The sequence below is a fragment of the Ranitomeya variabilis genome, chromosome 3 (assembly GCF_051348905.1).
Source record: "Ranitomeya variabilis isolate aRanVar5 chromosome 3, aRanVar5.hap1, whole genome shotgun sequence".
NCBI classification, from domain to species: domain Eukaryota; kingdom Metazoa; phylum Chordata; class Amphibia; order Anura; family Dendrobatidae; genus Ranitomeya; species Ranitomeya variabilis.
In genome coordinates, this window is record NC_135234.1 from 784,525,027 (window position 1) to 784,596,024 (window position 70,998).

A 70,998-nucleotide genomic window follows, 5' to 3' on the forward strand; every position below is an offset into this window, starting at 1 on the left:
GGTCTCCCCCGTGATGACACACATGGTACTGCCCACACCCCTCCTCTCCTCACACTCCTCTCTCCCGCCCTGACTCCCAGCTATATATTTGTGGTCTCCCCCCTGATGACACACATGGTACCGCCCACACCCCTCCTCCCCTCACACTCCTCTCTCCTGCCCTCCCAGCTATATATTTGTGGTCTCCCCCCTGATGACACACATGGTACCGCCCACACCCCTCCTCCCCTCACACTCCTCTCTCCTGCCCTCCCAGCTATATATTTGTGGTCTCCCTCCTGATGACACACATGGTACTGCCCACACCCCTCCTCTCCTCACACTCCTCTCTCCCACCCTGACTCCCAGCTATATATTTGTGGTCTCCCCCTGATGACACACATGGTACTGCCCACACCCCTCCTCCCCTCACACTCCTCTCTCCCGCCCTGACTCCCAGCTATATATTTGTGGTCTCCCCCCGGATGACATATATGGTACCTCCCACACCCCTCCTCTCCTCACACTCCTCTCTCCTGCCCTCCCAGCTATATATTTGTGGTCTCCCCCTGATGACACACATGGTACTGCCCACACCCCTCCTCCCCTCACACTCCTCTCTCCCGCCCTGACTCCCAGCTATATATTTGTGGTCTCCCCCCGGATGACATATATGGTACTGCCCACACCCCTCCTCTCCTCACACTCCTCTCTCCTGCCCTCCCAGCTATATATTTGTGGTCTCCCCCTGATGACACACATGGTACTGCCCACACCCCTCCTCCCCTCACACTCCTCTCTCCCGCCCTGACTCCCAGCTATATATTTGTGGTCTCCCCCTGATGACATATATGGTACTGCCCACACCCCTCCTCTCCTCACACTCCTCTCTCCTGCCCTCCCAGCTATATATTTGTGGTCTCCCCCTGATGACACACATGGTACTGCCCACACCCCTCCTCCCCTCACACTCCTCTCTGCCGCCCTGACTCCCAGCTATATATTTGTGGTCTCCCCCCGGATGACATATATGGTACTGCCCACACCCCTCCTCTCCTCACACTCCTCTCTCCTGCCCTCCCAGCTATATATTTGTGGTCTCCCCCTGATGACACACATGGTACTGCCCACACCCCTCCTCCCCTCACACTCCTCTCTCCCGCCCTGACTCCCAGCTATATATTTGTGGTCTCCCCCCTGATGACACACATGGTACCGCCCACACCCCTCCTCCCCTCACACTCCTCTCTCCCGCCCTGACTCCCAGCTATATATTTGTGGTCTCCCCCTGATGACACACATGGTACTGCCCACACCCCTCCTCCCCTCACACTCCTCTCTCCCGCCCTCCCAGCTATATATTTGTGGTCTCCCCCCTGATGACACACATGGTACCGCCCACACCCCTCCTCTCCTCACACTCCTGTCTCCCGCCCTGACTCCCAGCTATATATTTGTGGTCCCCCCCTGATGACACACATATGGTACCGCCCACACCCCTCCTCCCCTCACACTCCTCTCTCCCGCCCTGACTCCCAGCTATATATTTGTGGTCTCCCCCCTGATGACACACATGGTACTGCCCACACCCCTCCTCTCCTCACACTCCTCTCTCCCGCCCTGACTCTCAGCTATATATTTGTGGTCTCCCCCCTGATGACACACATGGTACCGCCCACACCCCTCCTCCCCTCACACTCCTCTCTCCCGCCCTGACTCCCAGCTATATATTTGTGGTCTCCCCCGTGATGACACACATGGTACAGCCCACACCCCTCCTCTCCTCACACTCCTCTCTCCTGCCCTCCCAGCTATATATTTGTGGTCTCCCCCTGATGACACACATGGTACCGCCCACACCCCTCCTCTCCTCACACTCCTCTCTCCTGCCCTCCCAGCTATATATTTGTGGTCTCCCCCTGATGACACACATGGTACCGCCCACACCCCTCCTCTCCTCACACTCCTCTCTCCTGCCCTCCCAGCTATATATTTGTGGTCTCCCCCTGATGACACACATGGTACCGCCCACACCCCTCCTCTCCTCACACTCCTCTCTCCTGCCCTCCCAGCTATATATTTGTGGTCTCCCCCTGATGACACACATGGTACTGCCCACACCCCTCCTCTCCTCACACTCCTCTCTCCTGCCCTCCCAGCTATATATTTGTGGTCTCCCCCTGATGACACACATGGTACCGCCCACACCCCTCCTCTCCTCACACTCCTCTCTCCCGCCCTGACTCCCAGCTATATATTTGTGGTCTCCCCCCTGATGACACACATGGTACCGCCCACACCCCTCCTCCCCTCACACTCCTCTCTCCTGCCCTCCCAGCTATATATTTGTGGTCTCCCCCTGATGACACACATGGTACTGCCCACACCCCTCCTCCCCTCACACTCCTCTCTCCCGCCCTGACTCCCAGCTATATATTTGTGGTCTCCCCCTGATGACACACATGGTACTGCCCACACCCCTCCTCCCCTCACACTCCTCTCTCCCGCCCTGACTCCCAGCTATATATTTGTGGTCTCCCCCCTGATGACACACATGGTACTGCCCACACCCCTCCTCTCCTCACACTCCTCTCTCCTGCCCTGACTCCCAGCTATATATTTGTGGTCTCCCCCTGATGACACACATGGTACTGCCCACACCCCTCCTCTCCTCACACTCCTCTCTCCTGCCCTGACTCCCAGCTATATATTTGTGGTCTCCCCCCTGATGACACACATGGTACTGCCCACACCCCTCCTCTCCTCACACTCCTCTCTCCCGCGCTGACTCCCAGCTATATATTTGTGGTCTCCCCCTGATGACACACATGGTACCGCCCACACCCCTCCTCCCCTCACACTCCTCTCTCCCGCCCTGACTCCCAGCTATATATTTGTGGTCTCCCCCTGATGACACACATGGTACTGCCCACACCCCTCCTCGCCTCACACTCCTCTCTCCTGCCCTCCCAGCTATATATTTGTGGTCTCCCCCCTGATGACACACATGGTACTGCCCACACCCCTCCTCCCCTCACACTCCTCTCTCCCGCCCTGACTCCCAGCTATATATTTGTGGTCTCCCCCTGATGACACACATGGTACTGCCCACACCCCTCCTCTCCTCACACTCCTCTCCCGCCCTGACTCCCAGCTATATATTTGTGGTCTCCCCCCTGATGACACACATGGTACCGCCCACACCCCTCCTCCCCTCACACTCCTCTCTCCCGCCCTGACTCCCAGCTATACATTTGTGGTCTCCCCCCTGATGAATGGTACCACCCACACCCCTCCTCCCCTCACACTCCTCTCTCCCGCCCTGACTCCCAGCTATATATTTGTGGTCTCCCCCCTGATGACACACATGGTACCGCCGACACCCCTCCTCTCCTCACACTCCTCTCTCCCGCCCTGACTCCCAGCTATATATTTGTGGTCTCCCCCTGATGACACACATGGTACTGCCCACACCCCTCCTCTCCTCACACTCCTCTCCCGCCCTGACTCCCAGCTATATATTTGTGGTCTCCCCCCTGATGACACATATGGTACTGCCCACACCCCTCCTCCCCTCACACTCCTCTCTCCCGCCCTGACTCCCAGCTATATATTTGTGGTCTCCCCCCTGATGACACACATGGTACCGCCCACACCCCTCCTCTCCTCACACTCCTCTCTCCTGCCCTGACTCCCAGCTATATATTTGTGGTCTCCCCCCTGATGACACACATGGTACTGCCCACACCCCTCCTCCCCTCACACTCCTCTCTCCCGTCCTGACTCCCAGCTATATATTTGTGGTCTCCCCCCTGATGACATACATGGTACCGCCCACACCCCTCCTCTCCTCACACTCCTCTCTCCCGCCCTGACTCCCAAGCTATATATTTGTGGTCTCCCCCCTGATGACATACATGGTACCGCCCACACCCCTCCTCTCCTCACACTACTCTCTCCCGCCCTGACTCCCAGCTATATATTTGTGGTCTCCCCCCTGATGACACACATGGTACCGCCCACACCCCTCCTCTCCTCACACTACTCTCTCCCGCCCTGACTCCCAGCTATATATTTGTGGTCTCCCCCCTGATGACATACATGGTACCGCCCACACCCCTCCTCTCCTCACACTCCTCTCTCCCGCCCTGACTCCCAGCTATATATTTGTGGTCTCCCCCCTGATGACATACATGGTACCGCCCACACCCCTCCTCTCCTCACACTACTCTCTCCCGCCCTGACTCCCAGCTATATATTTGTGGTCTCCCCCCTGATGACACACATGGTACCGCCCACACCCCTCCTCCCCTCACACTCCTCTCTCCCGCCCTCCCAGCTATATAGTTGTGCTCTCCCACCGATGACACACACATGGTACCGCCCACACCCCTCGGCTACGTAGTGTGGCTTAGTACCACGTGATCGCCCCGTCTCTCGCCACCTCCCTATATATGGTCAATGAGCTCAGCTCTAGTAATGGGCGGAGTTGAAGTCTCGGCCTCATCCTATTGGCTAATAACTCTTCTTTTCACGCCTTGTCATTCATATTAGCCCCGCCCTTCGGCTATCCAGGCTGTAGTCTATTGGCTGGATACAATTTAGTTCCGCCCATGGCCGATAGTTATTGGGAACCCAGTGTAAACCAGCCCATCAGCGACGCCTCGCTGCGGAATGTGACGTGTCTGAGCGTGCGCGCACGTACTGGGGCCGACGGGAGCGAGCGCAGAGGTGAGTGCGGGGTGTGTGCGGCGGGAAGTGTCCGCAGCCTCAGGTGTGAGGGCGGTGTGTGCGGTATACAGGGGGAGTGTATGTACTGTATACAGGGGGAGTGTATGTACTGTATACAGGGGGATGTGTGTATACTGTATACAGAGGGAGTGTATATACTGTATACAGGGGAGTGTATATACTGTATACAGGGGGAGTGTATATACTGTATACAGGGGGAGGTGTATGTACTGTATACAGGGGGAGGTGTATGTACTGTATACAGGGGGAGTGTATGTACTGTATACAGGGGGAGGTGTATGTACTGTATACAGGGGAGGTGTATGTACTGTATACAGGGGGAGGTGTATGTACTGTATACAGGGGAGGTGTATGTACTGTATACAGGGGGAGTGTATGTACTGTATACAGGGGAGGTGTATGTACTGTATACAGGGGGAGTGTATGTACTGTATACAGGGGGAGTGTATGTACTGTATACAGGGGGAGGTGTATGTACTGTATACAGGGGGAGTGTATGTACTGTATACAGGGGGAGTGTATGTACTGTATACAGGGGAGTGTATATACTGTATACAGGGGGAGTGTATATACTGTATACAGGGGGAGGTGTATGTACTGTATACAGGGGGAGGTGTATGTACTGTATACAGGGGGAGTGTATATACTGTATACAGGGGGAGGTGTATGTACTGTATACAGGGGAGGTGTATGTACTGTATACAGGGGGAGGTGTATGTACTGTATACAGGGGAGGTGTATGTACTGTATACAGGGGGAGTGTATGTACTGTATACAGGGGAGGTGTATGTACTGTATACAGGGGGAGTGTATGTACTGTATACAGGGGGAGTGTATGTACTGTATACAGGGGGAGGTGTATGTACTGTATACAGGGGGAGTGTATGTACTGTATACAGGGGGAGTGTATGTACTGTATACAGGGGGAGTGTATATACTGTATACAGGGGAGGTGTATGTACTGTATACAGGGGAGGTGTATGTACTGTATACAGGGGGAGGTGTATGTACTGTATACAGGGGAGGTGTATGTACTGTATACAGGGGGAGTGTATGTACTGTATACAGGGGAGGTGTATGTACTGTATACAGGGGGAGGTGTATGTACTGTATACAGGGGAGGTGTATGTACTGTATACAGGGGGGGTGTATGTACTGTATACAGGGGGAGGTGTATGTACTGTATACAGGGGGAGTGTATGTACTGTATACAGGGGGGTGTATGTACTGTATACAGGGGGAGGTGTATGTACTGCATACAGGGGGAGTGTATGTACTGTATACAGGGGGGTGTATGTACTGTATACAGGGGGAGGTGTATGTACTGTATACAGGGGGGTGTATGTACTGTATACAGGGGGGTGTATGTACTGTATACAGGGGAGGTGTATGTACTGTATACAGGGGGAGGTGTATGTACTGTATACAGGGGGAGGTGTATGTACTGTATACAGGGGGAGGTGTATGTACTGTATACAGGGGGAGTGTATGTACTGTATACAGGGGAGGTGTATGTACTGTATACAGGGGGAGGTGTATGTACTGTATACAGGGGGAGTGTATGTACTGTATACAGGGGGAGGTGTATGTACTGTATACAGGGGGAGTGTATGTACTGTATACAGGGGGAGTGTATGTACTGTATACAGGGGGAGTGTATGTACTGTATACAGGGGGAGTGTATGTACTGTATACAGGGGGAGTGTATGTACTGTATACAGGGGGAGGTGTATGTACTGTGTACGGGGGGCGGGTGCGTATACTGTGTACGGGGGGCGGGTGCGTATACTGTGTACGGGGGGCGGGTGCGTATACTGTGTACGGGGGGCGGGTGCGTATACTGTGTACGGGGGGCGGGGCGTATACTGTGTACGGGGGGCGGGGCGTATACTGTGTACGGGGGGCGGGTGCGTATACTGTGTACGGGGGGTGGTGCGTATACTGTGTACGGGGGGCGGTGCGTATACTGTGTACGGGGGGCGGGGGCGTATACTGTGTACGGGGGGCGGGGGCGTATACTGTGTACGGGGGCGGTGCGTATACTGTGTACGGGGGGCGGGTGCGTGTACGGGGGGCGGGTGCGTATACGGGGGGCGGGTGCGTATACTGTGTACGGGGGGCGGGTGCGTGTACGGGGGGCGGGTGCGTATACTGTGTACGGGGGGCGGGTGCGTATACTGTGTACGGGGGGGCGGGTGCGTATACTGTGTACGGGGGCGGTGCGTATACTGTGTACGGGGGCGGTGCGTATACTGTGTACGGGGGGCGGGTGCGTGTACGGGGGGCGGGTGCGTATACTGTGTACGGGGGGCGGGTGCGTATACTGTGTACGGGGGGCGGGTGCGTATACTGTGTACGGGGGGCGGGTGCGTATACTGTGTACGGGGGGCGGGTGCGTATACTGTGTACGGGGGGCGGGTGCGTATACTGTGTACGGGGGGCGGGTGCGTATACTGTGTACGGGGGGCGGGTGCGTATACTGTGTACGGGGGGCGGGTGCGTATACTGTGTACGGGGGGCGGGTGCGTATACTGTGTACGGGGGGCGGGTGCTTATACTGTGTACGGGGGGCGGGTGCTTATACTGTGTACGGGGGGCGGGTGCGTATACTGGGGGCGGGTGCGTATACTGTGTACGGGGGGCGGGTGCGTATACTGTGTACGGGGGGCGGGTGCGTATACTGTGTACGGGGGGCGGGTGCGTATACTGTGTACGGGGGGCGGGTGCGTATACTGTGTACGGGGGCGGTGCGTATACTGTGTACGGGGGGCGGGGGCGTATACTGTGTACGGGGGGCGGGGGCGTATACTGTGTACGGGGGGCGGGGGCGTATACTGTGTACGGGGGGCGGGGGCGTATACTGTGTACGGGGGGCGGGGGCGTATACTGTGTACGGGGGGCGGGGGCGTATACTGTGTGCGGGGGCGTATACTGTGTACGGGGGGCGGTGCGTATACTGTGTACGGGGGGCGGGTGCGTATACTGTGTACGGGGGGCGGGTGCGTATACTGTGTATGGGGGGCGGGTGCGTATACTGTGTACGGGGGGCGGGTGCGTATACTGTATACAGGGTCGGTGTGGTTGAGTTAAAGACAGCTGGTCGTCCCGCAGCGATTCCGGGGTGAGTTGTTGCAGATTGCCCATGAGATCCCGCTCGCTGGACACTTGGGGATCAGTAAAACTAAGGCCCAGCTGTCTCTCAACACTTCTATTGGCCCAAGATGGGGACAGATGTGACAAACTACTGCCGCTCCTGTGTCACCTGCCAAAGAGTGGGGAAGGCGGGGCCTGCTCTTAACCCCTTACTGACAGCCAATTTGGTACTTAAAGGGCCACTGTCATCCCCCTCCAGCCGTTATAAACTAAAAGAGCCACCTTGGGCAGCAGTAATGCTGCATTCTAACAAGGTGGCTCTTTTAGTTTTAGGTTCTAGTATACCCCAAATAAAGCGTTTTTATACTTAGCCACAGTTCCTGTCTCTAGCCAGGTAGGCGGGTCCTCACTCCCCAGCTTGGCCAGCTCCTCTGCCGTCACTCACATCTTCAGGGGCTTTCGGCGCCGCACCCTTAGCGCTGTTTACGTTTCTAACCCGGCGCCTGCGCTGTGTACTGGTGTCCTGCGCAGTGAGCTTTGGCCGTCTGACGTCCCAGCCAGGCTTGCACACTGCGCCTGCGCGGGCAGTGCGGCCACCCACCTTTGGAATCCCCGCCCCGCACTGTGTGTTATGCATTATGCAGAGTGCGGGGCTGGGATTCACAAGCAGGGCGGCCGCACAGGCGCAGTCTACAAGCCTGGCTGTGACGTCAGATGGCCAGAGCTCACTGCGCCTGCGCAGCACAGTAGTACACAGCGCAGGTGCTCGTTTTGAAGCGTAAACAGCGCTGAGGGGGCGGCGACAAAAGCCCCTGAAGATTGGAGTGACGGCAGAGTAGCGGTTCAAGCTGGGGAGTGAGGACCGGTATTGTGGCTAAGTATAAAAACGCTTTATTTGGGGTATGCTTGAACCTAAAACTAGAAGAGCCACCTTGTTAGACTGCAGCATTACTGCTGCCCAAGGTGGCTCTTTTAGTTTAGAACGGCTGGAGGGGGTGACAGTGGCCCTTTAGTGACCGGGCCAATTTTTACTATTCTGACCACTGTCACTTTATGAGGTTGTAACTCTGGAACGCTTCAACGGATCCCGGTGATTCTGACATTGTTTTTCTCGTGACATATTGTACTTCATGTTAGTGGTAACATTTCTTCGATATTACTTGCGATTATTTATGAAAAAAAAGAAAATATGGCAAAAAAATTTAAAATTTTGCAATTTTCTAACTTCAGAGATATGTCACACAAAATACTTAATAAGTAACATTTCCCACATGTCTACTTTACATCAGCACAATTTTGGAACCAACATTTTTTTTTGTTAGGGAGTTATAAGGGTTAAAAGTTGACCAGCAATTTCTCATTTTTACAACACCATTTTTTTTTAGGGACCACATCTCATTTGAAGTCATTTTGAGGGGTCTATATGATAGAAAATACCCAAGTGTGACACCATTCTAAAAACTGCACCCCTCAAGGTGCTCAGAACCACATTCAAGAAGTTTATTAACCCTTCAGGTGTTTCACAGGAATTTTTGGAATGTGTTAAAAAAAAATGAACATTTAACTTTTTTTTGCAAACATTTTACTTCAGAACCATTTTTTTTTTATTTTCACAAGTGTAAAAACAGAAATTTAACCATAAATGTTGTGCAATTTCTCCTGAGTACGCCGATACCCCATATGTGGAGGTAAACCACTGTTTGGGCGCACCGCAGAGCTTGGAAGGGAAGGAGCGCCGTTTGACTTTTTCAATGTAGAATTGGCTGGAATTGAGATCGGACGCCATGTCGCGTTTGGAGAGCCCCTGATGTGCCTAAACAGTGGAAACGCTCCATAAGTGACACCATTTTGGAAACTAGACCCCTTAAGGAACTTATCTGGATGTGTGGTGAGCACTTTGAGCCCCCAAGTGCTTCACAGAAGTTTATAAAGTAGAGCGGTGAAAATAAAAAATCGCATTTATTAACACAAAAATGATCTTTTCGCCCACAAATTCTTATTTTCACAAGGGTAACAGGAGAAATTAGACCACAAAAGTTGTTGTGCAATTTGTCCTGAGTATGTTGATACCCCATATGTGGGGGTAAACCACTTTTTGGGCGCACCGCAGAGCTTGGAAGAGAAGGAGCGCCATTTTACTTTTTCAATGTAGAATTGGCTGGAATTGAGATCGGACACCATGTCGCGTTTGGAGAGCCCCTGATGTGCCTGAACAGTAGAAAGTGCTTCACAGAAACTTATAAAGTAGAGCCGTGAAAATAAAAAATCCTTTTTTTTTTCCTCAAAAATGATTTTTTTAGCCTGCAATTTTTTTATTTTCTCAAGGGTAACAGGAGAAATTGGACCCCAAAATTTATTGTGCAATTTATGCTGAGTAGGCTGATACCCCATATGTGGGGGTAAACCACTGTTTCTCAGTCGCCCATGACAGCACTACCAGAGAGAGGGAATCCGCCCTTCAGGGACAGGAAACCTACAGGATAAAAGGGCGGTACCTCTCTCCTGCCTCAGTTTTGTTTCCTGTCCCTGACAGGGGAACCCTCAGGATCGGTACCTGTGATCCGGAGCCGACCAGTGGAGGTATGACGGCGGGGAGGCCCCTGTCACCGCTGGTACGGTGTCCGCCGCCGCCGCTTCTGGGTCCGATGGGGCTGCAGAGCGTGCGGAGGGGAGCGCGGCTGCCTCCCCGGATTGGGGTAGGGGCTTCAGGGACCCGGCGTGCCTTTGCAGGAGGCCTGGTCCGGAGCGGCGGCTTGGTGTGAGAGCACCAAGATGGCCGCCGCACCGGATATAGACGCTGTCTACTTCCGGGTCCCGGGGAGCGCGCGTGCGCACTGGGGACCAGCGCTTCCCTGCAACGCAGCCTGGAGGAGGGGTGATCGGCGCTCTATTTAAAAAACAGCTGTGAGAGCGCCCTTTGCTGCATGCAGTCCCAATATGGCGGACAGCGATCAGCAGCTCCAGCCGGCGCAGCCCTTACAGCCACCGCCGCAGCAACAACAGCGACACCACCAGCGCAAGTCAGGCGGAAGGACCTCTGCAGGCACCCGAAGTACCCGCTCCAGGAGCCATTCCACGCCGCAGAGTAAAGCCTCCAATATGTCCAGCCAGCTGACACCTTCTACTTCGGGTCTTATACAAGATCCCGTGCCTCCTCCAGAACTGGTACCTGTAGCTGCGCAAGATGGGTGAGTGATCTTCGTGAAAGTTCACCAAATAATTAGGGTCCCCTTTTCCGTTTATTTTTTAGGCAAGAAAAAAAACGGAGAAAACTAAACATAGAGACTGTCCCTTATGTGGAGAACCCCTGTTACAGAACTGGGATAAAAAATTATGCGGTTCCTGTATAGGACAAGTCCTTTGTGAAGAAACCCCTAGTTTTGCCTCTGAATTACGATCAGTAATAAGATCAGAGGTAGAAACGGCGTTCAAATCCCTTAAAGGGGAGGGGGTTAAGGAGAGAACACCTGTCCCCCTTTCTCACTCCGATCCTTCTAGTTCTGATGAGGATATATCAGACAGGAAAGGTTCCTCTTCCTCCTCAGACTCTGAGAGTGGAGGCCGTCACTGCTTCCCCTTAGACGAAGTAGATGCCCTTGTAAAGACCGTAAGATCTACAATGGGTGTCCTAGACCCACGTCCTGACAAAACGGTACAGGACATTATGTTTGGCGGTCTGGGCCAGAAAAAACGTAGAGTTTTTCCACTTAACGAAAACGTACAGGCCTTAATTAAAAAGGAGTGGGAGAAACCAGAAAGAAAAAATTCATCCGTACCCTCCCTTAAAAGGAAATATCCTTTTGCGGAAGATGATTCTACACCATGGGACAAAGCCCCTAAACTTGACGTGGCAGTAGCTAAAGCGTCAAAGAAGTTTGCACTGCCCTTTGAGGACATGGGAACGCTGAAAGATCCCCTTGATAAAAGAGCCGACACCTTCCTAAAAGGGGCCTGGGAGTCAGCGGGGGGATGTTTAAGGCCCACAATAGCAGCCGCTTGTACTTCTAGATCTCTAATGATTTGGATAGACAATTTAGAGAAACAGTTAAGAGATGGGGTATCCAGACAAAAAATCATTGAATCAATTCCCATGATTAGGGGGGCGGCAGCCTTCTTGGCTGACTCTTCGGCGGACTCTATAAAACTAACTTCAAAATCGGCAGCCCTGTCTAATGCAGCTCGTAGAACGCTGTGGCTGAAAAATTGGCCAGGCGACCTACAGACAAAACAAAAACTCTGTTCAATCCCATGTGAGGGAAAATTTCTGTTTGGAGAAACCCTAGATGACATTCTACAAAAAGCAGGGGATAAGAAGAAGGGATTCCCTAACCTGACCACGCCATACGTTAGGCGGCCCTTTCGGAACAGGAAGTTTTTCCGCAGACGCCCCCTAGAGAACAGAACAGGTGGGAGGATGGGAGAAATAGGGATAGGGGCTTCCTCTTTGGCAATTCCCCAAGAAATAAAAAAAAAAACCTAAGTGACACCTGCCCCAGGGTGGGAGGGAGACTGTCTCAATACCTTCCGGCCTGGGAAAAAATCTCATCCAGTACTTGGATTTTAAACCTGATAAAGATGGGACTTCAGATAAACTTTACCACCCTTCCTCCCCAACACTATGTGGTCACTCCATTGAAACCCTCATGGCGGCAACAACAGGCCTTGGAACTAGAGATCTCAAAACTCATAGCCAAAGATGTGATCCGAGAAGTTCCCTTACTGGAAAGGGGGAAAGGATTCTTTTCCCCACTTTTTCTGATTCCAAAGCCGGACGGTTCCTTCCGCACAATAATAAATCTACGGAAATTAAACAGTTATGTAAAGAATCAAACCTTCAAAATGGAATCGATAATATCAACAATAAAAAACCTGTTTCCAAATTGTTTCATGGTAGTGTTGGATCTCAGCGACGCGTACTATCACGTCACCATCCACAAAAACTCACAGAAATACCTCAGACTAGCAGTAGTCATGGAGGGAGTAGTGAAAGAATACCAGTACAAGGCCCTCCTGTTTGGCATTTCAGTAGCGCCCCGTGTTTTTACCAAGGTGGTAGCAGAAATGATGGCCCACATAAGGGAAAAAGACGTTATTATAATACCATATCTAGACGACTTCCTAATTGTCAGCAACTCAGCCCAACACTGCCAACAACAATGCAGCAGAGTAATAAAAACTCTAACGGAATTAGGTTGGCTCCTAAATCTCCAAAAGTCAAAACTGGAACCAACTGGTGCAAGAGTTTCTGGGCCTAACTCTGGACTCGGTTTTACAGGAATGTCGCCTTCCAGACCAGAAGAAACAAAAAATATTAAGTATTGTGTCCGGAGCTCGCTCAAACCCTCATATGACCTTGAGAGGAGCGATGTCACTGCTGGGGTCCCTTTCTACTTGTCACCCGCCAGTACAGTGGGCTCAAATCCACACGAGAGACCTCCAGTGGGATGTCCTGAAAAATCAGGTTACACTGAGGGGACACCTACAAGGTCGCATGACTCTAAGTTCAGACACTATTCGTTCCCTAGACTGGTGGCTAGATCCCAACAATCTATCAAAGGGGGTTCCGTGGGTGATAGATGCACATCGAGTAGTTACCACGGACGCCAGTCCCATGGGGTGGGGAGCTCACCTGGGAAACAGTGTTACTCAGGGGGTATGGACAGATCAAGAATACCAGGTATCCTCAAATCAAAAGGAACTTTGCGCAGTGAGCCATGCCCTGTCAATTTTTCTTCCCAAACTACGGGGTCATCATGTCCGGGTTTTTTCGGACAATCAGGTAGTAGTAGCCTACCTGAACCACCAGGGCGGGACCAGATCCCAAGCCCTGATGAAAACTACTTCCCAAATCTTTGCCTTAGCCGAACATCACTTCCTATCCCTCTCGGCGTTACATATAAGGGGCGTAGTGAACAAAAAAAGCAGACTTCCTAAGTCGTACCCAGCTAAAACAGGGGGAATGGGCTCTGAACCAAAGAGTCTTCGATCAGATCACCAAAGTCTGGGGGGTCCCAGTAATAGACCTATTTGCCAGTATAGAGAACAGAAAAGTAAAGGAATTTTGCTCTCTAAACCACAGGGGAAACCCCCATGCACTGGATGCATTCTCGATTCCCTGGACTCACGGTCTGGCATATGCCTTTCCCCCTCATATACTTATTCCGGCAGTTCTACGGAAGATAAGACAGGACAGGGCGAGAATCATCCTAATAGCCCCGTTCTGGCCCAAAAGGGCCTGGTTTTCCTGGCTGAGAATTCTATCGGTCACCGATCCCTGGGTCCTTCCGGATCTTCCGGACCTCTTATCACAGGGACCGGTACTCCACCCTCAGTCGGCAAATCTACACTTGACAGCGTGGAACTTGAGAGGTCACTGCTAAGGGCAAGGGGCTTCTCAGATAATTTAGTGTCCACACTATTAAAAAGTAGGAAGACAATAACAACTAAAATCTATGGTAAAACCTGGAAAAAGTTTCTGTCCACCTCCGGGGTAAAACTACAAGATGGGGTTCCAGTAGTCAAAATATTAGAGTTCCTACAGAAAGGCTTGGATATGGGCCTATCGGTGAGCACCTTAAAGGTGCAAGTAGCGGCCTTAGGGGCGTTATACAATGATAGTATTGCCCCTAACCCATGGGTAACAAGATTCATTAAAGCCGCTGTACGTTCTAGGCCGATAAAAATCAAAAGTCCTCCATCTTGGGACTTAAATTTAGTACTTTCAGCTCTGACAGAACCCCCGTTTGAACCCATAGATTCGATACCACTTAAAATCTTATCTCTCAAAACGGCCCTTCTTACAGCCCTAACATCTGCCCATAGAATTAGTGACCTCCAGGCTGTATCTGCGAACCCTCCCTTCACACAAATCATGGAGGATAGGGTAGTTTTGAGAACAGACCCTGCTTATCTACCCAAAGTTGCTTCCAATTTCCATAGATCCCAGGAAATAATCCTTCCTTCCTTCTGTCCAAACCCGAAAAATCAAAAAGAGGAAAAATTCCACACATTAGATGTGAGAAGGTGTCTAGTACATTACCTAGAATCCTCCCGACAGTGTAGGAAGGAAGGGTCTCTTTTTGTCTGTTTTCAGGGACCTAGGAAAGGACTCAAAGCCTCCAAAAGCACTATAGCTCGTTGGGTTACTGATGCGATAGCCCTGGCATACTCGTCCACGGAAAACGCAGTGCCTGAAGGGCTCAAGGCACACTCTACAAGGGCTATGGCGACCTCCTGGGCCGAAAGGTCGGAGGTACCAATAGATAAAATTTGTAAAGCGGCCACCTGGTCAACACCTTCAACCTTCTTTAGGCACTATCGCTTAGACCTGGCCTCTTCGTCGGACTTAACCTTCGGAAGAAGGGTCTTGCAGGCTGTTGTCCCTCCCTAAAGCAATAATCTCTGCAATTCTCTCTGGTAGTGCTGTCATGGGCGACTGAGAATAGTGTAGTTACTTACCGATAACGGTATTTCTCAGAGCCCATGACAGCACCTGCTTATTCCCCCCCTTATCACGTGTGCGGTGAGCACCTTATTAAACGAAATGTGTGTTTTGATTTAGACACGGTGTAATCTTCATAAGTATTTTGCTAAAAATATGTATATTCTTGTTGTCACTAACCTGGAGGACCTCTGATGCTCTGTAGAGAGGTACCGCCCTTTTTATCCTGTAGGTTTCCTGTCCCTGAAGGGCGGATTCCCTCTCTGGTAGTGCTGTGATGGGCTCTGAGAAATACCGTTATCGGTAAGTAACTACGCTATTAGCCTATATTCCCACGATATAGTTGTCAAGGTTCCCACAGTGCTGCCAACACTATGTCACGGATCCCAACAATATGTCAGGGATCCCGGGAGGATATCTTTATCGTCCCCACTACTCGCACCAATTTGTCACGAACCAGGGTTGTTTGATTGACCCTGGTTTCTTCTGAAGGGGATTTATCTATATCCCACTTCCCAGTTCCGGTTTGGAACTTGCAGCTCTGTGGTGCCCCCTTTGCCTTCTGGTCAGATTAGGTACTGCACCTAGGGTAATTAGTCGCCAGAAAGGTTGCCTGCTATGTACTGGCTATTGGGTACGCTGCAGCGAGGGCGATATAACTACTCCCACACAGGTGGGAACAATAATATAATTATCAATGCCACCGTCGCTACATAGATTTCCAATTGCACAGAACAAGGTATACTGCCACCAGCTCCGATTCTACCAAAGGTTAACGGGTCCGGAGCCAACCCAAATCGGTAGCGTAATTCACTTCAGCAGAAGCGACAGTTCGTTCATAGAGCAGGAAGAGACCGCTAGTAAATTATATATTTTACTTCATAAAAAGTTAGGCAGTGTTTACAAAGTAGAAAAGATATTACAAAGAAGACAAAATCGTGTACATTGCATATTGCAAAAAAATAGGATTAACATTGAATAGAGAACACTTAAAGGTCGTTCAGATCATTTTCATATCATCATGGCGGCCGTGTGCTCAGGAGATACATCCAGGTGCATTAGCACCGCTTTGCCAAGCTGTTAGCTCGCTTCCTGGACCAAGACTAAAACAAAACTCAGCAGGTGTAGGATATATGCCCTCTCGCCGTGACATCACTAAGTGGGTTGAGTAATGGTATGCACTCTTTTCTCAGAATTTAAGTTTTTAGAGTCCCCAGACATAGGCATTCCTGGAAGGAGGGAGAGGCTGCTGCACCTTCCTCTCCCATTACACTATATATAGCAGGGGAGAGGGAGGGTGAGTGGCTTTACAGGATTGGTCGCCTGCAGTTTAAAAGCCACACCCTGCTCACACATTAGTATCAAGTTGCACAGTGTCTCTGCCATAGGGCTTTGCTTGTGGTATGAGCGAATGCAGAGGAGGGGGGGGGAGAAAAGGGGGGGTCAAAGGTGCAGTGTGTGTCTGGCATGGTACTTTCCAGAACTAATCTCACATGATGACATTTATTACATTAACATGACAATAGTGTTTTGGTGAGGTGTGTGGGTTTTTTTTTTGTTTTTTTTTTTAAACCCAGAAAATCTTCATCAGATTTTTCATCCTCAGTGGATTTTTACAGATTATGGTGAATGTGATAGCCACTTACTAAAGACTATAGGACAAATGGACGTAGAATGGAGCCCACCGCGCTACTGCATGTAGACTTTTTCAAGCACAGAGCATCGGTTATATTGTTTTTTATTACCGTATATACTCAAGTATAAGCCGAGATTTTCAGCCGATTTTTTTGGGTTGAAAGTCCCCCTCTGCTTATACTCGAGTCATACCCAGGGGTCGGCAGGGGAGGGGAGTCTAATAATACTCACCTGCTCCCAGCGCAGTCCCTGCTTCCCTGGTGCCGCAGCTTCTTCCTGCACTGAGCGGTCACATGGTACCGCTCATTACAGTAATGAATATGTGGCTCCACCTCCCATAGGGGTGGAGCCGCATATTCATTACTGTAATGAGCGGTAACGGTGACCGCTCAATACAGGAAGAAGCTGCGGTGCCGGGGAAGCAGGGACTGCACCGCGCCAGGAGCAGGTGGGTATAACGGGGAGGGGAGCGCTGCGCGATATTCACTTCCTCGTTCCGGCGCCGCTCCGTCTTCAGCGTCTTCTGCAGTGACGCTCAGGTCAGAGGGCGCGATGACATGGTTATTGCACGCCCTCTGCCTAAACGTCAGTGCAGAAGACGATGATGATGGAGCGGCGCCGGAACGAAGTCCGGTGAATATTGAAAGTGCCGGGGGCCTGAGCGACGGAGAGATGAGTATGTGATTTTTTTTTTTTTTTTTATCACCGCAAATGGGGCAAGTGTCTGTATGGAGCATCCTGCAAGCACATTTGCAAGATCCGTTTTTTTGCCCATAACGACGGATTGCGATGGAGGACAAAAGACGGATGTGTGAAAGTAGCCTAAGGCCTCTTTCACACTTAAGTTTTTTTTTTAATCCGTCACAATGCGTCAGCGCGACGAATCGACAGATGCGTCAAAAATAGTGAAAAATGGATGCAAGAATGGCTACAAATTCCTGATCCTGAGCATGCTCTGTGTAAAAAAAAAAAAACCGGATTCCAGCGCTTGATTCCATCATACGACGTGTAACGATGGATCCTGCGCCCATAGGCTTCCATTCTAGTCAACTACGTATGCCGCAGGATCCGTCGCGACACATTTTCCCAATGCAGACAAAAAAACGTTACATTGAACGTTTTTTTTTTTTTTGACGGTCCACCAAAACACGACGGATCCGTCGCACGACGGATGCGACGTGTGGCCATCCGTCGCTAAGGCTAGTTTCACACTAGCGTTTACTGCATTACGTCGCAAATCCGTTTTTTTGCCGAAAAAACGGATGCGTCAAAATTGAAAAACGGTGACAAACGTATGCCACGCATCCAGCATTTCGACGGATCCGTCGCAAATCCGCTAAACGTTTCCGTCGAAAATACTGGATGCGTTGCATACGTTGTATCCGTTTTACCATCCGTTGTATCCGTTTTTCCGACGGATCCGTTTTTAAAAGGGGAGGCTCCCAAAATTTGATTGGCTACTGGAAAATTTGAAAAACTATATAGTACTGTATTTACAGCCCATCTTTGTGGGTTTTAGTTTTGTGGCAGCGATGGAAGGTGTTCTTGGGAGGATTGCTAGTTTGGTTACCGACGTTATCTTTGAGACGAATCGCCTGGATATCATAGTGCGGGAGAAGGAGGCGGCAGCGGAAAGGCGTAGGATGCTTCTGCAGCAACGGAGACGAAGACGAATGTGGATTCATCCGATTAATCAACTACGGATGACCCGGGGTGTCCAGTCCACTCTGTACCTGGAGTTGCGGCACAATCCACACAAATTCCACAACTACGTGCGGATGAGGATTGAACATTTTGATTTTTTGCTTGCAAAACTGGAGGATGTCATCCGAAGACAGGATACAAGGATGAGGCTTGCCATCACACCGGCGGAGCGGCTGATGGTGACCCTGCGGTAAGCCTCTTTTTTTTATTTCATTGCTGATATTGAATGTTATATTACATGCTGCAGAAAATACTGCGCTGGCATATTGCGCACTATTTTCTGCAGCATGTAGTTTTGGTTTTCTTGGCGGACATTCAACTGCTTTATTTAAATGTCATTGCTGATATTGAATGTTAACAGACTGCAGAAAATACTGTGCTGAAATATTGCGTTGCATTTTCTGCAGTTTTTTTTTTTTTTGTTTTTTTTGGGTTTGATGACATGCAACTGCTTTTTTCCTGTCATTGGTCATTTTGAATGTTATATTACATGCTGCAGACAATACTGCGCTGACATATTGCGCACTATTTTCTGCAGCATGTAGTTTGTGTTTTCTTGGCGGACATTCAACTGCTTTATTTAAATGTCATTGCTCATATTGAATGTTAGATAACAGACTGCAGAAAATACTGTGCTGAAATATTGCGTTGCATTTTCTGCAGTTTTTTTTTTTTGGGGTTTTTTGGGTTTGATGACATGCAACTGCTTTTTTCCTGTCATTGGTCATTTTGAATGTTATATTACATGCTGCAGACAATACTGCGCTGACATATTGCGCACTATTTTCTGCAGCATGTAATTTGGGTTTTCTTGGCGGACATTCCACTGTTTTTTTACACCGGATTCATGCTGGTTTTATTGGGTCTCCTGTCATTTTAAAAAAAATTAACAGTGCCATATTATAAAAAATTGCACAGACAAACAATTTTTAACATTTTTTTTTTTTTTTTTTTTATAAAGTTTCCTAGCTACGGGTGAATCTATGACTTCGCTCCATTATCAGTTCAGGCTGGGCATTTCAACTATCTCTGGAATAGTGAAGGACACATGTCGGGCTGTTTGGACCACTTTGCAACCAGAGTATATCCCCCAACCATCCACGGAAATCTGGTTGCGAAGTGCTGAAGAGTTTCAGCAAATTTGCAATTTCCCTAATTGTGTGGGTGCAGTTGACGGGAAACACATAAGGATTGCGAAACCGGCAGGAACAGGATCGGAGTATTATAATTATAAGAAGTATTTCTCCATCGTCCTTATGGCTATTGCAGACGCCAACTGCAGGTTCCTTGCCGTGGACATTGGAGCGTATGGACGGTCCAATGATTCGCAAGTGTTTAAAAACTCTCCGATGGGTCGTTGCCTTTATGGAGAGAGCTACGATTTCCCGCCAGCCAGACCACTGCCAGGAACAAATGACCCAGCCCTGGAATATGTCTTTGTAGGTGATGAAGCCTTTCAACTGTCGCTGCACCTACTGAAACCGTACAGTAGCCGGAACTTAAACCATACCAAGCGGGTCTTTAATTACCGGCTTACTAGAGCACGAAGAGTAGTGGAGTGTTCCTTTGGCATATTGACGGCGAAGTGGCGAGTTCTGCTGACGGCTATCAAGCTGAAAACAACAACTATAGACGAGGTAGTTAAAGCCTGTGTGGTGCTCCACAACTTTGTCCTGTCAAAGGAGCCCGTTTCTTTGGATGATGAAGAGTTGGAGACCACCTTGTGGGACTACCGCAGCAGCTCAGTTCGCTCTACAAGTTCAGTTACAAGGATGAGGGACCAGTTTGCCGATTATTTTGTCTCACCTGTCGGGCGGATCCCGTGGCAAGACATGATTGTGTAACCTGTTTCCCATGTGTAACCTGTTTCCCATGTGTTTTGGTTATGTAAAAAAAGTGTTTCTGCCCCCCCCCCCCAAAAAAAAAGGCCCAAAAGCGTGGTTTTCTTGCTAGTAAAACCATTATGTTATACCCTTTACATGTCTGGTGTTTGTTTTTATTAAACCTTTTTTTATTATATTACCTTAATAAATCCACACACACACAAAGAGTAGAATTGTAATCCGAATTTTATTTTAACTCTTTTTTTTTTTTTTTTTTTTTTTTTGTTTTGCAAAAAAAATATATATATATTTTCCAACATTTTTATAGAAAAATTAGAACATTTTTTAGAATCTTATTTACACACTTTACAAATTTTCAAAGTGTTGGGTGGAGATATGAGAGGAGGATGTGCCGGAAGGTTGGACCACGTCGATAGGTGGGGAAACCCTACTTGTTTGGGGTGCAGTGGAAGTGGGGGTTAAACCAAGAGGCTGACCAGAGGGGGGTGGTGTTGGGGTAGGTGGAAGAGAAAAGTTCAGTAAGGAAAACATTGGGGAAGTAATTTGGTCTAGGGGCCGGGATTGTTGTGGGGACTGGGTCGGGTATTGTGACTGGGTAGGGTAGTGGGAGTGGCGTGGGGTTTGGTAATGGTGCTGGTGTGGGGATTGGAGCTGGGTTTGGTAATGCTGCTGGTGTGGGTATTGGGGCTGGGTTTGGTAATGGGGGGTATGGTGTGGAATTGGAGTGGAGGTGTGGTGAGGTGTGTGGGTCGATTCATTAATGGCCTGCAGTGCAGCATTATGGCAGGTATTCATTACCCGCATCTGTTGCTCAAAAGAAAGCTTCTCCATGCTCATGAGCATGGATTGGAAAAAAAGGTTGGCCGGATCGGGACTTACAGCTGAATGCAGCCTATCCAAGCGACTGCTGGTTTCCTGGCTTGTTTCACTGATGCGTGATTGCACCATGTTGAAACCAGCAGTCACTTGCTCTCCCAAAATTTTGAAAGAGCCTTGGAAGGATGCATTCAGGTGTAAGAACTCAGGAGCATAGCTCCTTTCCTGACCCCTCTGGCGCTGCCGCCACGAACCTAATGGTGGTGTCGAGGTGGCAGGATCAGAGGGGTGGGGTAAAGGGAACGCTAACTGTTCAGCATCAGATGCGAGCAATGAAGCCTGCAATAATGCTCCACTGCTTGGGGCGGATGAAGTGGAGGGGACAGAGGGGTCAGAGGAGAGGACAGAGGGGTCAGAGGAGGGGACAGAGGTGTGGGGCCTACCGACGTGGCCCTCAGTGGCGGACTCAGGAGGGATCGCTCCAGAGGGCGCAGAGGAAGATGCAGGCGCCCGGTGGCTGGAGAAGGTGCTGTGAAAGAAAAAACAAATGAAATTAATACATTGGAATGAAAAAGCCCTGACTGAAAGCAAACTAAGTAGACAGGTTAACATGGTTATTAGTGGGCTGTAGAATACTTACACTCTGCTTAGCATTGTTCGCCTCAGGAAGGAGAGGGCCTGGCCATATTTATATCTGCTCCTCTTCCTTCCTGCAGAGCCACTCGGGGCCTGCATCTCATCATTGAATTCCCTCTTAAAGCGATCCCTCAGTGACCGCCACCGCTTCCTAATCTTTCCAACTGTGAAGACAAGAATCAAAAGAAAAAACCAAAAATTGGTAAATGCAATACATTACAGTCAGCTCAAAACATCACTGGAAAGTGAATACTTACCTAGTTTGCTCTGCTGCTGAGGATGAAGGCTCTCCCGCCTTGGAAACAGGTTGCGACACACTTCGTCCCAGAGCCGACGGGTGACACCGGTATCAGCATGCCTGCGGTCAGCCATGTTCCACAGCGGCTCCCGCTCGCGAACCTCCTCGATGAGACAATCGATGTCAATGTCATCATCATCATCCTCCTCTTCTGCGGGAGCACGCTGTGAAGCCTGTGTCAAAAAAAAAAAAAAAAAAGGAAAACAAACAAATTAGTACACTGAAATACTAAAGTACCAATAGAATCCCCCTCCCCCCCCCAAAAAAAACTCACTGATGGCCGACCGTGGCGACGAGTCCGCCGACTCTGGGACTGTCTGGGAGAGCCTTCAGCGGCAGCAGCAGGAGCAGCAGCAGCAGCCTGAAATGAAGGAAACAAATTCTCAGTTAAGGTAGGCAGGTGTTTAGTAATCTGTTTTGTGTATGGTGCAGTGTGATGTGCGAAGCAACTGTTTCCCCACTACTTACACTTGGTTCCTCCTCCACTTGCATCTCTCCACCCGTCTCGCCCCCTTCTGACAGCTCCTCATCTGATTCAGCTTCCTGTTGAAACATAATGTATGCATGTAGTTATCCATAAAAATTTAATTTAAAGAAATTTAAAAAAAAAAAAAAATTTTGTGTTAACTTACCGATACACGCTGTTGCTGTGGAGGAGGGCTGTCAGAAGAGGACATCGTTTTGTGGTCCTGGTGGGCAGTGGCTGTGTCCTGGTGGGCAGCGGCTGTGTCCTGGTGGGCAGCGGCTGTGTCCTGGTGGTTCTGTAAGTTAAAGACACACTTGCAATCTGCTCGACACATTGAAGTAGCAGATTGGGGTCTTCAAAACTTACTTCTAGCTCTTTAGCTGTGGTCCTGGTGGGCAGCGGCTGTGTCCTGGTGGGCAGTGGCTGTGTCCTGGTGGGCAGCGGCTGTGTCCTGGTGGGCAGCGGCTGTGTCCTGGTGGTTCTGTAAGTTAAAGACACACTTGCAATCTGCTCGACACATTGAAGTAGCAGATTGGGGTCTTCAAAACTTACTTCTAGCTCTTTAGCTGTGGTCCTGGTGGGCAGCGGCTGTGTCCTGGTGGGCAGCGGCTGTGTCCTGGTGGGCAGCGGCTGTGTCCTGGTGGTTCTGTAAGTTAAAGACACACTTGCAATCTGCTCGACACATTGAAGTAGCAGATTGGGGTCTTCAAAACTTACTTCTAGCTCTTTAGCTGTGGTCCTGGTGGGCAGCGGCTGTGTCCTGGTGGGCAGTGGCTGTGTCCTGGTTTATCTGTTATATGTATAATGGATCTATAGTTAGACCACCCCCTGAACTAGGTAATGTTCAATGATAAACACCCTACTAAAATGATGTCAGAAATGTTCATACAGGTGAACACCAAAACCCCCCCAAAAAGTTGCACGTTATACCATTCATTTCCATGTCCCAAAAAACAAAATTTTTTAATGTTAACACCATGAAAAAATATATTTGACACATTTTATTTAAAATAAATAACCTCTCCCCCCCCCAAAAAAAAAAAAAAATACTTTACAGGTTAACCTTTATTAAAAAAAATGAGCCCTCAACCAACCCTGTATTGCATGTGTAACCATTGGTACATACACCAGTTTTAAATTTACCTTTATGAAATAATACTACGGACATTTTTTTAATAAACATTTTATTATAATTTTTTTTTTGCACTTTTTTTTTTAAAAATCACAAGGAGCTGACATGCTCTTTATTTTAAATACAAGTACTTCAACTGCAAATGGTTATAACTGTAATAAAAAAAAATTCAACACTTTTATTAAATAGAAAAACCCCACACTCACACATTCAAACCACAAGCTGCACACCGCTAGACTTTTTTAAAAAACACATCAGATTTAAAAAAAAAAAAAAAAAAAACACATTTAAACCACATGCTGCACAGACCACTATACAGTCAATACATCAGAAAAAGGCAAATAACCAATTATACAGCATGGACAAATGCACATGCCATCAACAAGACGTACCCAAAAAACATGCATGGTATGTGTCCACATTCAGGATCGCATCAGAATTTGGGCAGGATTTCCCATCAGTATTTGTAAGCCAAAACCAGGAGTGTAACAATTAGGGAAAGTATAATAGGAAAACAGGCACACTTTTGCTTTTATCACCCACTCCTGGTTTTGGCGTACAAATACTGATGGAAAATCCTGACCACATCCTGATGCAATCCTGCACATGGACACATACCCTCCCACATGAACAGGCATAAAATTGGCAAAGGCATAATATGGTGCAGGCACATGGTACAAAAGCACACAGCCGTCCAAAAATGCACACATACACATGCACGCACATAGCTTTATGCAAATACACATATGTACAACAAAGGCAGAAAGGTGAAACCAATCAGAAGACGCATACACACACACACATACAAAAGGCTGACAATCCTTTGGCTGAAGCAGCAGGTCTTCACAGTGGCTGGCATCATGGTGGATCTGGACTCTAGCATGGCACTGGCTGGTGCAGGACGATGGCAGGCCTCAGGTTCTCTTCAGGTTTTAAGCTCTTGCTGTAGTCAGTAGTACCTCATACACACAGAAATGCACAGGCACACAGATGCACACTAAAATTGCAATACTCACACTGGCTATGGTGGCTGGAGTCTTGTAGCAGGATGTCTGGAGTCTTGTGGCAGGATGGCTGGAGTCTTGTGGCAGGATGGCTGGAGTCTTGTGGCAGGCTGGCTGCAGTCTTGTGACAGGCTGGCTGGGGTCTTGTGCTTGGCTGGGGTCTTGTGGCAGGCTGGCTCTTGCTGGCAGGCTTCTTTGCTTCTCTGTGTCTTGCTGGCATATGTGGGGTTCAAGGCCCAGGCCAGGTTTATATAGATTTGGGGGTGTCTGACCAATTGGCAACAAAATACTTCTTCTGAGCATGCTCAGTGTAAAAAAAACGTATTGCAGCGCTGCATTGCGTCGTACGACGTGTCCCGACGCATCCGTCGCTCATAGGCTTCCATTGCAGCCAACGACGTATGCCGCAGGATGCGTCGCGACACGTTTTTTAGGCGGAGACAAAAAACGTTACAATCTACGTTTTTTTGAGACGACGTGTCGCCAAATTTCGACGCATCCGTCGTAAAACGTACACGACGTATGCCAATCCGTCGCCATACGTCGCCAATACAAGTCTATGGGAAAAAAACGCATCCAGCAAAAAGTTTTGCTGGATGCGTTTTTTCTGAAAAAAGACGTTTTGAAACGTAATGCAGTTAACGCTAGTGTGAAAGTAGCCTAATACAAGTGTATGGGAAAAAAACGGATCCTGCGGGCACATTTGCAGGATCCGTTTTTTTTCCCAAAACGACGCATTGCAACGGATCTGAAAAGGCAGAAGCGTGAAAGAGTCTGCTTTCAAGGAGCAAGTGATCCCAATTATATGGCCCGTCTGGGTGATGCCCTTCATTGTCAGCGAGATAAGGCTCTGCCAACCGGCATTGCACGGCAAATGTCAGCAATCCCAGTAAGGATTGTATCTGTTGGAGGGTAATTTTTAACTTCACCGAAGCTTTTCACCATTAGCAGTGTTTTCTGTATTATTTTTTTACGATGGTAGCGAAATTGATGTCTATTTCGATGCCTAAGAGAGGCAGTATGTTACATGGGCCGACTGTCTTTTCGGGTGATAGCGGCACGCTGAAGTGCCGAGATAAAAAATTTTAAAATTTTTTTTTGAGGAGGAAGGAGCAGGGTTTAGGTTTTTTTTTTTTTTTTTTTTTTTTTTTTTTTTTTTTTTTTTGTCTGCATGTTTCATAACTGACTACCCTGTTCAGGCAAGTACTGAATAGTTCACAGTAGTGACATGTAATGGAACTCGGCAGGCAGATATCAAAATAATAGTGCTGGTCCACCTTGCAACCTAACAGGTGGAAGCATTGGGGGTAAACAGGTAATAGGCGGAATGCCGACTTTCAGATTTTGCCAGCGGGGTACCGAGCCCAGCTTTGTATGCCAATTCTTCCGCCTTCCTGAAAGACGCAAACGTCACGGAAGCTTCATCTGGGGGGGTTGTGCCGTTAACCGATTCGACTTATGGGGTTAACCGATATTTTACGGGTTCTTTTTTAGGAATTATGCCTAATGGCGAGATTCTTAATAATTTTTTAACGGCAATGATAGCCCCTTTTTAAACATTCTACCTAGTTCAACCTATTGTTAGATCTGTTGATGTACTATTTTGGAGAATTTGCATGCAGATTTTAGGTTACTGGATATTTTTGGTGCAGGGGATGAAAAAAAGTATGTAAAGCCGGAGTTTTGCTATATTCTGGATAGAAATATGTCAAGCTCATTTTCCTGTCCTCTGAGCTCTACCCAGTGACCCGTATTCCACTGTCCGTTGAGTCCGCTTCGGGAACCCATATTCCATTGTCCCATGAGTCCACCTCAGGGACCCATATACCACCGTCCGCTGAGTCTATCTCAGGAACCCGTGTTCCACTATCCGCTGAGTCCACCTCAGGGACCCGTATTGAGTTCGCTACAATGAAAACACTCACCGTTATGTGATTTTGGCTGAGTGGCTCCAGTTGATGGAGGACCTGCGGCTCCTGTGTAGCTCATTCTCCTTTATAGTAAAAGCCTCGTTTGGCATTGATTAATCATCGATTCATCATTGTTGTAGTAACTGCCTCTTTCGGCATTGATTCAAAGTAAATGTTCAAGTAACTGTCTCATTCTGCATTGGCGCATTATTGATTTTGCAACGCTCACCATTGTCGCAGGAGAAGTGATATCCGATGATGGAGGAACTCCGATTACCACTAGGGTGATGGTATGGTTATAGCATTGGCCAGAGGCCCAGGGAGATTGAGAAGGGTCTCCTTGGGTGTTAGCCAGAGTTGGAGCACTTGGCTGCAAGCAAGTGCCGTGCGCTTGAGCAGGAGTGACATCCGATGATGGAGGAACTCTGACTCCAGCTAGGGTGATGGTATGGTTATAGCATTGGCCAGAAGCCCAAGGAGATGGAGAAGCGTCTCCTTGGGTGTTAGCCGGAGTTGGAGCACGTGGCTGTGGGCAAGTGCCGTGCGCTCGAGCCGGAGTGAAACCAATTGATGGCGTAACTCCGGCTCCCTCTTGGGCTATGGCCTGGTGGCTGATTTGGCTGGAGGCCCTGGGAGATGTAGATGGGTCTCCCCGGCTGTGAGCCCTTGATGGAGCACGTGACCGCTGGTGCTGGTCGTGTGCCTGCGGCTGTTTAACGGGACCCTGGATGCGTCGGACCACCCAGATGTGAATGTGGAACGCCCTCCAGAGGACCAAAATCTGTGGTGGCACCTATGTGAGCTGTGTCTGTGGTGGTGCTGGAAGGCACCTCTTTAGAGGGACCACGGGAGTGAGGGTAGGAATAGTCAAAGGAGGATTGGGAGGACCTGCGGTGCCTATGCCTGCGTCCGCTGCGGCTATGATGAGGGAGTGTTGGGGACCTGTAAGTCAGTAATAAGGGGGGGTTATTGGCCATCACTGGTAACGCTGTCCTTGTTAGCAGGGGGAATTTTATTGCATTCCCGTTTTCTGTATCGTGGGCGATAGGGTTTCATTAAGTGTTTTAACACTAGAAGTCCCAGAGAGGGGTCATTTAACATTTCTACCTTTGGAGCCAATGGAGCTCGAAGTTTCTGGGACTTCTAGTGATAAGGGCCATAGCCGGCAGTGGTGTGCTGTGTAATATGGGAGGTGGCGCTATGCTGCCATAATCACTATTATAGGCCATGTATGGGAGGGAAGGGGTTGAAGTACTTTTATTTGTTTCTGTTTGGGCAGGCGTTGTCGGTGTTAGTGGTACATTAATGATAGGTGCGTGCTATTAATGACTTGTAGCTCCTGCAGAGCGAGCAGATCGGTCGTATAGAACCGATCAATGAGCTCAGCAGCAGCATTGTGGGATCTAAGTCCTGTCTCAGCATGCCCCCATGCAGGCAGCGTGTATGCGCCTGCAGAAGGGACAGTGTGGACTGAGACAGGGCTAATAAAGTTAGTGGTGCTTGGTGCATTCACATTCTAACATGATGACTGAAGCTGCAGAGCGCACTCATCGGTCAGGTAGCACCGATGAGCGCGCTCCACAGCTGTATACAGCGAACTGTGCCCTGTCCCCCGTCCCCCCTGCAGGCAAAACCGCACTGCCTGCATGTGGAACGGAGCTGGACAGGCACAGGAAATGATGCGGGGATGTGCGCGGAGCCTCGCGGTGACTCGCCGGAAGTGGGTGGGGTCTGCGATGCCCTGGGCCCAGCGCGTCCAGACCTGCACCCCGGGAGTGCACGAACGCGATGAGGACAACGCAGCCGCAGCAGAAGTCATGTGTGGAGGTAGGCTGGGCCATGTTATGGCGCGCCGGGAAGTGGGCGGTGACAGCTGGGGCCTGGGCCCTGCGCGTGCTGGGCTGAGCCCTGGGGCGGGAGGAGGAAAGCACCGCTGATGTGGAGGCAGATGGAGCTCTGCACGCCGGGATCGGCCAGTCCAGCCACTCGGGGCAGAAGTGGGAGGGGCACATCTGGGGGGGCAGAAGAACCACAAGGAGCATCTGCCCTCCTGCACCGCAGCATCGACGGGGGAAGTGCAGCCCAAGGTGGAGGGGGCTGACTATGGACCAGGGGTCGAGGAGGACAAAGGAGATTGGGAGGAAGCCACGGGGCCTAAGGAGAGTTCGGGAGGGGTAGTTCAACATTAATCCCATTTTATTTGTAATTGTACTGTACATAGGATACTTGTTTTCTTTTTATACTTCTGTAAACACTGCCTACCTTTTTTGGAGTAAAATATATAAAATTACTTACTTTGTCTTTCCTTGCTCTATAATGTACTCTCACGTCCTCTGAAGTGAATTGCGCTACTAATTTGGGTTGGCTCCGGACCCGTTATTAATTAAGAAATCGAAGCTGGTGGCAGCGGAATTTGTCCTGTGCATATGGGAGGCTTTGTAGTGACTGGCGGCATTGATAATTATTGTTCCCGCCTGAGTGGTAGTAGTTATATCGCCCTCACTGCAGTGTGCCCATTATCCAGTACAAAGTAAGGCAGCCTTTCTGGCGACTAATTATCCTAGGTGCAGTACCCTGTCTGTCCTGAGGGTAAGGGGGCGCCAGAGAGCTGCAAGTTCCAAACCGGAAGTGGGATATAGATAAATCCCCTTCAGAAAGGAACCAGGGGCAACCAAACAACCCCGGTTCATGACAAATTGGTGTGAGCGGCGGGGATGATAAAGGTAAACTCCCCGTGAACCATGACATATTGGTGGCAGAGCGGTGGGATAATAGAGCATTAGTGATCGGGTTTGAGAAATCCTTCCTTTCACTAAAAACTTGCACAGTTCTGGAGAGGACTCCGCAGAAAAAAAAGGTAGGCAGTGTTTACAGAAGTATAACAAGATATTGTAAAGAAAAGTATCGAATGTACAGTACAATTACAAATAAAATGGGATTAAAGTTGAAAAAACACATGTCGTTCATTTCATCTCACAGCTGACCATGTGCTCAGGGGATGCATCGCACATCTGTATAGCAGCTAGACCCCGGACAAAAGACACGTGAAGACTAATGTCCTACTCGGTTATCTCCCAGCCCAAAACCAAGGCACTCCCCCTGTGGTAACCTCACTCAGAGGCTGAATCCTCCCCTTTCTTAGAGTTAGGCCAAACCATTTCTATCAGTCCAAACAAAAGATAATATACTCGCACTGCTGTCCCATGCGATCACCTATTAGCGTGCTACAATACGCTGTACCAGCTCCTTGGTTGAGCAAACCATTTCTATACCTAACTCGCTGTATGAACCTTGTATACAAACGACACCATGATCAGGACATTCACATCAGGGCGGTTCTTTTTAAGTATAAACACTGCATAGATACTGACCCGCTTACTGAGAAACCCGCTCCGTGCACTCGTTGGGTTTAGCTTCTAACGATTTCAGTGAGCTATAGATATCTCGGTGGTCATCTGGAATGTATAATCCTTATCTCTAGCCCTGATCGATGCCAATATACATAACTTTAAGGGTATGTGCACACGTTGCAGATTTCCTGCAGAACTGCAGCTTTTTTTTCCGCGCAGAAACGCTGCAGATCTGCAAGTGATTTACAGTACAATGTAAATCAATGGCAAAAAGAAAATGCTGTGCTGATGGTGTGGAAAAATCTGCACAGAAAACGCAGCAGATTCAAAAAAGGACCATGTCAATTCTTTGTGCAGATCTGCTGCGTTTCTGCACCCATTCCATAATAGAAATCTGCAGGGGTAAAAAAAGGAAGAAATCTGCACAAAAATCTGCAATGTGTGTACATACCAAAAAAAGGAGCAGATTCTGACCTGCGTTTTCTGCCAAGAAATGAAGAATCTGCACAGAATATTCCACAGTCAAATCTGCAACGTGTGCACATAGCCTAAAAGAACAATAGAGTCCCATGCAGTTTCTGTACCAGTTTTGGCTGGTATTAGGCGGGAGGGGGGAATGAGGGGTTTTGGGACACTGGGTTTCACAGCACAAAGCAATATAAATTCCTGGCAGCTGGTCTCACATTACACTATATAGCAGGGGGAGGGAGTTGCCTGCAGGCTAAAAGAGAAGAACTTGCTAGGCAGACTAAAGAGGGGGGGTCGGAAAGGAAAAGCCATGGACCTTTTTGGTATATACTCAAAACATGACATATTATCGTGACACCCCTCCCTTTTGGACCGCGCTACGGAGGCAGAACCTCTCGGTGCTCCTCCATGCGCACCTCGGCAGGTTCGCCCCGGCGGGACAACCTATCTGCATTGCCATGCTCGCTGTCCTTTTTGTGTTTCACAGTAAAGTCGTACTGTTGGAGGGCAAGGCTCCAGCGTAGCAACCTTCCGTTTGTTCCACATATGGCTTGTAGCCAGGTCAGCCAGGGAGAAGGAGGAAGGCTCTGACCACGGGCACCTGAATTTAACCCCTGAGGGTGTGGCCAGACTCCCCTTCTCTTCCCGTTGGTCAGTTGGGCGTCCCAATTATGGCATCACCTGGGGAGTAGTGGGAGGGGGGAATTGGGCACTGCACAGAGTTTACTTCTAGCTTTAACCCTATGGGGCTCCGCAGTCAGAGGCACGTTCCCTATACGGTTCCGTGTCTGCCATTACAACCCACAACCTCAGATCTTCACAGTGACATGAAACTGGAAAGGTTCTGAAATTATTCTTACTGGTAGAATTTCATGACAAAAACCTGGCATATTAACAAGGGTGTGTAGACTTTTTATATCCAATGTAAGTGGCTTGGGGAACAAAATTTTGACATTTTGGGTCCACGGCCAGGAGCCCACCTCAGATCTCATCCCAGTGAGAACCTGTGGTAAATCCTGAAAAGCGACAAACCCCAGAACTTGTGATGACTCCGAGCTCTGATGAGCCCAGAACTTGTGATGACTCCGAGCTCTGATGAGCCCAGAACTTGTGATGACTCCGAGCTCTGATGAGCCCAGAACTTGTGATGACTCTGAGCTCTGATGAGCCCAGAACTTGTGATGACTCTGAGCTCAGGCGACCCCAGAACTTGTGATGACTCCGAGCTGATGACGCCTGAACTGGACTCTGAGGAGGACCACAAATGAGGAGACAATGGCTGTAGATGGCTCTGATTTGTCCCGGTATCTGCTCAGCTTACCCTTGTCCGTTTCGGGGTTTGCTGCTGACTATTACACTGCTAGCTGCTGGTTTTGGGTGGAGGTTAGATGTGATCTCTGATGTAAGGGAGCATCCTTCCTTGCAATCGTCTGCAGGAGCGCAGATCTGTCTGTGATTTACAGTGCTAGCTCCTGGGCTCGGGCAACCTCGCACATCCGGCTGTAGGTCTGTCTGCTTCTGGGGTGTTGATCTGCTGCTCTTATTTCTGGTTTGGGCAGATCGCTGTACAGGAAAGTGATGTTTGTGGGGATGATACCGACTACACAGTCCGAGCCTCTCATGGCTGCTGCTGTTCCTTACAGGAGCAGGACACGTGACTGCCCTCATCATGGACGACATATTCACACAGTGTCGAGAAGGGAACGCGGTGGCTGTGCGTCTGTGGCTGGACAACACTGAGAATGACCTGAACCAGGGGTAAGTGGACACATCTTGCTATTTCGCCTTTCCTGTGTGTGGGGTTTGCATTCACTCAGTGTCCGTGTCCGTCCAGTGATGATCATGGCTTCAGCCCCCTGCACTGGGCTTGTCGCGAAGGCCGGAGTAACATTGTGGATATGCTGATAATGAGAGGTGCCCGAATCAATGTCATGAACCGGGGAGACGACACTCCGCTGCACCTGGCGGCCAGCCACGGGCACCGCGACATAGTGCAGAAGGTAATGGCTGTGAATGAGCGGTGATACTGGTGGGGATGCATGGTTGTGGGAGCGGTGGTACTGGGGGGTGAATGGGCTGGGGGGTTATACTTGGGGGATGCTTGGGTGTGGGATCGGTAATACTAGGGGGTGAAAGGGTGGGATGGTGGTGATACTGGGGGATGAATGGTTGGGGGGGGGGGTGAATGGGCATTAGGGGATATGTGATATAGCGCTGATCCCATGTGACGGATGTCTTTTCTCGCTGCAGCTCATCCAGTATAAGGCTGATGCCAATGCAGTGAATGAGCACGGAAATGCCCCCCTGCACTACGCCTGCTTCTGGGGCCAAGACGACGTGGCAGAGGTAAACTCTAGGCCCCGACTCCACTGACCTCATTGTGAAATGTCGGTCAGCGACCAATAACTTCACCTCATCCTCCAAGTCTGAGGTCACTGTCAGTGACCTCCCCTCCCCACATCTTTCTGATTTGTTTCCAGGACCTGGTGAATAATTCTGCACTCATTTACATCTGTAACAAGTATGGGGAGACTCCACTGGACAAGGGAAAACCGCATCTCCGTGAGCTGCTGCGGGGTGAGTGATGCATGTGTTGGATAACTGTGTTTGGGTGACGATGGCTGTTCATTTGGAGCGGTGTAGGCACGGTGCTTGGATGGTGATGGCTGTACATTTGGAGTGGTGTAGGCAGTGTGCTTCGGTGTCGATGGCTGTACGTTTGGAGCTGTGTAAGCACCGTGTCCAGATACTGATGGCTGTATATTTGGGGCGATGTAGGCACTGTGCTTGGGTGGCGAAGGTTGTGTATTTGGAGAGGCGTAGGCATGTTGCTCGGGTGACAATTATATGTTTGGAGCTGTCTAGGCACAGTGCTCGGTTGGCGATAGTTGTGTATATGGAGCCGTGTAGGCACTCTGCTCGGGTGCCGATAGCTGTATATTTGAAGTGGTGTAGGCTCCGTGCTCGGGTGGCGATGGCTGTACATCTGGAGTGGTGTAAGCAAGGTGCTCAGGGGGCAATGGTTATGTACTTGGAGTGGTGCTCTGGTGGCAATGGCTGTACGTTTTAGAGCGGTGTAGGCACGGTGTCCAGGTGCCAATAGCTATATATTTGGAGTGGTGTAGGCACGTTGCTTGGTTGACGATGGTTGTGTATTTGGAGCCGTGTAGGCAAAGTGTCCGGGTGACTGTACAGTTGGTTCGATGTCGGCACGGTGCCCGGGTGGCGATGGCTGTACATTCGGAGCGGTATAGGCATGGTGTCCAGGTGGCTGTCTATTTGGAGTGGTGTACATACTGTGCTCGGGTGGTGATGGCTGTACATCTGGAGCGGTGTAGGCACAATATTCGGTTGGTGATGGCTGTACATTTGCTGTGGTGTGGGCATAGTGTCCAGGTGCTGATAGCTGTATGTTTGGAGTGGTGTAGGCACTGTGCTCGAGTGTTGATGGCTGTATGTTTGGAGTGGTGTAGGTGCACTGTCTAGGTTGGTTGTGTATTTTGATAATTTGTACACTTGCCCCCACAGATCGAGCAGAGAAGATGGGGCAGAGTATGAGTAGAATTCCCTACAAAGACACATTCTGGAAAGGAACAACCAGAACTCGACCAAGTGAGGATCTTTCCCTTTCTGGCCTCTGTGCTTCCTCTTGCCGTAACCTCAGCCCCCCGGTGTACCCTGCTGCTCCATCCACACAGTCTTATGCCCCCTACCCAGTCCTGCTCAGCAGCCTGGTTTATATTGGTGGCCCTCCTCCATGTGTCTTTGGTCCGTGGATTGTCTGCACCGGGACCGCGCTGCATCATCTCTGCCCTTTTGTATTCTGTCCTGTCGATGGCTCCTTCGGGGATGTCTGGGCCACACTTCACCTCTCTCCTTCTTGTCTGCAGGGAACGGTACTCTGAATAAACAGGCCGGGATCGACTACAAGCAGCTGCTGCTCAGCCACAAGCTGAATGACAACCACTCTGGAGAGGTGAGTGCTGATGTGGCAACCCTGGCCTCACAGTAGGAAGATCGCAGATGTGATATTGATGGTGACCTTCTCATTCCTGTAGCTATGGAAAGGGCGCTGGCAGGGCAATGACATAATCATCAAGGTCCTAAAGATCCGGGACTGGAGCACCAGGAAGAGCCGAGACTTCAATGAAGAGTATCCCAAGCTGAGGTAAGTACTTGCTGGGGGGCCGCAGTGCATCGCTGGGCTGAGGGGGCCGCAGTATTCCTGTGCAGTGTGAGTTGTTGGCCCACCCACAGACCCGTGTTGTGATGACATCATGGGTCACATGTCCTTTCTCTCCTCTTCTAGGATATTTTCCCATCCGAATGTTCTCCCCGTGTTGGGCGCCTGTCAGTCACCACCGGCCCCACACCCAGTGCTCATCACCCACTGGATGCCGTATGGATCCCTGTACAACGTCCTGCATGAGGGAACCAGTGAGTATCGGGGCATCGCGATATGGGACAAAAATGGGGGTGGCATTGGGGTAATGTAGTGTGAGCTCTGGGCAGATGCTTATTATGGGGCAGCAGGGGGGATGTAATGTGATCTCTGGGCAGTGGGGGAGGATGTAATGTGATCTCTGGGCAGATGCTAATTATGGGGCACCCTGAGAGATAGAGTGTGATCTCTAGGCAGCGGGGAAGGGTTGTAATGTGATCTCTCAGCAGGTGGTTATGTGCAGCGGGGAGATGTAGTATGATCTCTGGGCAGATGCATATTATGGGTCAGGTGGGGGAATGTAGTGTGATCTCTGAGAGTGGAGGGGGATGTAATGTGATCTCTGGGCAGATGCTTATTATGGGGCAGGTGGGGGAATGTAGTGTGATCTTTTGAGCAGCGGAGGGAAATGTAATGTGATCTCTGGGCAGCGGGGGTGGATGTAATGTGATCTCTGGATAGCAGGGGGCGCATGTAATGTGATTTCTGGGCATGTGGTTGTTATGTGGCAGCAGGGAGGGATGTAGTGTGATCTCTGGGCAGGAAGGGATGTAGTGTGATCTGTGGGCAGCAGGGAGGGATGTAGTGTGATCTCTGGGCAGAGGAGGCATATGTAATGTGATCTCTGGGCAGCACGGAGGGATGTAGTGTGATCTCTGGGCAGGAAGGGATGTAGTGTGATCTGTGGGCAGCAGGGAGGGATGTAGTGTGATCTCTGGGCAGAGGAGGCGTATGTAATGTGATCTCTGGGCAGCAGGGAGGGATGTAGTGTGATCTCTGGGCAGAGGAGGCGTATGTAATGTGATCTCTGGGCAGCAGGGAGGGATGTAGTGTGATCTCTGGGCAGAGGAGGCGTATGTAATGTGATCTCTGGGCAGCAGGGAGGGATGTAGTGTGATCTCTGGGCAGCGGAGGCAGATGTAGTGTGATCTCAGGGCAGAGGAGACGTATGTAATGTGATCTCTAGGCAGATGCTTATTATGGGGCAGGTGGGGGAATGTTTGGTGATCACTGGGCAGCAGAGGCAGATGTAGTGTGATCTCTGGGCAGAGGAGGCGTAAGTAATGTGATCTCTAGGCAGATGCTTATGGGGCAGGTGGGAGAATGTTGGGTGATCTCTGGGCAGCGGAGGAGGATGTAATGTGATTAGTGATGAGCAAATATACTCGTTACTCGAGATTTCTCGAGCATGCTCAGGGGTCCTCCGAGTATTTTTTAGCGCTCGGAGATCTAGTTTTTCTTGCCGCAGCTGAATGATTTACATCTGTTAGCCAGCAGAAGTACATGTGGGGATTCCCTAGCAACCAGGCTACCCCCACATGTACGTCTGCTGGCTAACAGATGTAAATCATTCAGCTGCGGCAAGAAAAACTAAATCTCCGAGCGCTAAAAACTACTCGGAGGACCCGCGAGCATGCTCGAGAAATGTCGAGTAACGAGTATATTTGCTCATCACTAAATGTGATCTCTGGGCAGCGGGGGTGGACGTAATGTGATCTCTGGGCAGCGGGGGCGGATGTAATGTGATCTCTGGGCAGCGGAGGCGGATGTAATGTGATCTCTGGGCAGCGGAGGCGGATGTAATGTGATCTCTGGGCAGCGGAGGCGGATGTAATGTGATCTCTGGGCAGCGGGGGCGGATGTAATGTGATCTCTGGGCAGCGGGGGCGGATGTAGTGTGATCTCTGGGCAGAGAAGGTGTATGTAATGTGATCTCTGGGCAGATGCTTATGGGGCAGGTGGGGGAATGTAGTGTGATCTGTGAGAGCGGAGGGGGATGTAATGTGATCTCTGGGCAGATGCTTATTATGGGGCAGGTGGGGGAATGTAGTGTGATCTGTGAGAGCGGAGGGGGATGTAATGTGATCTCTGGGCAGCGAGGGAGGATGTAGTGTGATCTCTGGGCAGAGAAGGTGTATGTAATGTGATCTCTGGGCAGATGCTTATGGGGCAGGTGGGGGAATGTAGTGTGATCTGTGAGAGCGGAGGGGGATGTAATGTGATCTCTGGGCAGATGCTTATTATGGGGCAGGTGGGGGAATGTAGTGTGATCTGTGAGAGCGGAGGGGGATGTAATGTGATCTCTGGGCAGCGAGGGAGGATGTAGTGTGATCTCTGGGCAGAGAAGGTGTATGTAATGTGATCTCTGGGCAGATGCTTATGGGGCAGGTGGGGGAATGTAGTGTGATCTGTGAGAGCGGAGGGGGATGTAATGTGATCTCTGGGCAGATGCTTATTATGGGGCAGGTGGGAGAATGTAGTGTGATCTGTGAGAGCGGAGGGGGATGTAATGTGATCTCTGGGCAGATGCTTATTATGGGGCAGGTGGGGGAATGTAGTGTGATCCGTGAGAGCGGAGGGGGATGTAATGTGATCTCTGGGCAGATGCTTATTATGGGGCAGGTGGGGGAATGTAGTGTGATCCGTGAGAGCGGAGGGGGATGTAATGTGATCTCTGGGCAGATGCTTATTATGGGGCAGGTGGGGGAATGTAGTGTGATCTGTGAGAGCGGAGGGGGATGTAATGTGATCTCTGGGCAGATGCTTATTATGGGGCAGGTGGGGGAATGTAGTGTGATCTCTGGGCAGAGGAGGTGTATGTAATGTGATCTCTGGACAGATGCTTATTTTGGGGCAGGTGGGGGAATGTAGGGTAATCTCTGAGCAGTGGAGGGAAATGTAATGTGATCTCTGGGCAGTGGTGAGGAGTTGGCAGCAGGCCACGGTCCTGTAGTTTTCCTCATGGTCTCATGCTCTCAACACAGATCTGGTAGTGGATCAGTGCCAGGCGGTGAAGTTTGCCCTGGACATCGCTCGTGGCATGGCCTTCCTCCACACATTGGAGCCACTTATTCCTCGCCATTACTTGAACAGTCGCAGTGTTATGGTGAGTGCCAGGCTCTTGGTAGTCAGCAGATAGCCTCCATTTTGTCTTGTGTTACTGTGTTACTGTCAAGACTTGAAACTACATACAGACCTGCAGAGATCGTGTGATCACAGGGATAACCAATGTCCACATACTCTCACAGGTCCTAGGAGACCAAGGTGGATTGGGATGCACAGACAGCTATGTTGTCTCCTCGACAGCAGTGCCTCTACCCAGGGGGGGTGGTTGTGGCTCCTCTGTGGCAGTGCCTCTCCCCCGAGGTATGGGGGGGTGGATGTGGCTCCTCAGCGGCAGTGCTTCGCCCCGTGGGGGATGGGGGGTTGTGGCTCCTCGGCGGCAGTGCCTCTCCTCCTCGTCAGTGCCCATCTATGGCTCCTGGGACAGTCTTTATTTTTCTCCATTTTGTGTCCTACACAGATTGATGAAGATATGACGGCTCGCATAAGCATGGCGGATGTGAAGCTTTCCTTCCAGTGTCCAGGACGTATGTACTGCCCAGCGTGGATTGCCCCTGAAGGTAACTTGTCCTGTCCCTCACTGTGTGGTGTCCGCCATCACCTCAGGCCCTGTTCTCATTGCACCAGTGAGGAGGAACATCTTTCAGGTGTTGTCCGCCCTCGTGTCCTGCCACGTCGTGTGACCAGGCACCACCATCAGGTTTATTCATGTGATCAGTCACTGACGTCGGCAGGGGGCACGGAGAAGGGTCCGTCCTGTCTGCATCATTTCCTAATGGGACCATTTTTGGTCTAGGTGTCTTCAAATATAGAACAGGTCCCGGAGCGATGGAGACCCTGGCTGCCTCCTGGATGAGTAATGGGAATTTATTTACCTGTGATAATTGTTCCAATTGCTAATCTCATCTCTGTTTCCAGCCCTCCAGAAACGTCCGGAGGACATCAACCGCCGCTCGGCTGACATGTGGAGTTTTGCTGTTCTGCTGTGGGAGCTGGTGACTCGAGAGGTGCCTTTCGCAGATCTGTCAAACATGGAGATTGGGATGAAGGTAGGTCACCCTGACCTCTGCGAGAACGATGCCATGTCGGTCTAATCCAGGCGGTGGAGAGATTCCTCCATATTTGTATGTCATAGCTCTCTGTGGGGTCTCCGGCTATCCATTCACCAAATCTCATCTCTTTGGGTTGTATGGGGAGGGTCTTCTCACCATCTATATTCTCTTATGTTGTAGGTCTCTCTGGAGGGTCTACGGCCCACCATTCCTCCAGGGATCTCTCCACATATCTGCAAGCTCATGAAGATCTGTATGAATGAGGATCCGGCCAAAAGACCCAAGTTTGACATGATTGTGCCGATCCTGGAGAAGATGCAAGACAAGTAACCGCTCCATCGATGCCTCGACCCTTCCTGACTATGCAAAGCCACCACAGCGGACCCGTGTTGCAGTGGACACCCCCCGAGTAGCATGTCCTACCCATGCCCAGCGCATCACCTGTCCCTGCTCATCAACAAGTGCCTTGTGGGATCCTATGGTGACCGCGGTGTATGGTGGTGGCACGGTCCACATGATCTGTCACAGGAGACTTCACCCATGAAGATTGCACCATGGACTCTTTCCCCCCATTCCCTGCCAGTGATGCTCCGAGTCGTGGTCCTATGCCAGTATTCAGACACGCACGTGAGATCTGCAGGCCACTGTGACATGTCCCGTCTGGCCTCGTGTGCGTCTGTCAGTGCGGTACATTACAGCAGTCTCTGTAGCATCTTCTCGGGTCAGACGGCAGAGTCTTCCAAATCTTCAAGTACTAAAGGCTTTATTTTCATAGTTCTTATGTGGCCCTCCACTACGGTCCGGGGCAGAGTGTGTTGTATGTGACCCTTTCTCCGATCAGACGGTTGATCCGCAAAGTGTTGGGGGTGTCTTCAGTGTTCCCTCAGTTGTCCTCAGTGTGTGGTCCACCCTGGGCCTCCATATTCGGTCACAGCGGTGGTAGGCTCCAGACTGATGACAGCCGCAGGGTGAGTGACAGGAGCGCTTCTCTCCAGACAGTGTGAGGAGCCGTCCCTGTTATTTGTAGGACGGGGATAAGAACCGCTGTGCACAGGCTTTACTGTATGTTACATGAAGTGCTGCCACTGCTCTACGTGCCCTGCCCCAGGAGTCGGGCTTTACTGTGTGCCTTGGGCAGTGTATTACAGAGCCCTCTCTTCTTTGCTCCACAACAGTGTATAACGTCTGCTCTGCCATGTATACGTGTATATATCTCACCGCCTCTCGCCATAACCTGTATGATAACCTGCAGGGGGGAGGCCTGTGCGCGCAGCCTCTCCGGCCTCCACCTCCTCCTGCGCATCTGCAGGAGCAGAGAAATGTATTTTTATATATAAATTAACCTTGTGCACCTTGTGATGTCCTAATAAATATTCTACAAGCTCTGGGCGTGGTCTTCCTCCTGTGTCCCTTGGAGTCCACGGCTCTCGCACAATGCCATATTGCACAGCTGGATGATGGGAGCAGTGGATCACAAATGTTCATAAGTGGCAGGATGTCCTTCCCGCTTGCCAGGTATGTGTACAAAGCCTTTAGATGACAGTGAACCGGCTCTAGTCTCCCTTTATTTATTTCTATTGACAAGCTGAATAGTGATCGGCTTCTGAGCCGTCGTCTGCTCATTTCTAACCTCCTTGGGAGTTCAAGACGCCCAAACATGTTTGCTCACCTGTGTGAAGAATAACAGCAGGGGTCACACAGATCCCACCGCTGCCACCAATTTGTCAAGGAACAGTCCTTTGCCACCTCCAGTCACCTGAACAGTTACACAACTAACTGATGAGTGATAGACGAGGCCGTGGTGGATCCACTACTAGGCCGGGTATTGGGGCACTCGCAGTGAGCGGACGATATATACACTACCGTTCAAAAGTTTAGGGTCACTTAGAAATTTCCTTATTTTTCTCTGACGCCCATGACTGCACCACGGAGAGAGGGGATCCACCCATCAAGGACAGGAAACCTACAGATAAAAAGGCGGTACCTCTCTCCCGCATCAGTTGGTTTCCTGTCCTTGATGGGAGACCTACAGACTTACCGACGGAAGACGTCGTGGGAATCCAGGTCCAATCGGTCCGACTCAGGCAGCGGGGGTCCCCCCTGCCTCGGCTGATGTGGTTGCCTGAAGCGCCACCGCTTGGGCAAGTAGGCCTTTAAGGGTGCGCGGATGGAGAGGGTGGCATGGACAAAGCCATCTCCCCAGGTAAGATGGGAGCAGCAGCAGCTCCGGACATGGCTGCGGAAGCATCCAGAGGGGTCCCTCTGTGCATGTGGGGGAGTGATGTGGTGCCCTCCCCGGAGCGTCAGCATGCCGGCTGCGGAATCCGGGGGCTCCGGTATGCAGCGTTCGGAGCGCGCGATGCGCGGCGCCATCTTGGAAAGCCGGGCTGGTCTGCGAGTGCGCGGGATCTAGCGATTCTCGTGCGAATACGGACTGCGCAGGCGCCGGCCTACGAAGCAGAGCTGAGCAGTGCTACCGCGCATGCGCGGATTTGAAAAGACGGCGGGAACGCCGCATAAAGGGGAAAAATTGCCAGGTCAGGTGCTTCTATAAGCCAGCAGCAGCAGACTGCAGCAGCAGAAGCAGCTGCAACATGAGTGACCCAGAGGCGTCACCCTGGCAAAAATTACCACCGCCACTATTGTCGCTGCAGCAGCAGCAGCAAAAGCGACGACCCCAAAAAAGACACCAGGAGGTCACCGGTAAAGGACACCAAGGGTCCCTGCACAGGGGTCCCCGGAAGGGGAAAAAAGCCTCCAAAGCCACTTTGGCAAGATGGATCACGGACACCATCAGCCTAACATATTCATCAAGTGGAATGTCCATCCCGGGAGATGTCAAGGCGCACTCAACGAGAGCAGTAGCAACCTCTTGGGCGGAGAAGGCCGGAGCTTCAATTGACCAGATATGTAGAGCTGCTACCTGGTCTTCATCATCTACATTCTATAGGCACTAGAGATTGGACCTTATCTCCTCTTCAGACCTGACTTTTGGTAAAAGGGTTCTGGAAGCGGTGGTCCCTCCCTGAATGTACAATCTCTGCAAACCTCTCTGTGGTGCCGTCATGGGCGTCAGAGAAAAATATAGTTCTTACCGATAACGGTATTTCTCTGAGCCCATGACGGCACCCATACATTCTCTCCCTTCACTTATGGGTGTGCACATTAATATAGTGCCTTATGCTAATTATCTGAATAGTCACGCGGTATCTCAATTATAGTTTAACCCCTTCACCCCCAAGGGTGGTTTGCACGTTATGGACCGGGCCAATTTTTACAATTCTGACCACTGTCCCTTTATGAGGTTATAACTCTGGAACGCTTCAACGGATCCTGGTGACTCTGACATTGTTTTCTCATGACATATTGTACTTCATGATAGTGGTAAAAATTCTGTGATAGTACCTGCGTTTATTTGTGAAAAAAACGGAAATTTGGCGAAACTTTTGAAAATTTCGCAATTTTCCAACTTTGAATTTTTATGCAATTAAATCACAGAGATATGTCACACAAAATACTTAATAAGTAACATTTCCCACATGTCTACTTTACATCAGCACAATTTTGGAACCAAAATTTTTTTTTGTTAGGGAGTTATAAGGGTTAAAAGTTGACCAGCAATTTCTCATTTTTACAACACCATTTTTTTTTAGGGACCACATCTCATTTGAAGTCATTTTGAGGGGTCTATATGATAGAAAATACCAAAGTGTGACACCATTCTAAAAACTGCACCCCTCATGGTGCTCAAAACCATATTCAAGAAGTTTATTAACCCTTCTGGTGCTTCACAGGAATTTTTGGAATGTTTAAATAAAAATGAACATTTAACTTTTTTTCACAAAAAATTTACTTCAGCTCCAATTTGTTTTATTTTACCAAGGGTAACAGGAGAAAATGGACCCCAAAAGTTGTTGTACAATTTGTCCTGAGTACGCCGATACCCCATATGTGGGGGTAAACCACTGTTTGGGCGCATGACAGAGCTCGGAAGCGAAGGAGCGCCATTTGACTTTTCAATGCAAAATTGACTGGAATTGAGATGGGACGCCATGTTGCGTTTGGGGAGCCCCTGATGTGCCTAAACACTGAAACCCCCCACAAGTGACACCATTTTGGAAAGTAGACCCCCTAAGGAACTTATCTAGAGGTGTGGTGAGCACTTTGACCCACCAAGTGCTTCACAGAAGTTTATAATGCAGAACCGTAAAAATAAAAAAATCATATTTTTTCACAAAAATTATCTTTTCACCCCCAATTTTTTATTTTCCCAAGGGTAAGAGAAGAAATTGGACCCCAAAAGTTGTTGTACAATTTGTCCTGAGTACGCTGATACCCCATATGTGGGGGTAAACCACTGTTTGGGCGCATGGGAGACCTCGGAAGGGAAGGAGCGCCGTTTGACTTTTCAATGCAAAATTGACAGGAATTGAGATGGGACGCCATGTTGCGTTTGGAGAGCCACTGATGTGCCTAAACATTGAAACCCCCCACAAGTGACACCATTTTGGAAAGTAGACCCCCTAAGGAACTTATCTATATGTGTTTTGAGCGCTTTGACCCACCAAGGGCTTCACAGAAGTTTATAATGCAGAGCCGAAAAAATAAAACAAAAATTTTTTCCCACAAAAATTATTTTTTTAGCCCCCAGTTTTGTATTTTCCCGAGGGTAGCAGGAGAAATTGGACCCCAAAATTTGTTCTCCAAGTTGTCCTGAGTGCGATGATACACCATATGTGGGGAGAACCACTGTTTGGGCGCATGGGAGGGCTCGGAAAGGAAGGAGCGTCATTTGGAATGCAGACTTAGATGGAATGGTCTGCAGGTGTCACATTGCGTTTGCAGAGCCCCTAATGTACCTAAACAGTAGAAACCCCCCACAAGTGACACCATGTTGGAAAGTAGACCCCTTAAGGAACTTATCTAGATGTGTGGTGAGCGCTTTGACCCACCAAGGGCTTCACAGAAGTTTATAATGCAGAGCCGTAAAAATAAAACAAAAATTTTACCCTTCGCCACGACAGCACCCCACATGAGAGAGAGGGATCCGCCCATAGGAACAGGAAACCTACAGAATAAAAGGAGGTGGTCCCCTCTCCTCCTCAGTTTAGGTTTCCTGTTTCTATGGGAACCCGAAGTACCTGCAGTCCAAGAGGATTCCTGGGCCATGCACCCGCCTGCGTCGGTCTCTGTGGGAACGGCAGGGGCTGCGGTACCAGAGGCAGCGGCGGGGGAGCCACTGTTTGCAGCCTCCCCCCTCGTCTGATCATCGCCATGGTCCGGGTTCGGTGCCGCTGGTCCGCCCGGATCCATGAGGACGCGCGCGCTCAGCGGCCGGCTTCTTATCCAGCAGCCGCCGCATGGTAAGGAGGAGCGGCGCGTCTAACCCGGAAGCCGCTGGAGCACTTCCGGGTTGGGTCCGGGGAGGCAGGAGATTCGGCGCCAGATTTAAAAGTGCAGCACTAGCGTCGGCCGGTGTGTGTAAGTATGGCTTCACCGGCCGATGTAGCGCACTTGTCTGCAACAGAGCAGTCTCCCAGTAAGGAGACAAGCACCAGGAGCAGCACCAAAAGTGGAGATCGATCCCAGGAAAAGCGATCTGCCACCAAACAGAAAGGTCTTTCAGCTAAGAATCCGCCTCCAGAACCGGTACCTGTCAGCTTCACTGGGTGAGTTTAAAAGAGTCTCTTCCCATATGCTGATATATGTTCCTCCTATATCCCCTTCCTCTAGACTAAGAAAAGGACACATAAAACCAAACACAGAGAATGTGCCTTATGTTTGCAACCCCTCCCGGACTCATATACTAAGAGGTTATGTGCAGAGTGCATCGTATTGACCTTACGGCAAGAAAACGTAATGACTCCGTCTGACGTTAGAGCCATAATTCGTGAAGAGATGCAGGGTCTGGCCCATACAAGCAGCACCAGTACCCGTCAGCCTAGCAGGTCCCGATCTCCAGTAAGCTCGGAGTCAGAGGTAGTACAAAAATCCTCTGATGAAGAGGAGTCCCAGCCAAGTTCATCAGAATATGAAGGAGGGCTTTGTCTACCAAATAGTAGTGTAGACAGTTTAATTAAAGCCGTCAGGAGCACGATGGGGTGCCCAGATGAGAAGGGATAGAAGTCAGCGCAGGACATCATGTTCGCGGGGTTAGGACAAAGAAAACGAAGGTCCTTCCCCGCCATACCCACAATTAAGGAGCTGGTTAAAAAAGAGTGGGAGAAACAACATACAAGAGGATTCTTACCATCCTCTGCTAAAAGACGCTACCCCTTCAGTGACGAAGAACTTAATTCCTGGCAAAAAATACCAAAAGTTGATGCGGCAGTGGCTTCAACTTCTAAACAGTCGGTCTTGCCTGTGGAGGACTCAGGGACTCTAACTGATCCGTTAGACCAAAAAGCAGAAGCCTTACTTAAGAGGTCATGGGAGGCTAATACGGGGGCATTCAGACCAGCCATCTCTAGCACCTGTACTGCAAGGTCACTGCTAGTATGGACAGAGCAGCTGGAGGAACAAATTAGAAGTGGAGCTTCGAGAAATACAATTCTGTCGAAAATCCCTCTAATGAAAGATGCAGTAGCATTTCTAGCCGATGCGTCGGTGGATTCGCTACGTCTAACAGCCAGGTCAGCCGGCCTAGTAAACACAGCCCGGCGAGCACTCTGGTTGAAAAATTGGAAAGGGGATGCACAGGCCAAGGCAAAACTTTGTGCGATCCCCTGCCAGGGTGAGTTCCTATTTGGGAAAACTCTGGACGAGCTCTTAAATAAGGCAGGAGAGCGGAAGAAAGGCTTCCCTAACCAGTACCTTCCCTCTTACAGGAGAGCTTTCAGGAGGCGCCCCTTCACCAGGAACAAACCTACTGAACAAAGGGAGCGCTGGGAAGCAAAGGATCCAAAACAAAGAGGTGCTCTGTTTTCCGGATCCTATAACCAAAAACGTAATAAGTACCGTTAATTATGAAGTGGGCGGTAGATTGAAATATTTCTTTGCTAAATGGAAGTTGATAACATCTAGTCCTTGGATTCTGGACATTATTGGAAACGGATTAAGATTAGAATTTGATAGGATCCCTTGGGATTCTTTTAGTGTAACATCTCCGAGAGGTCAACAACAACAAGAAGCTCTGGAATCAGAGATCCTGTCGCTTCTATCTAAAAAAGTACTGATAGAGGTTCCCCGAGATCAAGAAGGGAGGGGGTTCTATTCCCCTTTTATTCTTGATCAATAAACCAGATGGTTCATTCAGAACCATCATAAACCTCAAAAAACTAAATTCCTTTTTACGTAACCACACTTTCAAAATGGAATCCATTAGTTCTACCATCAAGCTTTTGTTTCCTAGGTGTGTCATGGCCGGGATAGACCTAAAAGATGCTTACTATCACCTTCCTATACATGCCGAACACCAGCAGTATCTAAGAGTAGCGGTCATCCTGGAGGGACAGGTTCGTCACTTCCAATACGTAGCAATGCCATTTGGGCTTTCTATGGCCCCCCGCATTTTTACAAAAGTAATGTTAGAGGTAATGGCTCATCTACGCCAACGGGACACTTTAATAATACCCTACCTGGATGACTTTTTAGTGATAGGGAATTCTGTAGCTCAATGTAAATTGCGGTTGTCTAACACAATCTCATCCCTGCAGGAGTTGGGTTGGATTATCAACTTCGAAAAGTCCAGACTGAATCCAGACACTACTCAAATGTTTCTAGGGATCCAGCTAGACTCCGTAAGTCAAAAAAGCTTCCTCCCGCATTCAAAGAAAACGACTATACAGTCAAAGGTGTCAGAAGCAATAAAAAACCCCTACATGACACTGAGAAAGGCTATGTCCTTACTAGGATCATTGTCCTCATGTATCCCGGCTGTACCATGGGCTCAATTCCATACCTGCCAATTACAGTACGAAGTACTGTCAGCCCAGGGACGGAAAGGACACCTAGAGAGTAAATTAACTCTCTCTAGAGATGTCATAGAATCTCTATCCTGGTGGCTAGATATGGGACACCTTTCAGGGGGTGTACCGTGGATAGTAGATCCATCCAAAATAATTACTACAGACGCCAGCCCTACGGGATGGGGTGCACATATGGAGGATGACATAGTCCAGGATACCTGGAATCAGTCAGAATCATCATGTTCGTCATATTGGAAAGAATTAACAGCAGTAGGAAAAGCCTTAAATTATTTTCTTCCACAGATTCAAGGAGCAGATGTAAGAGTTTTCTCAGACAACTCCACCACAGTGGCCTATGTAAACCGTCAGGGCGGTACACGGTCAGGAAGTCTGATGACCATCGCAGGGGAGATCTTCCAGTTTGCAGAGACTCATCTTACATCCCTAACAGCCCTACACATCAGAGGAGTAGAGAATACCAAAGCGGACTACCTCAGTCGAAACAGGCTGCGCCAGGGAGAATGGTCCTTAAACAGAACCGTGTTCAGACTAATAACAAGAGCATGGGGAGTGCCTCAGATAGATCTATTTGCCACAAGAGGCAACAGACAGGTAGAAAGATTCGCTTCCCTGAACTCCATGGATCATCCAGACATGCTGGACTCCCTACATCATCCTTGGGACTTCAGACTGGCTTACGCCTTTCCTCCAATGTCTCTAATTCCGCTAGTGATCAGGAGGGAACGTGCAAGGGTGATCCTCATTGCACCCTTCTGGCCAAAGAGGCCGTGGTTCTCCTGCCTCCAAAGCATGTGTCTATGCGATCCATGGATTCTTCCATTGGACAGGGAACTACTGTTCCAGGGGCCGTTTTTCCACCCGCAAGTGAAAGGGCTTCACTTGACGGTGTGGAACTTGAGCGGCAGTTACTAAGCTCAAGGGGTTTTTCAGAACAGCTAGTAAAAACCCTGCTACTAAGTAGGAAAAGATCTACCACCCTGATATATAGCAGGGTTTGGAAAAAATTCTTAGAATTTCATACAATACCATTCACTAATCAGGTTCCGATAACACCTATTCTAGAGTTCCTACAAAAAGGTAGAGAATTAGGATTATCAGTGAACACCTTAAGAGTCCAGATATCAGCGTTAGGAGCCCTATATGGATATAATATAGCCGCTGATAGATGGGTCTCCAGATTCATTAAGTCTTGTGAAAGAAGTAACCCGGTACATATTCCCCGTCTACCTCCGTGGGATTTAAATCTAGTGCTAGAAGCCTTAACCAGCTCCCCATTTGAGCCTCTAGATTCTATACCTCTAAATGTCCTCACATATAAAGTAGCCCTCTTGGTAGCCCTGACCTCAGCCAGACGTGTTAGCGACATCCAGGCCCTATCAGTAGACCCACCATTCTTACTGATATTCCATGATCGAATAGTCCTAAAACCAGACCCCTCATATAAGGTAGCATCCACCTACCACAGGTCACAGGAAATATTTCTCCCTTCCTTTTTTGATTCTCCTGTAACCCCTGAACAACATAAGTTCCACACCTTAGATGTCAGAAGAGCCATCCTGACTTATATAGAAAGGTGTCAAACATGGAGGGAGAGTAGGGCTCTGTTTATCTCCTTTCAGGGCCACAAGAAAGGACATGGGGTCACGAGAGCTACCATATCTCGGTGGATCAGAGATGCTATCTGCTTGGCCTATACATCAAAAGGCGAGATTCCTCCAGTGGGTATTAAAGCGCACTCAACACGAGCCATGGCTTCCTCCTGGGCGGAACAAGCGGATGTCCCGATCCATCTAATATGTAAGGCCGCAACTTGGTCTACACCTTCTACCTTTTACAACCATTATAGACTTGATCTATCTTCATCTTCTGATTTGACCTTTGGTAGAGCTGTGCTTAGTACAGTAATCCCACCCGAATAATGACTCTCTGAAAGTCTCTCATGTGGGGTGCTGTCGTGGCGAAGGGTAAAAAGCCGGATTACTCACCGGTAATGCTCTTTTAATGAGTCCACGACAGCACCCATTTACAACCCTCCCTGATTATGCACAGCCCTTTCTTTAATTCACAAATAATGGTTGTATAGAGTTTTTAAGATATTTTGCTGAATAAGAATTAATACTAAAGCTTTTGCGGTTCCCTTTTTATACTCTGTAAACTAAACTGAGGAGGAGAGGGGACCGCCTCCTTTTATTCTGTAGGTTTCCTGTTCCTATGGGCGGATCCCTCTCTCTCATGTGGGGTGCTGTCGTGGACTCATTAAAAGAGCATTACCGGTGAGTAATCCGGCTTTTTTTCCCACAAAAATTATTTTTTAGCCCCCAGTTTTGTATTTTCCCGAGGGTAACAGGAGAAATTGGACCCCAAAAGTTGTTGTCCAATTTGTCCTGAGTGCGCTGATACCCCATATGTGGGAGGGAACCACCGTTTGGACGCATGGAAGGGCTCGGAAGGGAAGGAGCGCCATTTGGAATGCAGACTTAGATGGAATGGTCTGCAGGCGTCACATTGCGTTTGCAGAGCCCCTAATGTACCTAAACAGTAGAAACCCCCCACAAGTGACACCATGTTGGAAAGTAGACCCCCTAAGGAACTTATCCAGATGTGTGGTGAGCGCTTTGACCCACCAAGGGCTTCACAGAAGTTTATAATGCAGAGCCGTAAAAATAAAACAAAAAATTTTTCCCACAAAAATTATATTTTAGCCCCCAGTTTTGTATTTTCCCGAGGGTAACAGGAGAAATTGGACCCCAAAAGTTGTTGTCCAATTTGTCCTGAGTGCGCTGATACCCCATATGTGGGGGGGGGAACCACCGTTTGGACGCATGGAAGGGCTCGGAAGGGAAGGAGCGCCATTTGGAATGCAGACTTAGATGGAATGGTCTGCAGGCGTCACATTGCGTTTGCAGAGCCCCTAATGTACCTAAACAGTAGAAGCCCCGCACAAGTGACCCCATTTTGGAAACTAGACCCCCCAAGGAACTTATCTAGATGTGTTGTAAGAACTTTGAACCCCCAAGTGTTTCACTACAGTTTATAACGCAGAGCCGTGAAAATAAAAAATCTTTTTTTTTTACCCCACAAAAATTATTTTTTAGCCTCGTTTTGTATTTTCCCAGGGGTAACAGGAGAAATTGGACCCCAAAGGTTGTTGTCCTATTTGTCCTGAGTACGCTGATACCCCATATGTTGGGGTAAACCCCTGTTTGGGCACACGAGAGAGCTCGGAAGGGAAGGAGCACTGTTTTACTTTTTCAACGCAGAATTGGCTGGAATTGAGATCGGACGCCATGTCGCGTTTGGAGAGCCCCTGATGTGCCGAAACAGTGGAAAACCCCCAATTATAACTGAAACCCTAATCCAAACACACCCCTAACCCTAATCCCAACAGTAACCCTAACCACACCTCTAACCTTGACACACCCCTAACCCTAATCCCAACCCTATTCCCAACCGTAAATGTAATCTAAACCCTAACTTTAGCCCCAACCCTAACTGTAGCCTTAACCCTAGCCCCAACCCTTGCCCTAACCCTAGCCCTAATGGGAAAATGGAAATAAATACATTTTTTTTATTTTTCCCTAACTAAGGGGGTGATGAAGGGGGGTTTGATTTATTTTTATAGCGAGTTTTTTAGCGGATTTTTATGATTGGCAGCCGTCACACACTGAAAGACGCTTTTTATTGCAAAAAATATTTTTTGCGTCTCCACATTTTGAGAGCTATAAATATTCCATATTTTGGTCCACAGAGTCATGTGAGGTCTTTTTTTTTGCGGGACGAGTTGCCGTTTTTATTGGTAACATTTTTGGGCACGTCAAATTTTTTGATCGCTTTTTATTCCGATTTTTGTGAGGCAGAATGACCAAAAACCAGCTATTCATGAATTTCTTTTGGGGGAGGCGTTTATACCGTTCTGCGTTTGGTAAAATTGATAAGCAGTTTTATTCTTCGGGTCAGTACGATTACAGCGATACCTCATTTATATTATTTTTTTATGTTTTGGTGCTTTTATACGATAAAAACTATTTTATGGAAAAAATAATTATTTTTGCATCGCTTTATTCTCAGGACTATAACTTTTTTTTTTTTTTGCTGATCATGCTGTATGGTGGCTCGTTATTTGCGGGACAAGATGACGCTTTCAGCGGTACCATGGTTATTTATATCTGTCTTTTTGATCGCGTGTTATTCCACTTTTTGTTCGGCGGTATGATAATAAAGCGTTGTTTTTTGCCTCGTTTTTATTTTTTTTTTCTTACGGTGTTTACTGAAGGGGTTAACTAGTGGGCCAGTTTTATAGCTCGGGTCGTTACGGACGCGGCGATACTAAATATGTGTACTTTTATTGTTTTTTATTATTATTTAGATAAAGAAATGTATTTATGGGAATAATATATATTTTTTTTTTTCATTATTTTGGAATATTTATTTTTATATTTTTTTACACATTTGGAAATTTTTTTTTTTACTTTTTTACTTTGCCCCAGGGGGGGACAATACAGATCGGTGATCTGCCAGTTTGCATAGCACTCTGACAGATCACCGATCTGAGAGAAGCGCAGGCTGCTTCACAGTGCCTGCTCTGAGCAGGCTTCTGTGAAGCCACCTCCCTCCCTGCAGGACCCGGATCCGCGGCCATCTTGGATCCGGGTCTGGAGCAGGCAGGGAGGGAGGTAAGACCCTCGCAGCAACGCGATCACATCGCGTTGCTGCGGGGGGCTCAGGGAAGCCCGCAGGGAGCCCCCTCCCTGCGCGATGCTTCCCTGCACCGCCGGCACACCGCAATCATGTTTGATCGCGGTGTGCCGGGGGTTAATGTGCCGGGAGCGGTCCGTGACCGCTCCGTGACCTCTCCTGGCACATAGTGCCGGATGTCAGCTGCGATAGTCAGCTGACACCCGGCCGCGATCGGCCGCGCTCCCCCCGTGAGCGCGGCCGATCGTACTGGACGTACTATTCCGTCCTTGGGAAGTAGGGCCCACCCCACATGGACGGAATAGTACGTCTAATGACAGAAAGGGGTTAAGTAATGTTATAAGTAAGAATCTGTTCCTTAGTCTCCCATGATTCTCTAGTAAACAACTGATGAGGGAGAGAGGTACCGCCTTTTTAGCTGTAGGTCTCCTGTCCTTGATAGGTGTATCCCCTCTCTCTGTGGTGCCGTCATGGGCTCAGAGACATACCGTTATCGGTAAGAACTATATTTTTTTTTAAAGAAAAGCAGTCTTTTCCAATGAAGCTAACATTAAATGGTTCAGAAATACACTATACATTGTTATTGTGGTAAATGACTATTCTAGCTGCAAACATCTGGTTTGTAATGTAATATCTTCATTGGTGTATAGAGACCCATTTCCAACAACCATGACTCCAGTGCTCTTATGGTACTTTGTGTTTGATAACTGTGTAAGAAGGCTAATGAATGGTTAGAATACCCTTGTGCAAGTATGTTAGCACAGCTGAAAACAGTTTGGCTGATTACAGAACCTATAAACCTGACCTTCCTTTGAGCTAGTTGAGAATCTGGAGCATTACATTTGTTGGTTCCATTAAACTCTCAAAATGGCCAGAAAAAGATAACTTTCAGGTGAAACTCGACAGTCTATTCTTGTTCTTAGAAATGAAGGCTATTGGGGGGCGTGGCCTAGGCAGCAATGGTGTAAGGTGTGCGGTGCCTAAGCTCCTAAGTGACATCGTCTGAAATCAACTCAAACCGTGGAAAAACAGCATCCTTTGGTAAAAATAATTGAGGATATGTTCCCAGTATCTCTGTAGGATAACAGAGAGCTTAAATTTGTGACTTAATTGTCTCTTCTGAGAGAAATTCCTGTCAGCATTTTGAGGCCTGTCAATCTTTGTGACAGGAATCCTCAGCCATTTTTCCTGACGGTTTTCTCCCTGTTAAATTGACTGTGATTCCTCAGCTTGTCCACCCAGTACTGTGACAACCCACCTGACAACAGAGGAACCCCTGGAATTAATGGGTCACAGTGTTTATTACCTTCACCCCGACACCGGCCCGGCTAATTAGAGAAGTACCAGCTCTCCGGGCGCCATCTTAGAAAATCGTCATCTGACACAATAGGAGTATTTACCGCCCTGCCCATCTCTATACAGCACCAAGCCTCCCCGGACTGAAAGGCGGAGGCAGAAAAAAAACAATTAAGGATTCAGGGAGGATCCGGTGAAGTGACAGACAGCGCTTCACGCCACCTCCGACACTCCCCTGGACTTCGCATCATAGGAGAAAACAGAAGACGACGCCATTTTATTGGTGGTCAGCGGCGGACCAGGCGACACGCACGACCGGCTCCTGTTAAAGCTGCGCCGGACAACACAAGCTGGACCCGATCAGCTGCAAATCTACTCGGCGGTAAGTTCCAGCTCCTGGCTGGGAAAGTCCCTGCACCGAAAGACGACAACGCGGCAACACAAGCTGAGGACTCAGACAGCTGGCCGGACTGCTTCAGCGCCATTTTTGGAGGTGGTGAGTTCCAGCTTATGCTGGATGCTGCATCACAGGGGGTAGAGAGATTAACGGAGACCGACGGTCCGGAACGCCGTTGGCTCTGAAGATCCTGCCAGATCCACTAGCAAGAAGAAGAGACTACAACACAACTAATCCTGCTGACGACTAGTTAGGAGCCTGAAGGGCTTTTAATGCAAAAGAGCTATAACCTAATTTCTCTGGCAGGATCAACCCCAGGTGAATAGTATTAGTTTACACACCCCTCTGTATCTCTGCATAGTCATAACTACTGCCTGCCTATATAGTACCTTCTCTCTCCTAATTATATTCTTAGGGTTATTGTAATAAGCAACCCTTTGTCTCTTACTTCAGAGTTACCAGTAGACAATTCTGACTAATCCTCCCTAAAATTCTTCCACGACAACATATAAATCAGTCTATATAACTCCAACTTTGCTGGGAGATTTAGAGTGTGGGCAACCCTCCTACCCTATTCTGTGACTTAGTTACTACTATCTGAACTCTAGAGCACGGATCGGGGATAATTATGAGTAAATTCTCGGCCAAACCCCAATTCTCAAACATGGCCTCATCAAATTCTCAAAAAGCCCAAAAATTCAAAGGGGTAGGGCGAAATACATCAAAAGACTTGATAACTAAAACAAGTCCCAATAGGTCCAGGTCCCCACTAAAAGATGAGGAAGAATCAGACCACAAAAAACTCTTAACTGCAATGAAGTAAAACAATCCTCCCCCACTACTATTATAGAGATGGATTCATCTACCTCTTTAAAGAGGAAAATTCCAGAGGTTATAGCTGAAAAATACACTACTCCACATGACTCATCTGACGAGGTCTCAGAAACCTCTCCTAACTTGAGCCCACCTAAATCCAAGCAAAAAATAAGTAACCCAAACATAGACGATACCCAGGGATTTGACCTGAATTTTGTGGGGATTCTTATATCTAAATTGACAGGGAAAATGGACAAATTCGAAAATAGTATGAATGAAAAATTTGATAAACAAAATAAATTACTAGAAGACTCATTGTCCCTCCTCAGCAAAAGGATGGACAGGTTTGAGGACAGAATTAAAAAAATAGAAGAGAGGCCAGATCTAACCTCTCAGATCTAACCTCTAAAATAAACAAAGACATAACAAAAGAGTTGCACAAGCTGAAGCTCAAGGTAGCGGATTTAGAAGATCGAAATCGCAGAAACAATATTAAAATTAGGGGCATCCCCGAGACCATAGGCCCAAACAAACTGGAGGAATTTACCAAAAATTATTCAGGAAAATTATTCCCTCCCTAACGGAGCAAGAGCTAGAAATTGACAGAATACATAGGCTGCGAAAACCGCCCACCATCCCTAAAGACCTACCCAGAGACACACTCATGAGAGTGCACTTCTTCAAAACAAAAGAAAGAATCCAAAATTACTTTAGAGAAAATAAACATTTCCCTGAGCCATTTGAAAAACTAAAAATATATGCTGACCTCTCCAAAGAAACGATTGAAGGGAGGAAAACTTTTCAAAGCATTACCATACCTCTCAGGGACAATGAAATCTCCTATAAGTGGGGATTCCCACTCAAGTTAATAGTCAACTACAAAGGCAACTTTATCGTTCTTAATTCTCCAGAAGAAGGCAGAGACTTCTTGCACTCCATCAGTATTCCTCTTCAACCACGACATAAGGATCGCCTTGACTCTGATGGTAAAACATGAAGAGTTTTTGATCAAGTTTATTGTTTACTATCCCATAAGAAGCTAATACCTATCTTTGGTCGTTCTTGTTAATGTTACATGGGTATAAGTTCAACAACCAAGAAGGTGTTGCTTGGGAGCTAGTAACACGAACTTTTCCCTCCAACAGGTGAAGTCAGGTTCACCACAGTGGACCACTTCAAGTGGACATTTCAGTTTACTGTTTATTGTTTTTACTTTTATTTAAAGTATATAGGTTTGTTAATCCTCACAGGTTTGCTTATACACAATGAGTTTAAAATTATTATCTTACAACGTAAGAGGTTTAAATAGTCCACACAAAAGACACACCCTTTGGAGAGAACTAATTAAAAGCCATGCCGATATAATTTGTATACAGGAATCCAAATTTAAACACACAGACAACCCAAAATTTTCACATAAAAACTTCCCACATATCTACAAGTCTGACAACACAAAAAAGAAAGCTGGTGTGGTCACCATCATCAGAGGAACTATCTCATTTGAATTTCTAGAGGAGATCAAAGATGCTAAAGGGAGATTTCATATTCTTGTTTGTTCTCTGAATAACCAGATTTGCACAATCGTTAATATCTACGCCCCCAACACGGGTCAAATAGCTTTCCTAAACAAAGTAAATAAAAAAGTCATATCAGTCAAGAGAGGTGCCATGATTTGGTTGGGAGACTTTAATATGGTTCCGAATGCAAATATGGATTCCTCCAACCCAAATAGATACAGACCACACACTTTAGACAATTGGATACATAAAAATGAATTATTTGACATCTTTCGGTGCCTAAACACCACTTCAATTGAATTCTCCCATTTCTCTGACCCTCATCAATCAGCGTCACGAATTGACTTAATCCTATCAGATATCTTTACACTCCCCAAGATCCATAGAATTACTATAGAAAGGAAAACCTTCTCGGACCACTCCCCAGTTTCAGCGGAAATTCAAATTGGCCATACGATTAATAAAAATCCACTATGGAAATGTGACGCTAACCTATTACACCACCCTGATCATAGATCAATAATAGAAAAATCACTAACAAATTATTTCACAGAAAACTCACCTACCGAAACAACCCCATTCACCCATTGGTGCGCCCATAAAGCGGTCATGAGGGGCATCATGATCCAAATCTCTGCAAAAAGGAAAAGAATGTTTAGGATCCAGATTGAGGATATTCAAAATAAAATAAAAGATAAGGAAAGCGAACAACTAAATTCAAAACCCCCATCTACTCAAATTAAAACAGAGCTACTAAAACTCAGGCAGGAGCTCAAGAAAATCATTTTTTCATCATACCACACCATGGCCAAAATTTCCAAAATGAAGCAGTATTCCTCAATTAATAAGCCAACGCGATACATGACTAATAGAATGAAAAAGATAAGACAAGTAAACAGGATCACCAAAATACAAACAAAAAATGGTACAATGGTATCTCATCCCCAAGATATAGCCAACTCCTTCGCAGATTATTACAGCAAATTGTATAATTTACATTCCCAACCCTCCACCCCACTTCCCAATATTTCTGACATTGAAAAATTCTTGACCTCAATTAGCCTTCCAAAATTGACCCTTGGTGATTTAGAAAACCTAACCTCCCCTTTTTCCCTAGAAGAAATAGAAAGAACCATTCTTCAACTCAAGGACTTTAAATCGCCAGGCCCAGATGGTTTCGGAAACGAATATTATAAAACCTTCACCAAATTACTCTCCCCACATCTACAAAACCTTTTTAATATAGCTAGTTCCTCAGGTAAATTCCCAGCAGAAATGTTAGAATCGACAATTATTTTAATTCCCAAACACAAATCGGACTTAACCCTTGTTAATAATTACAGGCCAATTTCCTTAATCAATACAGATCTGAAAATTTACTCCAAGCTAATTGCAAATAGGCTCAAATCCTATTTGCCGTTATTGGTTCATGGGGACCAAATGGGTTTTATAACAGGTCGTCAAGCGCCAGATGGTACTAAAAGACTTATCAACTCAATTAAATTGATTCATTCCTCTAAAGTGCCATCTGTAATTATTACTCTAGACGCCGAAAAGGCTTTTGACCGATTAAATTGGCTTTATTTAACATCAGTACTTCAAAAATTTGGGTTTAATGAAAAATATATCAACAGCGTAATGGCACTCTATTCAAAACCAACAGCCAAAATTTATGCAAACAATTACTCCTCTACACCATTTAACATTTCAAATGGTACACAACAAGGGTGCCCTTTATCTCCGCTGCTTTTTATTTTATCAATGGAACCACTGGCGCAATCAATTAGGCAAAATAATTCCATAAAAGGTCTACAAACACGAACACGCCATTATAAGATAGGGCTCTTTGCCGACGACATGATGTTTACCCTGACGGACCCCTATGAATCAGTTTCGGAGCTACAAAAAAACATTCAATTTTTTTCAACTATTACCTTTTTTAAGATAAACGAAAATAAATCCAAAATATTTCCATTTTACTTGACGGAATTAGAAACAAAGAAAATACAAGATATTGTTTCATTCAGTTGGTCGGAAGGAGACCTAGACTATCTAGGTACAATCACTTCAAAAAACTTAGACACATTAATGAAGAAAAACTTGAACAAACTCTTCGAAAATATAAACAAAGACCTGGGTTTCCTCGGTACTAAAGACCTCTCATGGTGGGGCAGAGTATTGGCAACTAAAATTTTTATCGTCCCAAAAATCTCTTATATACTGAGAACACTTCCCCTAAAAATCAACACTTCCTACCTGACTAGCTTCCAATCAACAATAAATACGTTTATTTGGAATAAAAAAAGAGCCCGCATTTCCACATTCTATATAAATGCAAGGAATTTGGGGGCACAGGCCTACCAAACATTACAGCTTTATATCTATCGAATTTAATAAAACAAAGCCAGTATTGGTTCATGAAAGAAGATCCTCCGAATTGGCTTGACCTTGAAATTGAACTTAACCATAGGAAATCTCCCAAAGAATTGGTTTTTGACCATATTCTCAACAGACCTTATAAGGCCTACGCCCATCACCCTATCTTTTCTCTCATTATATATGCCTGGAATAAATTGTCCAAACGAAAGAGAGGCTCCAACAGGAAAGTCCTCCTCCAAAATACCCCTATAGAGATTATCATGCTTACCCAAAATATTAACCCCTCCCCCATATGGAGAGACAATGGGATTCAAAAATTAAATGATATCCATGATGGGGTTAAATTTCTCACCTTCAGCTCAATTAAACAAAAATTTAAAATACCCTCCTCAGCCTTTTTCCCTTACATGGTACTAAAGGACCAAGCTCAAATATTCATTACAAACAAACCAAAAATATCTGAAGCAACTATTAATTTACTAAAAAAACCCACACACAATTTATTTTGGAGTAACAAGCAAATATATCGGTGGTTTAACAATGACACACAATTTAATAAGTTAGCTCATATGATAAAATGGGAAGGGGATCTGAATGTAACGTTCACTCCAGAACAGTGGGAAAATGCGATCCACTTTACTTATGCATCAAACATCTGCATGACACTGAAAGAGGCCTACTATAAAATAATAACAAGATGGTACTACACTCCGGCTCGCCTTTCTCATCTGCCGTCAGGAGGATCTCCATTATGCTGGAGAGAATGTGGAGAGCGTGGAAGTTTGCTACATGTGTTTTGGTCATAAAACCCTTATGGAGGCAAGCCATAAAATTAATTAACAAATTATTAACAGGTAATATTATAGTTACCCCTGCAATGGCCTTGTTGTCCCTGAACTGGGAAAAAATAGACACAAATGTGAGATCTCTTATCATCCATATCTGCCTTGTGGTCAAACAAATCACAGCTTTCCATTGGAAGAATCCGATTTTACCGGCTTTTACTGAAATTATAGACCAAATTAACTTACACAAGACATACGAAGAAAACTTCGCAATAGCAAATAATTACTATACGAAACATGATAGGAAATGGAAGAAATGGGCTGAGGTAAACTCCAACCTATCGCATTAAAAGGAAAGATGATGGCTTCTACATACCTGTGAGGATATTACGATTTATTATATGCTATATGCTATTATTATATGCTATTATATGTTACTATATGTTAATCTGTTAAACAATTGTTAATCATTATCAAATTTTGTTTAAAATGGACAGCGTGTCCACAATGTTGTTCTTACCTTTCCCCAAACTCACCCCCCTACCTCCCTCCCTCTCCTTCCCCTATTCCCTTGTGAGCTGACTCCACATGCTAATATTAAATTTCAAAGATATAATAAAATTATTTGAATAAGTATGATCACAGGTTACCTTTCCCCAAACCCATCCCCCCTACCTCCCTCCCTCTCCTTACCCCTATTCCCTTGCGAGCTGACTATATGATTATTTCCACATGCTAATATTAAATTTCAAAGTTATAATAAAAATTATTTGAACAAGAAATGAAGGCTATTCCGTGCTAGAAATTGCCAAGAAACTGAAGATTTCCTACAATGGTGTGTACTACTCCCTTCAGAGGAGAGCACAAACAGTCTCTAACCAGAGTAGAGAAGTGGGAGGCCGCGCTGCACAACTGAGCAACAAGAAAAGTACATTAGAGTCTGTAGTTTGAGAAATCGATGCCTCGCAGGTCCTCAACTGGCAGCTTCATTAAATAGTACACGCAAAACGCCAGTGTCAACGTCTACAGTGAAGAGGCGACTCCGGGATGCTGGCCTTCAGGGCAGAGTGGCAAAGAAAAAGCCATATCTGAGACTGGCTAATAAAAGGAAAAGATTAATATGGGCAAAAGAACACAGACATTGGACAGAGGAAGATTGGAAAAAAGTGTTAAGGACAGACGAATCCAAGTGTGAGGTGTTTGAATCACACAGAAGAACATTTGTGAAACGCAGAACAACTGAAAAGATGCTGGAAGAGTGCCTGACGCCATCTGTCAAGCATGGTGGAGGTAATGTGATGATCTGGGGTTGCTTTGGTGCTGGTAAAGTGGGAGATTTGTACAAGGTAATGGGATTTTGAATAAGAAAGGCTATCACTTGGAATTGCTGGAAAGGGAGCATTCTTTGACAAAAGCAAAGTTTGAAGGAAAAAATTATTTCTAATAATCCTTTTTTTTCTAACCTTGTCAATGTCTGGACTAGGTTTTCAATTCATTTGGCTGGCAACTCGTTTGATTAATAAAAGTATGAGTTTTCATGGAAAATACAAAATTGTCTAGGTGACACTAAACTTTTGAACAGTAGTGTATACATCTGATTCTGGCACATGGAATATACACTCACCAGCCACTTTATTAGGTACACCATGCTAGTAACGGGTTGGACCCCCTTTTGCCTTCAGAACTGCCTCAATTCTTCGTGGCATAGATTCAACAAGGTGCTGGAAGCATTCCTCAGAGATTTTGGTCCATATTGACATGATGGCATCACACAGTTGCCGCAGATTTGTCGGCTGCACATCCCAAAGATGCTCCATACAAGGCAGGATGGATCCATGCTTTCATGTTGTTTACGCCAAATTCTGACCCTACCATCCGAATGTCGCAGCAGAAATCGAGACTCATCAGACCAAGCAACGTTTTTCCAATCTTCTACTGTCCAATTTCGATGAGCTTGTACAAATTGTAGCCTCAGTTTCCTGTTCTTAGCTGAAAGGAGTGGTACCCGGTGTGGTCTTCTGCTGCTGTAGCCCATCTGCCTCAAAGTTCGACGCACTGTGCGTTCAGAGATGCTCTTAGGCCTACCTTGGTTGTAACGGGTGGCGATTTGAGTCACTGTTGCCTTTCTATCAGCTCGAACCAGTCTGCCCATTCTCCTCTGACCTCTGGCATCAACAAGGCATTTCCGCCCACAGAACTGCCGCTCACTGGATTTTTTTTCTTTTTCGGACCATTCTCTGTAAACCCTAGAGATGGTTGTGCGTGAAAATCCCAGTAGATCAGCAGTTTCTGAAATACTCAGACCAGCCCTTCTGGCACCAACAACCATGCCACGTTCAAAGGCACTCAAATCACCTTTCTTCCCCATACTGATGCTCGATTTGAACTGCAGGAGATTGTCTTGACCATGTCTACATGCCTAAATGCACTGAGTTGCCGCCATGTGATTGGCTGATTAGAAATTAAGTGTTAACAAGAAGTTGGACAGGTGTACCTAATAAAGTGGCCGGTGAGTGTATATGTATATGCATACCCTGCTACAGTCACTGCCAGCTCCACAATAGCACAAACAAGTAGCCACTACTTGCTGCCATCACCAATCATTTATAAAGGCCGATTGGACGCCGGTACAGGTTGTGTATGGCTTCAGGGGGCAGTTTACAGAGCAAGAGGTTTTATGTATTTAACCCTAAGCTCCCGCCTGTGCGAGTACAGTCCTATAATCCGCTGTGTACTCTGCACCCCCTGCCTGTGGGAGTACCGTCCTGTAAGCCATTATGTGTACTCTGCACCCACTGCCTGTGGGAGTATCTGCCCATAAGCTGCAGTGTGTACTCTGCAGCTCCCGTCTGTAGGAGTACCATCCTGTAAGCCTCTGTGTGTACTCTGCACCCACCGCATGTGGGAGTACTGTCCTTTAAGCCACTATATGTACTCTGCACCCACTGCCTGTGGGAGTATCTGCCTATAAGCTGCAGTGTGTAAGTGCAGCGCCCCAGAGTCCTGGTCATTGCAGTAATGTCGCTCTGCCACTAAGGGGAGTGATGTTACGTCTGACTGCACTAAAGGAGTTCACCTGATCAGGTAACACTCACACTACACTTCACACTCCGGCCACCAGGGGGAGTGGTTCTATCTAGTAGGCCACTCCTCACACTCTGGTAAAACTGGGGGTTGGACAAGAAGACAGGGAGAAGTAACTGGGAAGAGCTAGTGAGAGGACCTGTCAGGGATGGGATCCTGGCAGACTCCTAAGAAGAGCACAAACCAGTGAGCAACGGGGATACAGCAAAGAAGTGATAGAACCAGAAGGAGTCATGCTGTAAGATCGAGGCAACATCCTTCTGAGGGGCAACAGTCGGTGGCCGGAACGCCGAGCAAGTAAGAGACTACAAGCATTACTTCAAACCACGGCCGGACAGCCAATTATAGGTTGGCTGTCTCACTAAAACACCTAAGTAGACAACGGAGGCAGCTGTGGGAGAGGGGCGACTCTAGAGTCCCGGAAGAACTCCAGGCCTACCCCGTCATACGGGTGCGTCCTAGCCATATCATCTGGGGGGACGGAGAGAACGAGCATCAGAGACAGACAGAAGCAGTTGTGAGGACTATCCCAGGGTGCTCAGCAGGGAAGGACTACAACACACAGGCGCTAGAAGGTAGACGCTGATTCCCACCTGTGAAGGGGACTCCTGATGTGCCTTCGGACCAGCCGGTCTCAGACAGCCCGGTTAACAGTGCCCTGGATTGGACACCTGAAGCCTTCAGTAAAGAGGTAAAGAGACTGCAACCTGGTGTCCTCGTTATTTACTGCACCGCACCACCACCATCATCCGCATCTATTATTTGGGGCGCCCCTCAGCAGGGTCACGGACCGGGCCTAGCCACTGTGACAACCCCAGAGCAGAGACTCGGAGGCCCGGTACCGGGTACCCCTCGGCCCTGCGGCAGTGGGGGCGCTACAAACTTGGCGTCACGAACAGGATCTACTTAAGCCTGAAGAATCAGGTCATGTGTGCCTTGGAACTACTGTGATTACTGTGCTTGGACTGTGACTTATTGCAAGGACTGTGTATTGTCATTTACCGCCAAAATTCGCCATTGCCGCGCACGGAAGGAGGAGCCTTAGCTTCGTGGGCGGAACCGGCCAAAAGAAGCGCGGAACGGAAAAGCGCGGTAAGGAGCCAATCCCGGAAGAGGAACTCCGACCTCCAGCAGGCTAGTGGGAGGAAGGGACAGCCATGTCCGAGTCGGGAGGAGAGGAGGTGGTGGCCGCAGCTGTGGACGCAGGGGCACCTCCGGTCCCCGCAGCGGGCGAAGCCGCGGCCCTAATACCACCACTGGCAGCCCCGGAGCCCGTTGCCCCCATCAGCCAGTCGGACACCGCTGCTACCGCAAAGGCTATAATGCCATTCTCTATGCCATACCTGCCCGGTGCGGCCTGGCTCCCACGATACTCCGGGGATTCACATACATTCACTGACTTTAAAGAAGGGATCTGCAGCCTGCTCGAGTTCTATCCCCTGACAGAGCCTCAGAAAGTTCATCTGATAACAAACCAACTCTTTGGGGCGGCTCTGAGAGAAATGAAATCCTGGCCCGCCGCGGATAAGGGAACTGCACAGCAGGTTTTTGCAAAGCTTAAAGCCACCTTTGATACCCGCACTGCTACCGAAATTAAACTGACTTTCTATGGGTGCAAGCAGAGGCCGCAGGATAGCTTACGGGCCATTAAGCAGAGTGACCCTGACAGCATGCAGGATGAGGATAAACTCCTGAAGGAGCGGTTCATTGAGGGGCTCCTGTGCAGCCACCAAAGGGGTCAACTGCACTTCCTGGCCATGCAAAATCCAGACTTGACTTTTGCGCAATTCAAGGATAAAGCTATCCAGGCATGGCAGGAGCGACAGCCTAGCCGTGCAGCACCTCCTAGGCGTCCCGCTCTCACATACCACCAGGAGGTGGCGTCGGATGTTCCAGTCGCCGCCGAGGCCGATGCCCAGAGCCTAGAAGATGACTCCCCTGCAGGACTCCGCCTTCAGATGCAGGAGCTGACCAAGAGCGTTGCTGCCCTGGCCCGGACGGTGCGGTCCCTACAGGAGGCCCCCAAGGAGAAGATCCAGCTGGCCACCAGACCGGAGGATGTTCCTTGGATGCGACAGAGGAGGACCCCGCTGACCAGAGGCCGGTCCAACGATCGCTTCCATGAGGATGGATGACCCATCTGCCGCCGCTGTCATCAGGTGGGCCACCTTGCAAGGTACTGTCCTTTAAACGAGCAACCCCTGGGGCAAAGGGCTAACCCCCAGGAATAGGACGGTCAGGCCCACAGCATTGGAGAGCCAAATACATTGGAGGGCGACCAATTCTTCCTGTAGTGGTTGACGGCATCCCCCTGAATGCTTTGCTGGACACCGGTTCTCAGGTGACGACTATGCCTTATGTACTCTATAAACGGTATTGGGAGGACACCGATATTACTCGTGGCCCCGATGTCGATTTCACCATAATAGCCAGTAATGGTCAGCCATTGCCACAAGTGGGGTATAAAGAGGCCACTATCAAAGTGGGGCGGGTGGAATTGAAAGCTCAGGGGATTGTGATTGTTGATATTGACCGCCGAGAATGTAATCCCATGATGACTATCGGTACCAATGTTATAGAAAATTGTCTTGCAGAAGTTATTGTTTTGTTGCAACAGGTAGCCGAAACCGCTGGCCACAGCGAACAACATGCCCTGCAAAAAGAAATCAGAGCTCTGATGCAGAGACAGCAGGTAGAGCTGACTGGTGGTGAGATTGGCCGTGTCACTGTGAGTGATTCAAACCCCATTGCGATACCCCCCAGGAGTGAAATGTTAATATGGTGTCGGGCAGCCATAGGCCTCAGGGGAAAGGACTACCAGGCCTTGGTAGAACCCGTGTATTCAGACAATAGGCCTACTATTCTGACAGCCCGGGGGGTGGTCGACGTGCGCCAGGGGAGGGTGCCCGTACGTGTCCTCAATTGTGGGGAGGAAGAGGTTCATCTCACCAAGTATGCTACGCTCGCCAAACTGTTCACTGTCAACAATAGTGTGATACGGACACCTGAACCCTTGGTCCCGTCAGACGTGACGGAGGACAATGGTTCTGCAGGGCACACGAAAGATTGGTGTCGGGAATTGCATGTGGGCACTGACTCCACCCCATCCCATCAGAAACAGGGGGCCTACAGGGTTGTTCACGAGTACGAGCGGGTATTTAGCAAACACCCCTTAGATTTTGGACAAGTGAAGGGGATCCAACATCACATCCCCACGGGAGATCATCGGCCCATAAAAGAGAGGTATCGCCCTGTACCCCCAGCTCATTACCAGTGTGCCAAGGACATGTTGCGAGAAATGAAGGAGGCTGGGGTGGTGAGAGACAGTTGTAGCCCCTGGGCAGCTCCATTAGTCCTTGTTAAAAAAAAAAGATGGCACCATGAGGATGTGCGTTGATTACAGGCAGTTGAATCGCATTACACATAAGGATGCATACCCACTGCCCAGGATAGAGGAGTCTCTGGCTGCTCTAAAATCCGCTAACTACTTCTCTACCTTGGATCTCACCAGTGGGTACTGGCAGGTTCCCGTGGCAGAGGCGGACAAAGAAAAGACAGCCTTCACGACGCCGATGGGGCTCTGCGAGTTCAACTATATGCCTTTCGGATTGTGTAATGCCCCGGGGACATTCCAGAGGATGATGGAATGCTGTCTGGGGCACAAGAACTTTGAGACCGTACTGCTGTATTTGGATGATGTCATTGTCTTCTCTAAGACCTACGAAGACCATCTGAAGCACCTGGCTGAGGTGTTTGAAGCCCTGTCCAACTTTGGCTTAAAGGTGAAACCGTCCAAATGTCATCTGCTGAAACCCAAAGTGCAGTACCTGGGCCATGTGGTGAGCGCCGAAGGAGTGGCCCCAGACCCTGACAAGGTCACGGTGATCCAAGACTGGTCGAAGCCCAGCAACCTCCACGAAGTCCGGCAGTTCCTCGGACTGGTAGGCTACTACCGAAGGTTCATCAAGGACTTCACCAAGAAGGCCGCACCCTTGCAAGACCTGTTGGTGGGCCAATCAAAGAAGGCCAAGGGGAAGAACGCCCCATTTGACTGGAACGAGGGGCTGGAAGGATCCTTCACGTGTTTGAAGTCGGCACTGATGGGAGAAGAGGTACTGGCCTATCCTGAATACGACCAACCGTTTGTGCTGTACATGGATGCCATCAATGTGGGATTGGGAGCCGTGCTGTCCCAGGTCCAGAAAGGCAAGGAGAGGGTGATCGCTTACGCCAGCAGGAAGCTTCGTCCCACGGAAAGGAACCCTGACAACTATAGTTCCTTTAAACTGGAGTTCCTTGCCATCGTCTGGGCAGTGACAGAGAGGTTCAAACACTACCTGGCCTCAGCGAAATTCACCGTCTTCACGGATAAAAATCCGCTAACGCATCTGGATACAGCCAAGCTCGGGGCCTTGGAGCAGCGGTGGATGGCCCGGCTGTCCAACTACAACTTCACCATCAAGTACCGGGCAGGACACAAGAATGCGAATGCCGATGCCTTGTCTCGGATGCCCAATTTGCCAGAAGCAGAGGAAGACCCGGAGGCACTTGAAGAGGTGGAGCTGCCTGCATTCCATCGCCCTAAAGCCACTCAGAATTCCCATCATGTGAGGAACAGGCATAAGAACCAACCGGATGCTACGCTGAACCCCCTGCCCCATCACGGGTGGGTGGAAACCCAGGATGGTGACCCCGCGGTCCGTCGGGTGAAAGAGCTCTTGACGCAGGCAGTGTTACGTCCCGGCCCAGATGACCCACAGGAAACCCAACAGCTGTGGAAGGGGAGAAGCAAACTGTTTATCCATGATGGCAAGCTGTGCAGGAGAAGCATTGATCCACGTACTCATGAATTGGTGTGGCAGATAGTGGTGCCAAGGCGAGATGCGCCCATGGATCTGGGAGCCTACCACGATGGAGCCGGACACTTCGGATGGAGGAAGCTAGAGAGGCTACTCCAAGGGAGGTTCTATTGGATTGGCATGAAGAGAGCCATTGAAAAGTGGTGTCGGGAGTGCGGTCCATGTAGCCTACGCAGGAAGGACCGTGGCAGCCAACGAGCTCCCCTGCGGCCTATCATCACCAGACAGCCGCTCGAACTGGTCACACTGGATCATGTGAAGCTGACACCTAGCCGGTCAGGCTATATCTACGCTCTTACCATCGTAGACCACTACTCCAGATTTTTGGTGGTTGTACCTGTCAAGGATCTAACAGCCAGGACTGCCGCCAAGGCATTCCAGCAGTACTTTTGTAGGCCCCATGGCTACCCGGAGAAGGTACTGACCGATCAGGGACCAGCATTCGAAGCAGAAGTGTTCCAAGAATTTTGTCAACTGTACGGGTGTAAGAAGATCAGAACCACACCGTACCATCCTCAAGCCAATGGGATGTGCGAAAAGATGAATCAAGTGGTGATCGACTTATTGAAGACCTTGCCCGTGGAGGAACGGAACCTGTGGCCGACAAAGTTGCCTGACTTGGTGGATATATACAACCACATCCCAGTAAATTCCACCAATTGCACTCCAGCGTACCTGATGCGAGGAAGGTCTAGCCAGTTACCCGTTGATCTAGACATGGGGGTCCTAGTCCCCGAAGATACCTCACCGGATGCAGAATGGGATACAGAAAGGCAGCGAAGGTACCGCCAAGTACAGGAGTGCGTGGAGAGAAGTCTCGCCCAGGCTAGGCAAAAACAAGAAAGGGATTACAACCAGCACGCTTCTGCGATTCCCCTGTCACCTGGTGAGCAGGTACTCAAACGAAAGAGGAGACTACACAAGCTCGATGACCAATGGGAAGCGGAACCGTATACCATCCTGCCATCTGATTTCGACAACACAAAGGTCTGTCTCATCAGCAAGGACGGAGGGGAGACCTCGACAGCGATATCCAGGGATCACCTTAAGATCTGCCCTGATAAATTGAGAGAGAGGGAAACGGCTCCAGGAATCTCCCCACCTGTGGGAGAGGAGAAGATGATCCATACTGTCCTTGGTGACTTTCCTCAGTCCTGGACTCAGATAAATCACGCCATCGTGGTACCTGTTCTAACGTTCCAACAGCCGGACCCATCAGAAACAATGGTAGTACCAGACCATCTGGCCCCGCAACCTCAACAAGCCCTACCTGAAGATGCTGTGCCGACCGCTGATCTGGCAAATCCTCCCTCTGCTATCGGTGAGCCTGCCGTACCCACTATTGCTAGCAGCAGCCCTGAGAGCTCTAGCCTGCCAGTGCTACCCAGACTCACTAGAAGTGTAGCCAGAAGACAGTGCACTACACCAGCGGTAGCAAGCATAGCGGGTCCTGTTAGGTCAATAGCGACCCCTGCACTGCGAAGGTCCACACGCAGCACTCAGAATCAAACTCCCCTCCGTTACAAAACTTGGAGGTATTAATGAGGGCTGCTATTTAGTTGAAAATGTTTGTGTGCATATCTTCTGTTACAGGTTTTAAAAATGGACAACGGAGTAATGGACAGTGAATTGCTCCAAAGACTTCTAAAAGGGGACCCCTTTGTTTACCCGGGGTCCCCGCTGTTTCAATCACTGAACTGAGAGTCATAAACTGTGCATGACCTAACTTTCACAATGTTCAAGAAGTCCTCACCTCCCATAAAGGGAAGCACTGTTATGTTTAATTGTTTATGATATTTCAAATTGTGTGTTTCCTGTTAACATGTATTGTTGTTCTTGTTTTCCCAGTCCGGGAGTACTGGATTTAACCGGGGGGGAGTGCAGCGCCCCAGAGTCCTGGTCGTTGCAGTAATGTCGCTCTGCCGCTAAGGGGAGTGATGTTACGTCTGACTGCACTAAAGGAGTTCACCTGATCAGGTAACACTCACACTACACTTCACACTCCGGCCACCAAGGGGAGTGGTTCTATCTAGTAGGCCACTCCTCACACTCTGGTAAAACTGGGGGTTGGACAAGAAGACAGGGAGAAGTAACTGGGAAGAGCTAGTGAGAGGACCTGTCAGGGATGGGATCCTGGCAGACTCCTAAGAAGAGCACAAACCAGTGAGCAACGGGGATACAGCAAAGAAGTGATAGAACCAGAAGGAGTCGTGCTGTAAGATCGAGGCAACATCCTTCTGAGGGGCAACAGTCGGTGGCCGGAACGCCGAGCAAGTAAGAGACTACAAGCATTACTTCAAACCACGGCCGGACAGCCAATTATAGGTTGGCTGTCTCACTAAAACACCTAAGCAGACAACAGAGGCAGCTGTGGGAGAGGGGCGACTCTAGAGTCCCGGAAGAACTCCAGGCCTACCCCGTCATACGGGTGCGTCCTAGCCATATCATCTGGGGGGACGGAGAGAACGAGCATCAGAGACAGACAGAAGCAGTTGTGAGGACTATCCCAGGGTGCTCAGCAGGGAAGGACTACAACACACAGGCGCTAGAAGGTAGACGCTGATTCCCACCTGTGAAGGGGACTCCTGATGTGCCTTCGGACCAGCCGGTCTCAGACAGCCCGGTTAACAGTGCCCTGGATTGGACACCTGAAGCCTTCAGTAAAGAGGTAAAGAGACTGCAACCTGGTGTCCTCGTTATTTACTGCACCGCACCACCACCATCATCCGCATCTATTATTTGGGGCGCCCCTCAGCAGGGTCACGGACCGGGCCTAGCCACTGTGACAACCCCAGAGCAGAGACTCGGAGGCCCGGTACCGGGTACCCCTCGGCCCTGCGGCAGTGGGGGCGCTACAAACTTGGCGTCACGAACAGGATCTACTTAAGCCTGAAGAATCAGGTCATGTGTGCCTTGGAACTACTGTGATTACTGTGCTTGGACTGTGACTTATTGCAAGGACTGTGTATTGTCATTTACCGCCAAAATTCGCCATTGCCGCGCACGGAAGGAGGAGCCTTAGCTTCGTGGGCGGAACCGGCCAAAAGAAGCGCGGAACGGAAAAGCGCGGTAAGGAGCCAATCCCGGAAGAGGAACTCCGACCTCCAGCAGGCTAGTGGGAGGAAGGGACAGCCATGTCCGAGTCGGGAGGAGAGGAGGTGGTGGCCGCAGCTGTGGACGCAGGGGCACCTCCGGTCCCCGCAGCGGGCGAAGCCGCGGCCCTAATACCACCACTGGCAGCCCCGGAGCCCGTTGCCCCCATCAGCCAGTCGGACACCGCTGCTACCGCAAAGGCTATAATGCCATTCTCTATGCCATACCTGCCCGGTGCGGCCTGGCTCCCACGATACTCCGGGGATTCACATACATTCACTGACTTTAAAGAAGGGATCTGCAGCCTGCTCGAGAAGCTTTCCCATACCGCCGACATCATTTCCGGCACCGCAGGCCGCACTTCCGGTGCGCGTATTTAAGCCACAACGCCGCCGGTCACGCTACACTCTGGCAGCAGGGCGCGGGAGCGCCGCTCATTAATCTGACAACTAAGGTAACCCCTCCTCTTTATCCGCACACCGGGCCTTCTCCACCATTGCACAATAGTGCAAGTATGCTGGTTTTATGTCCCTTACTTACCCATACTTATATTCATCTACAGACCTCACAGCAGGGTTACCTCTGCAACCCTATACCCACAGCATCTAGGCATTAAGGTACACTACTTACAGATCTGCTATGACCACTATATCCTCAATGTACCTTTTCTTACTCATATACTTTTACTGTTCCCTTTCACAGTGTATGCCTTCATCCTCAAGGATCTCATATCCTCTCCCCTTTTGCTTAACCAAGGTAAATGATGCCTTATCTGGTTTTCTCAATCTGCTTAGTCATATGTTCTGGCTTCCTTAGCCTTCTACCCTTGATTATGCAATATTACTAACGCCCCCTTCTGGGCGTTTATACGTGGTGTTCTGTATATAACATGTACCATGATTTTATGAAGTTACTATGTCCGTTTTTCTTTATTATTTGTTTATGTTTTCATTTCCTCCATCCAGGTCGGGATCCTTATATTTATTTTTATGTTTGTTTTCATTTTCCAATTTTGATTATTATGTACTGTACATACTTACGTATTTTGTTTCTGTTTTTTCCTAGCGACTATATGATTAAGGCTCTGGTAGGGCCGAAACGTCATAACTACCTCTGGTCGCTTTCATATCACATAGTCATTTTGTAAATAAACCTTCACCTTTGCAATATATATACAGAGTGTGCGGTGTACTATATTTTCTATATCATCTGGGGGGACAGAGAGAACGAGCATCAGAGACAGACAGAAGCAGTTGTGAGGACTATCCCAGGGTGCTCAGCAGG

General features: G+C 48.6%; 4 protein-coding genes across 6 annotated transcripts; 2 read left to right on the forward strand and 2 right to left on the reverse strand.

Moving 5' to 3' along the window:
* The first annotated feature begins 4,439 nt into the window (after positions 1 to 4,439).
* ILK (integrin linked kinase) lies at positions 4,440 to 40,251 on the forward strand. Of its 2 annotated transcripts, none has more exons than XM_077299002.1 (13): positions 4,440 to 4,710; positions 32,172 to 32,286; positions 32,363 to 32,528; positions 32,779 to 32,874; positions 33,009 to 33,105; positions 34,057 to 34,140; positions 34,419 to 34,504; positions 34,587 to 34,696; positions 34,838 to 34,965; positions 37,735 to 37,856; positions 38,274 to 38,373; positions 38,732 to 38,862; positions 39,046 to 40,251. In XM_077299002.1, exons 1-13 carry the CDS (start codon positions 4,593 to 4,595, stop codon positions 39,193 to 39,195), a joined length of 1,503 nt encoding a protein of 500 aa, XP_077155117.1. In that variant the 5' UTR covers positions 4,440 to 4,592; the 3' UTR covers positions 39,196 to 40,251. The 2 variants fall into 2 exon arrangements, with proteins under 2 accessions (XP_077155117.1, XP_077155118.1); XM_077299003.1 differs by lacking the exon at positions 4,440 to 4,710 and adding an exon at positions 4,735 to 4,753.
* On the reverse strand, positions 20,794 to 22,161 carry LOC143817518 (uncharacterized). Its single transcript, XM_077298996.1, has 2 exons — positions 21,905 to 22,161; positions 20,794 to 21,793 (listed from the first exon to the last, which is right to left on the reverse strand). Exons 1-2 carry the CDS (start codon positions 21,997 to 21,999, stop codon positions 20,794 to 20,796), a joined length of 1,095 nt encoding a protein of 364 aa, XP_077155111.1. The 5' UTR covers positions 22,000 to 22,161.
* On the reverse strand, positions 22,123 to 23,403 carry LOC143817593 (uncharacterized). The gene is made up of 4 exons (XM_077299084.1): positions 22,831 to 23,403; positions 22,667 to 22,741; positions 22,473 to 22,559; positions 22,123 to 22,371 (listed from the first exon to the last, which is right to left on the reverse strand). Exons 1-4 carry the CDS (start codon positions 22,996 to 22,998, stop codon positions 22,123 to 22,125), a joined length of 579 nt encoding a protein of 192 aa, XP_077155199.1. The 5' UTR covers positions 22,999 to 23,403.
* A 5,844-nt stretch (positions 40,252 to 46,095) lies between the features above and the next one.
* LOC143817519 (uncharacterized) lies at positions 46,096 to 48,220 on the forward strand. Of its 2 annotated transcripts, XM_077298998.1 has the most exons (3): positions 46,096 to 46,319; positions 46,521 to 46,604; positions 47,076 to 48,220. In XM_077298998.1, exons 1-3 carry the CDS (start codon positions 46,176 to 46,178, stop codon positions 47,703 to 47,705), a joined length of 858 nt encoding a protein of 285 aa, XP_077155113.1. In that variant the 5' UTR covers positions 46,096 to 46,175; the 3' UTR covers positions 47,706 to 48,220. The 2 variants fall into 2 exon arrangements, with proteins under 2 accessions (XP_077155113.1, XP_077155112.1); XM_077298997.1 differs by having other exon boundaries at positions 46,096 to 46,604.
* Positions 48,221 to 70,998: the final 22,778 nt, after the last annotated feature.

Bases quoted from the DNA above. Each gene is read 5' to 3' on its own strand.
- ILK (XM_077299002.1), top strand. From the start codon at position 4,593: ATGGCCGATAGTTATTGGGAACCCAGTGTAAACCAGCCCATCAGCGAC. The intron at 34,505-34,586 runs GTGAGTGCTGAT...TCATTCCTGTAG, and splicing joins ATGACAACCACTCTGGAGAG to CTATGGAAAGGGCGCTGGCA. The intron at 37,857-38,273 runs GTGAGTGCCAGG...TGTCCTACACAG, and splicing joins TGAACAGTCGCAGTGTTATG to ATTGATGAAGATATGACGGC.
- LOC143817518 (XM_077298996.1), bottom strand. From the start codon at position 21,999: ATGCAGGCCCCGAGTGGCTCTGCAGGAAGGAAGAGGAGCAGATATAAA. The intron at 21,794-21,904 runs GTAAGTATTCTA...TTTCTTTCACAG, and splicing joins CGAACAATGCTAAGCAGAGT to CACCTTCTCCAGCCACCGGG.
- LOC143817593 (XM_077299084.1), bottom strand. From the start codon at position 22,998: ATGTGTCGAGCAGATTGCAAGTGTGTCTTTAACTTACAGAACCACCAG. The intron at 22,742-22,830 runs GTAAGTTAACAC...ATGTTTCAACAG, and splicing joins CACAGCAACAGCGTGTATCG to GAAGCTGAATCAGATGAGGA. The intron at 22,560-22,666 runs GTAAGTAGTGGG...CCTTCATTTCAG, and splicing joins AAGTGGAGGAGGAACCAAGT to GCTGCTGCTGCTGCTCCTGC.
- LOC143817519 (XM_077298997.1), top strand. From the start codon at position 46,176: ATGGAATCCATTAGTTCTACCATCAAGCTTTTGTTTCCTAGGTGTGTC. The intron at 46,605-47,075 runs GTAAGTCAAAAA...TTTCTTCCACAG, and splicing joins TAGGGATCCAGCTAGACTCC to ATTCAAGGAGCAGATGTAAG.